General features: G+C 39.3%; 2 protein-coding genes and 2 pseudogenes across 4 annotated transcripts; 2 read left to right on the top strand and 2 right to left on the bottom strand.

Annotated features, from left to right (window-relative positions):
• The first annotated feature begins 21,444 nt into the window (after window positions 1–21,444).
• Window positions 21,445–47,347, top strand: LOC140504322 (basic phospholipase A2 Sms-N6-like). 3 transcript variants are annotated; one of them, XM_072609131.1, is made up of 5 exons: window positions 21,445–21,531; window positions 45,469–45,518; window positions 45,777–45,921; window positions 46,420–46,526; window positions 46,792–47,347. In XM_072609131.1, the coding sequence occupies exons 2-5, from the start codon at window positions 45,479–45,481 to the stop codon at window positions 46,932–46,934; spliced, it is 435 nt and encodes a 144-aa protein (XP_072465232.1). In that variant the 5' UTR covers window positions 21,445–21,531; window positions 45,469–45,478; the 3' UTR covers window positions 46,935–47,347. The 3 variants fall into 3 exon arrangements, with proteins under 3 accessions (XP_072465232.1, XP_072465231.1, XP_072465230.1); XM_072609130.1 differs by lacking the exon at window positions 21,445–21,531 and adding an exon at window positions 44,470–44,807; XM_072609129.1 differs by lacking the exon at window positions 21,445–21,531 and adding an exon at window positions 44,825–44,843.
• On the top strand, window positions 26,203–27,604 carry LOC140508583 (carbonyl reductase [NADPH] 1 pseudogene; annotated as a pseudogene).
• LOC140507479 (26S proteasome regulatory subunit 4 pseudogene) lies at window positions 41,768–43,778 on the bottom strand (annotated as a pseudogene).
• A 9,824-nt stretch (window positions 47,348–57,171) lies between the features above and the next one.
• LOC140508581 (dynein light chain 1, cytoplasmic-like) lies at window positions 57,172–57,655 on the bottom strand. The gene has a single exon (XM_072616505.1). It carries the CDS (start codon window positions 57,653–57,655, stop codon window positions 57,386–57,388), a length of 270 nt encoding a protein of 89 aa, XP_072472606.1. The 3' UTR covers window positions 57,172–57,385.
• Between the last annotated feature and the right edge of the window lie 14,434 nt (window positions 57,656–72,089).

Raw genomic sequence — 72,089 nt, 5'->3', positions numbered from 1 at the left:
ACCATAAGTCTTTGGCCCATAAACAGCCATCAGGGCATCGTAAAAGTGCTTTGGGTTGTTACTATCAGCATGAAACAATTTCATTTGCTTCCTTACAGAGCCAAGAATTCTGCGTCTCTCTAAGGTTTGCTTATACTTTGCTTTTGATGCAATTAAATGCTGCCTTCTTAGGGATGGATGAAATGCCCTATTGATAAACCTTATAGAGTTCTCATTTTCCATTTAGCAGCTTCGGAATTTCCCCCAACCCTGTGTGCAGGGCTGTGACTACAGCTCTCAGTGTATCCACACCAGTTGCTTCATCACTTGCTCATTCCAAAAGGACTTTTTTTTTTAAATTTATTTATTTATTTAGCTTTTAACATTCATTTTCACAAAATTTTGGGTTCCAAATTTTCTCCCCTTTTGTCCCCTCCCCCCACCCCAAAACACCGAGCGTTCTAATTGCCCCTGTCTGCCAATCTGCCCTCCCTCCCTCCCCACCCCTTCCCTTTGGAAGGCAAGCAATTCAATATAGGCCAAATCTGTGTCGTTTTGCAAATGACTTCCATAATAGTTGTGTTGTGTAAGAATTAATTATATTTCCCTCCATCCTATCCTGTCCCCTATTACTTCTGTTCTCTCTTTTGATCCTGTCCCTCCCCATGAGTGTTGACCTCAAATTGCTCCCTCCTCCCCATGCCCTCCCTTCCATCCTCCCCCCCCCCACCCTGCTTATCCCCTTATCTCCCACTTTCCTGTATTGTAAGATAGGTTTTCATACCAAAATGAGTGTGCATTTTATTCCTTCCTTTAGTGGAAGGTGATGAGAGTAAACTTCATGTTTTTCTCTCACCTCCTCTCTTTATCCCTCCACTAATAAGTCTTTTGCTTGCCTCTTTTATGAGAGATAATTTGCCCCATTCCATTTCTCCCTTTCTCCTCCCAATATATTTCTCTCTCACTGCTTGATTTCATTTTTTTAAGATATGATCCCATCCTCTTCAATTCACTCTGTGCACTCTGTCTCTATGTGTGTGTGCATGTGCGTGTGCATGTGTGTGTGTGTGTAATCCCACCCAGTACCCAGATACTGAATAGTTTCAAGAGTTACAAATATTGTCTTTCCATGTAGAAATGTAAACAGTTCAACTTTAGTAAAGTCCCTTATGACTTCTCTTTGCTATTTACTTTTTCATGCTTCTCTTCATTCTTGTGTTTGAAAGCCAAATTTTCTTTTCAGCTCTGGTCTTTTGATCAAGAATGCTTGAAAGTCCTCTATTTCATTGAAAGACCAATTTTTCCCCTGAAGTATTATATTCAGTTTTGCTGGGTAGGTGATTCTTGGTTTTAGTCCTAGTTCCTTTGACTTCTGGAATATCCTATTCCACACCCTTCTATCCCTTAATGTAGAAGCTGCTAGATCTTGTGTTATCCTGATTGTATTTCCACAATACTTGAATTGTTTCTTTCTAGCTGCTTGCAATATTTTCTCCTTGACTTGGGAACTCTGGAATTTGGCCACAATGTTCCTAGGAGTTTCTCTTTTTGGATCTCTTTCAAGCGGTGATCTGTGGATTCCTTGAATACTTATTTTGCCCTCTGGTTCTAGAATCTCAGGACAGTTTTCCTTGATAATTTCATGAAAGATGATGTCTAGCCTCTTTTTTTGATCATGGCTTTCAGGTAGGACCATAATTTTTAAATTGTCTCTCCTGGACCTATTTTCCAGGTCAGTTGTTTTTCCAAAGAGATATTTCACATTATCTTCCATTTTTTCATTCTTTTGGTTTTATTTTGTGATTTCTTGGTTTCTCATATAGTCATTAGCCTCCATCTGTTCCATTCTAATTTTGAAAGAACTATTTTCTTCAGTGAGCTTTTGAATCTCCTTTTCCATTTGGCTAATTCTGCTTTTGAAAGCATTCTTCTCCTCATTGGCTTTTTGAACCTCTTTTGCCAGTTGAGTTAGCCTATTTTTCAAGGTGTTATTTTCTTCAGCATTTTTTTGGGTCTCCTTTAGCAGGGTGTTTACTTGTTTTTCATACTTTGCTTGCATGTCACTCAATTCTCTTCCCAGTTTTTCCTGCACCTCTCTAACTTGATTTTCAAAATCCTTTTTGAGCTCTTCCATGGCCTGAGCCCATTGGGTGGGCTGGGATACAGAAGCCTTGACTTCTGCGTTTTTTCCTGATGGTAAGCATTGTTCTTCCTCATCAGAAAGGAAGGGAGGAAATGCCTGTTCACCAAGAAAGTAACCTTCTATAGTCTTATTTTTTTTCCCTTTTCTGGGCATTTTCCCAGCCAGTGACTTGACTTCTGAGTGTCCTCTCCACCCCCACCTCGCCTCCAGATGCACCCAGCCAGCACTTGGGGTCTGAGATTCAAATGCTGCTTCCCAGCCTCAGGGCTTTGGGTGGGGGCAGGGCTGCTATTCAGTGTGAGATTAAGTTCAGGTGCTCAGGTGGGGGCAGGGCCGCCTCACAGGCTCAGTTCCCTCAGGGGGTTTATGCAGAGACCTTCAACAATGGATCCGGGTTCCTGCCTGCTTGGGGAGCTCTGGTCTCCTCCTGCCTCCGCTGCTGCCTCCTGAGGGGGCCTGAGCTATGGGGGCACCCCACTCCCTTCTCGACCCGCCAAAGACACCCTCTCACCAACCCTTGTAACCTGTGGGTGGAGGGACCCCCACGGCTGCTGGAGATTCCATCCCTGAAGCCTGCTCGGATCTGCTCCTTTTGGTGCTGCGCCCCCGAGGCAGGGTTGGGCTCTGCTCTGGGTCCAGGGTGCGAGGGACCTTTTGCGAGAGGTTTTCAGGCTCTCTGGAGCAGAAATCTCGTCCACTCTGTTCTGTGGCTTCTGCTGCTCCAGAATTCACCAGTGGTTCTTTTTTTTTTAACAGGTATTTTATGGGCAGTGGGTCCGGAGGTAGCGTATGTGCGTCTTTCTACTCCACCATCTTGACTCCGCCCTCAACAGGACTTTGAGATAGGTAAAAATGGAAGAATGGTAGGGGTGATATCTTTTAATTTGTGCTTAAATTCGATTTAAGTGAGGCAAAGTTCCACGAAGTTATCAGCCTCACTGTCTCTTCCAGAGTCATCACAGTCCAGGTACAGGATAGAGTCAAGATGACTGATGATGGCTCAAAATGCAGTGGATGATTCAGCTGCCTTTGTGGCTTTTGGAACAAATGGTTCTCTGCTGCCCATTCCACCAGGGGAAGTCTTCACATGCTTGAGCTAGACACACCCCCACCCCCACCCCCCCCCACTCATCAAGGCGTTTGAGATCCCTATGTTACTCTCAACTTGGTTTAGCCCAAAACAATTACTGGGTTTAGCCACTGTGTATGCTATAGATTCCTGGAGACATAGGTGAGTGTTAAGAGAAACAGGTGGACAGCAAAGGTGGAAAGCACCCTGAAGAGGACTCAGCAGCTCTCACACCAGAGGTACCAGTTTTCCCTGAAGACACCCTACACTTCCACAGCAGAAGTTTTAGAACACACAAGGAAAGACAACAAAGGTGGAAAAGAAAGGAGCTCAGTGTGCCCAGGCTCCACCTGCACAGGAAGCACATTCATGCCCTGGGGTTGTTCAGGACATTAATGAACAGAGGCGGCCACATCATCTGCAAACTTTCTTCTAGTAGCTAGTGGGAAACAAACTCTTCTCTTTCCTCCTTCTGTCTTTGTCAGAAAGTAGAGTTTGTCTGAATATTCTATGTCTGCCTTTCCAGCTGGGTGTTTGCTATCTTCAATAGCACTATAAACCAATTATTTCTACATTAAAAATGAGATTGATCTTCATTTTGTGAGTCACAAATGTCTTTAATTGCATGCAGAGAGAACAAATGGAGTGGGACATGGGGGTGCTAGTTGGAATGTGCACAATTTAAGTGGTCAAAGATCTACTTCTCTGGACAAATGTTAGGAAGTTCCCTGGGGGCTGGAGAGGCTACTATGGTGAGGATTATTTAAAATCTGAATTCTTAAAATGAAAAGTCCAAAGAAAGGGATCCCCATGGAATTAAGGGCCATAATCCCCAGGTTAAAAACTGTTTGTATCCAGGGTGAGTGTCCATAGATTCATTGCACCACAGGCAATCTGGATCCAGCCTGAGGAGAAGGTGATCGACAGGCATCTATTCTAGGTACCTGCCCTAAGAAGCTAGGTGAAGGCATAATGCATAGAGTATGAGGCCTGGAGTTGGGAAGACTCATCTTCCTGGGTTCAAATATGGTCTCATATCCTTCATAGCTGCGTGACCTGAGCAAGTCATTTAACTCTCCTTGCCTCAGTTTCCCCATCTGTAAAATGATCTAGAGAAGGAAATGGCAAACCACTCAAGTACCTTTTCCAAGAAAACCTCAAATGGGGTCACAAAGGGTCAGTCATGACTGAAAGGATCCAACAACAAAAGCCCTAGGCAAAAACCTTTACCTCCTAGCTTTAAGTACAAGGGTGGGAGGCTCATGCAAAAAGTCCAGCATCAAACAGGAAGGAAGCAGTGCAGAAGGCAGTGTGATCTTCCACTGGGAAAAAAAAAGGCATGTTCTGAGGAACCACTTCAGTCAAACAGCACTCCACAGTGACTCCTGCTGGTTTCAAATGAGAACCTCATCCTGGGATTTGTGTGGATTTTTATATTTGAGGGGGTTTTTTTCTGTTTGAAAGCTTAAGTACTACTATAATTCTTCATTTTACTTCTTTTAAAGCAGTTTCTTGCATTATCTGTGCACACATTTAATATATCTATAGGCTAAGGATATTAATTCTTTGTAAATTTTAATTTTGTTTCCATTTTATGTAAATTCTTTTTTTCTACATCTTGAGTTTAATGTTAAATTTAACCCAACACTAGCTACATTTGGGAAAAATTGTTAGATACTGAATTTTCTTCTTAATTTCAATATTTATTTTACTGGAGTTTTTCTTTCAATTTCTTTAACTGTTGATATACAATATCATTTTTCCCCTACGGAATTGTAGAATCCATTTCTATTGATGGATGAACTCAAAGACCATCTCATTAACCTCATGGTTAATAACATAACCACAGAGAGCAAATCCTGGGTTGTCTTTTAGGCACCAGTGCTTCTTAGGATTGAACTTGCATGGTGTCCTTTACTAGATTCTCACAGTGGGGGTGGCGGGGAGGAGAAAGAAGAAACTCTTGTCAATTGACTTCTGGGTCAATTATTTGCCCAGATGAATTTTTACCAGTTGGAGTAAATATTCTAAGGCATGTCTGGGGCACTCACCACTTTCCAAAGAGTGATGGAGAAAAGAGTTAGAAGAATCGTTCGATCAGACTGTAATCTCCTTGAGGGCGGGGGCTTTCTCTGTGTTTATTAATTGTATCTCCAGTGGTTAATTACAGTGCCCATTAAGTAGGCACTTAATAAATATTTTTTGGATTGAACTGAAATGGACAGTGACCTAAAGCTTTCAATTGACAAGTTTCTGTTTTTTAGAGCCTCTGTCAAGTATGTGGGTCACACAACAAGGTGTGAGCACTGACCCACAGAACATAAGACTATTGGATTGACTTAAATGCCTCATCTATGTGGAGTCACTAAAGAAGGAGGACCAACACTGTCCCCACCTTGGAGAAGTCCTCATTTTGTTGGGGAAGATCTATTCCACAAATGAAATGTATGTACAAAGAAACAGAATTTTAAATTCAACATTCAAAGCACGTGACAAGTCACAAGTAGAGAGGACCTTTATGTATGTGGGCTCTTCTTTAAGAAAAAGTACTATTTTCAAAAGCTAGAAATTACAACATAGACAAAAATCCTTTTGACAAATGATTACAAATAGATTTGTGCATAAAGAACTCTGCTTTGCAAGGAAACTATTGTTTAACAAAAATTTTAAATGCATACTTTTTAGCAACACATATACTGTTTGACACAAGACACTTTGGGGTACATGGATGCTAGAAGGAGAGATAGAGAAGTATTAGAAGAGTTGGGTTGGCTTAGTCTGGTAAGACTTCTGGAAGAGGTCAGTCTAGAGTAGCATGGACCTAAGATTGACCAGATGTCCTTCAATGCTAAAGACAATAAAAAGAGCATTAAAAAAAAACTTGGAGGCAATAGGAAGACCAAAAAATGTGTAGAAATATTGGTTGGGATGTATAGGATGATAATAAACAATGCAGAAATGTCTACTCAACTTTCATTTCTGTTCTCTTGGCCTGAAGCAAAATTTCTGAACTGGGAAGTCCATAACAAAAATTGTTAAAAGAGAGTTGAGAACCAAACTAAGATAGTGAGGAACATCCAAGTACCCTCAAATGAGTTTGCCACCAAACTGGATGAACTACATCCCAGGGAACTAAGAGAACTTGTAGTTGTGGTTGCTGAACTAATGTTAGTGATCTTTGAAAGACTGTGCAAAATAGGTAAAGAGAAAACAAGAAATAAAAACAAGAAAGAAATCTGGAAGAAATTAGGTTCAGCCCAGCATCTCACACTGTATACCACAGTAAACTCCCCATGGATATGTGACCTACATGAGAAAGGTCATATCATAAATTAGAATAGAATGAAAGGAGATGACTCTCACAATTATGGAGAGAAAGATAGTTCTGGATCAAACAAGGGACAAAGAGGACCACAGGAGATAAGATGGATAATGTTGATTCCATAAAATTGAATACTTTTATACAAAATCAATATAGCTAAAACAGAAGAAAACCAGCTAACCAGAAAAAAATTTTCTAAGTTTCTCTGAAAGGGGTCTGATATTTAAGATATATAAGGAACTGATTCAAATAGATAAGAACAAGGATCATTCTCCAGTAGATAAATGGTCAACAGACATGAACAGGCAGTTCTCAACAGAAGTAAAGCAAGATATGAGTAACCATGTGAAAAAAAAATTATATCTCTAACCATTTGTTAAGCTCTAACTCTACAGTTGTCCTTTTCCTTTCATTCACTCCATACTCTTTCATTCTCTATTATCCTAATAAGGATCACATCTTTCTTCCTCAACATTTGATCCCTTTCTTTCCCATTGCAATCATCCAGGTGTACAACCCTAGCTTTATCCTTGACTCCTCATTCTCCCTTATCTCACATCTCCATTCAGTTACCATCATGTGGAATCCAACTCCACAACATCTCTCACATGTGCCTCATCTCCACTTACATATCCATCACTCTAGTTCAGGTCCACATCACTTTAACTTGGTCCGTGGCAATAAACTACTAATTGGACTCCTTGACTCAAATTGCTTTCCTCTCTAATCTGTATGCCATGCAGCTATCAGAGTGATATCAACCTACGTCACTACCCTCCTCAGTAAATTCCACAGACTCCCTATTTATTCTATGGTAAATTCCAAATCATCTGTTGTCATGTCACACTTTATACAATCTAGCACCAGTATACTTTTCCGGACTTACTATACATCACTCTTTTTTATGCTGTCATCCAGACAAACTAACCTTCTTGCTGTTCGTCATACATGACATTCTTTCTCCTACCTGTGTGCCTCTACACTGCCGTCTCCCATGTCTAAAATGTTCTCCCACCTGTTCTTTACCTCTTAGAACATTTAGTTTCCTTCAAAGCTTAATTCAAGTAATATTTTCTGTATAAGACCCTTTCTGATCTTCCTTGTTCCTTGTGTCTTTTTTCCTCCTGACCTCTCCAAATTATCTTGCGTTTATTTTGTTGTAACTATATATATATAATATATATATATATATCCATTTCATTCAGATTGGCACTTTTTTCAGTATATGAATGTGTAAAATACTTTCTAATAATTTCTTTATTCCTTCTTCAATAGTTGTGAATTCAGCTTTTTCATTTTTGATCCCCCAAAATTTTCTTTTTAAATCAAGTTAAGTAACAGTTAATCTGTTATATTGTTGTTATATTTTTAAGTAGCTTTGCATTTTATTTCTTCATATTTTATTTCAATTTTGTTCATCACTCTTTGACTTTTCAGGATCTCTATTTTGGTATTTGAGGGTTTTTTAGTTTGTTCTTTTTCTATTCTTTTTGGTTGCATGTACAATTTAATGATAGTTTTTCTTCTTTTATTAAAAGAAGTGTTTAAAAAATATATATTTTCTCCGAAGTAATACTTTGGCTGCATCTCAAAATTTTGATATGTTGTCCATTGTTCTCATCTTTAATAAAAAAAAATTAATAGATTCTATGTTTTTTTTTTACCCATCCATTCATAGGATTAAATTGTGTAGTCTCCAATTAATTTTTAATCTTTGTTTCAAAGAACTTTTGTTGAAACTTTTTTTGTATTATGGTCCATAAAATACATTTAATATTTTTGTTTTTCTACATTTGTTTGTGGAAGTTTTATACCCCAACAATTGATTAATATCTACGAAGATGCCATTTATGATGAAAAATAGGTATGCTCCTTTATATTTGCAAGATTAAACAAACAACAAAAGAAAAGAAAAGAAGGATCTGAACAGAATTTCAGATAAGTTAGATTTGAAAAGCCTCTGGTGACTACTTCTTTTCTTTTTTGTTGTTGCTACCTGTTTAATCTTTAAATTTATCTAAATATGAGAAGAACAAATTAAGATCATCTTTTATTATAGCTTTAGTGTTTATTCCTCCCTGTAATTCATTTAAATTTTCCTTTAAGAATTTGAATCTTATACCACTTGTTGCATATATTTTGGTACTGATATTAATTCATTTTCTATGGTAGTTTTCAGCAAAACATAGTTTCTCTGTTTGTCTCTTTTAATTAAATCTATTTTTATTATTTTGTCAGAGAATGATTTCTACCTCCTGCCTTTTTAAAATTCAGATGAAGCACAATAGATTTTATTCCAGCCTTTCATTTGAACCCTGTGCTTATGTTTTTATTTCAAGTGGTTCTATTTATTTATTTCAGCATTCATTATTATAAGATCATGAACTCTAAACTTCTGCCCCCTTCTCTCCCTACCCTCTCCTCAAGATGGCATGCAATATGATATAGGCTACACATGTACAATCATATTAAACATATTTCCACATTAGTCGTGTTATGAAAGAAGAATCAGAACACAAGGGGGAGACCATGAGAAAGAAAATACAAGAAAAAAGAGAGAGAGAAACTAGTATGCTTTGATCTGCATTCAGACTCTATAGTTTTCTCTCTGGATGTGGATAGCATTTTCTATTATGAGTCTTTTGGAAATATCTTAGATCATTACTCAGAAGAGCTAAATCTATCAAAATTTGTCATCCATCAACACAATGTTGCTGTTACTCTATACAGTGTTCTTCTTGTTCTGCTCAATTCACTCAACATAAGTTGACATAAGTTTTTCAAGGTTTTTTTCTGAAATTCGCCTTCTCACTATTTCTTATGGAACAATAGTATTCCATTACATTCATGTACTACAACTTGTTCAGCCATTCCTCAATTAATGGGCATCCCCTCAATTGCCAATTCTTTGTCACCACAAAAAGAGCTACAATAGATATTTTTGTACATGTGGGCCCTTTTCCCTTTTTTTATGATTTCTTTGGGATACAGACCTAGTAGTAGTATTGCTAGATCAAAGAGTTTGCAGTATATAGCCCTTTGGTATAGTTCCAAATTGCTTTCTGGAATAGTCAGATTAGTTCACAACTCCACCAATAATGCAATAATGTTCCAATTTTCCCACATCTTCTCCAACATTTGTCATGTTAGCCAATCTGATAGGTTGGAGGTGGTACCTCAGAGTTGTTTTAATTTGCATTTGTCTAATCAATAGTGATTTAAAGCATTTTTTCATATGACCTAGTTAGCTTTAATTTCTTAATCTGAAAACTCCTTATTCATATCCTTTCACCATTTATCAATTGGAGAATGACTTGTATTCTTATAAATTTCACTCACTTCTCTATATATTTTAGAAATGAGGCCTTTATCAGAGATACCAACCATAAAAATTGCTTCCCAGTTTTCTGTTTCCCTTCTAATCTTGGATGCATTGACTTTGTGCAAAAACTTTCTTAACTTGATGTAATCAAAATTACCCATTTTGTATTTCATAATGTTCTCTATCTCTTCTTTGGTCATAAATTCATCTCTTCTCCATAGATCTGACAAGTAAACTATTCCTTGCTCTCCTGATTTGCTTATAATTTCACGTTTTATGTCTAAATCATTTTGACCTTATCTTGGTATATGGTGTAAGATATTAGTTTATGCCTAGCTTCTGCCATACTTTTTTCCGGTTTTCCCAGCAGTTTTTCTCAAATCGTGAGTTCTTATCCTAGAAGTTGGAGTCTTTGGGTTTATCAAGTAGTAGATTACTATAAGCATTGACTACTGTGTCTTGTGTACCTAACCTATTCCACTGATCCACCACTCTATTTCTCTAACTTTACCAAGTAGTTTTGATGATTGCTGCTTTATAATACAGTTTTAGATCTGGTAAAACTAGGCCACTACCCTTTGCATTTCTTGTCATTAATTTCCTTAATATTCTAGACCCTTTGTTCTTCCAGATGAATTGTTACTTTTTTCTAGCTCTATAAAATAATTTTTTGTAGTTTGTTATGACACTGAATAAGTAAATTAATTTAGGTAGACTTGTCATTTTTATTATGTTAGCTGGGTCTACCCATGAGTAATTGATATTTTTCCAATTATTTAGATCTGACTTTATTTGTGTGAAAAGTGTTTTGTAATTGTGTTCATATAGTTACTGTGTTTGTTTTGGTAAGTAGACTTCCAAATATTTTATAATGTCTACACTTATCAGGTGTGTTTCTCGTAAACAACATATTGCTGGATTCTCCCTTCTAATCCATCTGATATCTTCTTCCATTTTGTGGTGAGTTCTTCCCAATCATGTTGACAATAATAATTTTTAACTCCATATTTTCCTCCTTGCTCTTTTTATACATTTTCTCATCTTTGTTTCCAGTTCTCTCTTTAGAAGTTTATTTTACTTAAAATGAATCCCTCCTTTAATCTACCCTTTTCATTCATCTGCTTTCCATGCTCCCCTTTCCCTTCTATTTCCCTGTTGAGTCATATATTTTCCTGTGCAATCCAAGACTAAAGTGGAGGGAGAGTTGGTGCATGATATTTTCTTGCAGTCATTGGTGCACTCACTGAAGCTTTTGAAGCTGAAATACATCAAAGTATGGATTGATTTTCTGACATTTATGCTAATTTTGGCCTAACAATTAATACCAGGAAAAGAGAGGTTCTCCATCAGCCAGCACAACACCATGCATATGTAGATCCATCAGTTACAACAAATGGAAAAATTTGGAGTGGTGTGGATAAGTTCAATTACCTTGGCAGTTATACTTTCCCGGGATATACAAATAGACAATGAGGCTAATGCATGCATTGCCAGAGCTAGCTCAGTGTTTAGAAGCCTGCAAAAGAATATGTGAGAGAAAAGAGATAGTAGGCTGCCAGTCAAACCAAGGGTCTACAGAGCCATTGTGCTGACATCATTGTTGTATGCCTATGAAACTTGGGCAGTCTACCAGCATTGTGCCAGAAAATTGAACCACATTCATTTGAATTTTCTTGGGAAGATTCTGAAGATCTCCTGGCAAGTCCTTTCTTGAGCTAAACTGCCAAACATTCAAACTCTACTGCAGAGAACACAACTCTAATAGGAGGGCCACTTTGTTTGAATGCCAAACATTCATATGCCTAAAAGACTATTTTACAGAAAACTCACACAAGGCAGCTGCTCACAGGATGGTCAAAAGAAGCAATTCAAGGACACTCTCAAGGTCTCTCTAAAGAACATTGGTATTGACTGTGAGACATGGGAGAATTAGGCACAGGACTGTCCAGCATGGCATGCCCACATCAAAGGAGGCATTTTACTCTTTGAGCAAAGCAGAATTGCAGTAGTTTAAAATAAATTGAGATGTCAAATTTAGAGACATGTCTCTCCCAAATGTTCATATGGACTATTTCTGCCTGACCTGTGATAGAGCAAACTGAGCTCTACCACACCCAGCATCAGCTGTATCTTAACCCAACATCATGATGCCATTTTGGTCTTCTTCAAACACAAAGGACAAACAGCCACAAAAGCAATGGAGTTATAAACTGATTCAACCATTGTGGAAAGCAATATGGAATTATGCTGAAAATGTCAGGAAAGTGTGCAATTCCTTTGTCTCAATAATACCACAACAAAGCATATATCCCAAAGAGATCAGAGAAAGAGGAAAAGGATCCCTATGTCCAAAAACATTTGTACTGGTTCTTTTCATATTATCAAAAAATTGGAAACAGTTATTGGAGAAAGAGAACCCAAGTTGTGATGTATTAATAGAATAGAATAGTATTGTGCCATAAGAAATGGTGAAATGGACAGTTTCAGAGTAAACACAGAAGACCTAAATGAACTAAAACAGATGGAAGAGAATAGAACACAGGAAAACAACTTATACAATGACAAAATTATTTAAAATAAAAACTTTGAAAGAATTTAGAATTCTGATCAATGGAATGATAAAACATAAATCCAAATTATGGAATCAAAATCAACTAAAGATAAGCATACTTCACACATCCTGACAGAAAGATGATAGACTCAAAATGTAGAATAAGGTATTGGTGTTTGGACAAAATCCATGAGAAAATTTATTTTAATTGACTGTGCATATTTGTGCTGGGTCTGGAATAAGGAAGACTCATTTTTGTAAGTTCCAATCCAGACTCACACTCTTACTAGCTGTGTGACCCTGGCTAGCTCACTTAACCCTGTTTGCCTCAGTTTCTTCACCTGTAAATTGAATGGAGAAAGAAATGGCAAAACATGATAGGATGTCTGCAAGAAAACCCCAAATTGGGGGTGGGGTGGGGTCAAAGAGTCAGACATGACTAAAAATGACTAAAGAACAAAATTTTGTTATAAGGTTTTCATTTTTTTTGGTTGTTATTCAAAGAGGAAGGAAATGGGAGACAGAAAAATCAAATCTATCATGGAAAAAAAAAAGAATAGAGAAGCCATGGGCATGTCTGTCATCATCAGGGAAGCAGCCAATAGATAGGGGAGATTTAAGATTACACAGAGGGAGAAGATGATCAAGCTATTAGAGGAGATGGGAGAGGAGAGAATCAAAGACACAGGTCGAGAGATTTGCCTGAGTGGTGTAATAGGGCTTTGATGGATGCCCAGATCACCTGACAGGGAGGCAGCTATGTAGGAGGTTGCCAGAGTCATGTTTCTGGGAAAAGATATTCTAGGTTTCCATACTATGAGAGCAAGAGCAGCCTTTTCTATTGACTACATAATCAGAATAGAGAATGACTTTAAAACTATTAGACTGGGAAGGTTGTGCTCTTTTTCAAATTTTGTCCAGAGGTCTGAAGGTCCTCATCACCCACAGCTACGGTGCCTGTGAACTGAGCTACCTTCCCCCTCTCCCTTTTAGGTCCTGTGGCCCAAAGAATCAGGATTTGGGTTTTGGTCCATTTCATTTGTCCTTTTCAGTTCGAGGCACAATTCGGTTCCTGGACCTGGGAACCTGAGCCATAGCAACCCTGCAGGAAAGATTTCAGACCACATGCTGCTGCCAGTCCAGCACAGAAGCCCTGAGAAGCCAAGGTACTGGGACTCAAGCCCAAGGAACTGCATACTCAGAACATGATGGCACTCTGCTATGTAGGAATAGAGCTAAGCTGTGTCTGTACGTTGGCTCTTGCTTTACCTCTGAAGTCAATATTCCTTCGTAAAAGCTAATCTGACTTAAGAAGCTAAATGGAACTGGAGTCAAACGGACCCCTAAAATTGAAGGAACAAATGGGGTAGGGGTTTGAGCCACTGGCAAAGATAATCAATCCCACTAACCCTAGAGTATCAGGGAACTCTGGAGGAGAAGTGAAACACCTGGTCTTCAGGCAGTACCAGCCTGTGTAATCAGTTATCTTGACAAAGACCTCTTCCTTCTGAAGCAAAGGAAATGACAGGTAATGGATCAGTGCATATAAAAGGAGGGGGAAAAAGCACTTCTATTTTACCACAAAAGTAAGAGTCCAAATCCTCAGCTGAGAAGAGGGGCAGAAGTGGTTGACAAGAGAAGGTTTCTTACAGTCACTGTGGTGGGGATGAAACAATGACCGCTCAGTTAAAATAGGATTACACATATAACCAGCAGGTAGCACTTGGGTCCAGCACAAACTTGAAAGCTCAACTATTCCCTTCTCATATTTTTATCATATTAAGGATTTGAATTATCTTATCAAGATTTTGGAAAGATAAGAAAGTAGGCTTATGTGAATTGACAGGTACTAAAGATCACTTGATCAACTTCTGATTGCAACCATGTACTAATACTTGTTTCATCCTTAAAGGCTTTGGGGATTATTTAGGGTTTAAATGACCTTGACAGCAAACTTTGTGTAAATGTATCCAACACGAAACTCATTTATACTCCAGTCTATGATTTCCCCTTGACAAGGCTAGCCTTTCTATTCAGGTTTTTGATTGTTTCCCCTCTCATCTCTCCTGGGAGCTAACTTCTCCAATCATCTCCTCTTTCTCTCGTTATCATTTTGATCTCCTGGCTTCTTCCCCATCACCTAAAAAAAGTGTCATTCAAACTCTGAGAAACCTTCACTTGACCATTCTATCCTCTCAAGCTACCATCTTTTATTTCTTCTCCCTTTCACAGCAAAACTCCAGGAAAGGGCCATCTATAGCACCTGCTTCCATCTTCTTGCTTCTCAACCTGTTTTAACCTGACTTCTTACCTCCTTACTTTGAGTTTCTTGCTTTTTTACAAATGTGTATTTACTCAAAAAATATAGCAAGAATTGAAATACAACAACACCTTTCTGAATGTGCAAGCTCTCTTCTTTCTAACTGGTCCCTAGCGAAAGAGAGCTCAAATTTAAAGTGGTTGTTACTGTTGATCTGAAAACTTGGTTAGAAAAAAGGCAACAGGCTAAATGTATACATTTTACGATTTAATTAATTAATCAATTCCCCATAAAGATAACAGTTACATAGCGCTATGGAGCCAGGATCAGAACTGGCTGACTTTAGTACAGAAATTGACTGTCTTAAGTACATTTTGCCATAAGAAAGGAGTTCTCACCTCGTAAATACATTGTAAACAAAGTGGCATCAATTGGGTTTTATGATCCCAGGCTATGGGCATCTTCTTTCCTTAGAATGCCTTTGTGATTTAAGATAAGGAAAAAGTGGGGGGCAGAGCCAAGATGGTGGAGTAGAAAGACACACATATGCTACCTCCAAACCACTGCCCATAAAATATCTGTAAAAAAAGAACCACTGGCAAATTCTGGAGCAGCAGAAGCCACAGAACAACGGAGTGGAGGAGATTTCTGCTCCAGAGAGCCTGAAAACCTCTCGCAAAAGGTCCCTCGCGCCCCGGACCCAGAGCAGAGCCCAACCCTGACTTAGCGGCGCAGCATGGAAAGGAGCAGATCCGAGCAGGCTTCAGGGACAGAATCTCCAGTGGCCGCGTGGGTCCCCCACCCACAGGTTACAAGGGTCGGTGAGAGGGTCTCTTCGGCGGGTCAAGAGGGGTGTGGGGTGCCCCCATAACTCAGGCCCCCTCGGGAGGCAGCAGCAGAGGCGGGAGCAGACAGGGGCTTCCCAAGCAGGCAGGAGCCCAGATCCATTGTTGAAGGTCTCTGCATAAACCCCCTGAGGGAACTGAGCCTGTGAGGCGGCCCTGCCCCCACCTGAGCACCTGAACTTAATCTCACACTGAATAACAGCCCTGCCCCCACCCAAAGCCCTGAGGCTGGGAAGCAGCATTTGAATCTCAAACCCCAAGTGCTGGCTGGGCGCATCTGGAGGCAAGGTGGGGGTGGAGAGGACACTCAGAAGTCAAGTCACTGGCTGGGAAAATGCCCAGAAAAGGGAAAAAAAATAAGACTATAGAAGGTTACTTTCTTGGTGAACAGGCATTTCCTCCCTTCCTTTCTGATGAGGAAGAACAATGCTTACCATCAGGAAAAAACGCAGAAGTCAAGGCTTCTGTATCCCAGCCCACCCAATGGGCTCAGGCCATGGAAGAGCTCAAAAAGGATTTTGAAAATCAAGTTAGAGAGGTGCAGGAAAAACTGGGAAGAGAAATGAGTGACATGCAAGCAAAGCATGAAAAACAAGTAAACACCCTGCTAAAGGAGACCCAAAAAAATGTTGAAGAAAATAACACCTTGAAAAATAGGCTAACTGAACTGGCAAAAGAGGTTCAAAAAGCCAATGAGGAGAAGAATGCTTTCCAAAGCAGAATTAGCCAAATGGAAAAGGAGATTCAAAAGCTCACTGAAGAAAATAGTTCTTTCAAAATTAGAATGGACTAGATGGAGGCTAATGACTTTATGAGAAACCAAGAAATCACAAAACAAAACCAAAAGAATGAAAAAATGGAAGATAATGTGAAATATCTCTTTGGAAAAACAACTGACCTGGAAAATAGGTCCAGGAGAGACAATTTAAAAATTATGGGCCTACCTGAAAGCCATGATCAAAAAAAGAGCCTAGACATCATCTTTCATGAAATTATCAAGGAAAACTGTCCTGAGATTTTAGAACCAGAGGGCAAAATAAGTATTCAAGGAATCCACAGATCACCCCCTGAAAGAGATCCAAAAAGAGAAACTCCTAGGAACATTGTGGCCAAATTCCAGAGTTCCCAGGTCAAGGAGAAAATGTTGCAAGCAGCTAGAAACAATTCAAGTATTGTGGAAATACAATCAGGATAACACAAGATCTAGCAGCTTCTACATTAAGGGATCGAAGGGTGTGGAATAGGATATTCCAAAAGTCAAAGGAACTAGGACTAAAATCAAGAATCACCTACCCAGCAAAACTGAGTATAATACTTCAGGGGAAAAATTGGTCTTTCAATGAAATAGAGGACTTTCAAGCATTCTTGATGAAAAGACCAGAGCTGAAAAGAAAATTTGACTTTCAAACACAAGAATGAAGAGAAGCATGAAAAAGTAAATAGCAAAAAGAAGTCATAAGGGACTTTACTAAAGTTGAACTGTTTACATTCCTACATGGAAAGACAATATTTGTAACTCTTGAAACTATTCAGTATCTGGGTACTGGGTGGGATTACACACACACACACATGCACATGCACATGCACACACACATAGAGACAGAGTGCACAGAGTGAATTGAAGAGGATGGGATCATATCTTAAAAAATGAAATCAAGCAGTGAGAGAGAAATATATTGGGAGGAGAAAGGGAGAAATGGAATGGGGCAAATTATCTCTCATAAAAGAGGCAAGCAAAAGACTTATTAGTGGAGGGATAAAGAGGGGAGGTGAGAGAAAAACATGAAGTTTACTCTCATCACCTTCCACTAAAGGAAGGAATAAAATGCACACTCATTTTGGTATGAAAACCTATCTTACAATACAGGAAAGTGGGGGATAAGGGGATAAGCAGGGTGGGGGGGATGATGGAAGGGAGGGCATGGGGAGGAGGGAGCAATTTGAGGTCAATACTCATGGGGAGGGACAGGATCAAAAGAGAGAACAGAAGTAATAGGGGACAGGATAGGATGGAGGGAAATATAATTAGTTCTTACACAACACTACTATTATGGAAGTCATTTGCAAAACGACACATATTTGGCCTATATTGAATTGCTTGCCTTCCAAAGGGAATGGGTGGGGAGGGAGGGATGTAGAGAAGTTGGAACTCAAAGTTTTAGGAACAACTGTCGAGCACTGTTCTTGCCACTGGGAAATAAGAAATACAGGTAAAGGGGTATAGGATAGAGACAAGGGCAGAGAGGGATGATAGAAGGGAGGGCAGATTGGCAGACAGGGGCAATTAGAATGCTCGGTGTTTTGGGGCGGGGGAGGGGACATAAGAGGAGAAAATTTGGAACCCAAAATATTGTGAAAATGAATGTTAAAAGTTAAGTAAATAAATAAATAAATAAGGGGGAAAAAAAATATAAGGAAAAAGTCCCATCACCCAGATTACAGACATCCTGTCCTAAACAGGCCTTTGAAGTTGTTTATCTTAACAGAGTTGACAAAGCTGAAGTTACAGCTCAAGGTATCTGTGTTTTTCGCTATCACTAAGATGCCAGAAGAAGGGTCTGGCAAGGAGGTCCCATTTGTTTGCCTGACATCAAAAGGTGTTTTCTAAGTTAAACAAAGGGGACTATTAGGTCCAGGCTCTTCTTAATTCAAACTTTGGCCCTTATTAAAGTCTAAAATTTATATTAAATATTATCATTACAAAACATTCATCCCAAGTTCACATCCAGGATATAGATTGCTCACCTATTTGTAGAGCACAATGGCTTGCCATCCAGATCAATTTACTGTTGCACAACCCCACAGATTGCTACACAGTATTCACCTCACCAAATTCAATCAAAAATCAATCAATAAATCCTTATCAAGTGCCTGCAGTGTGCCAGGCACTGTGCTAAGCACTAGGGATGCAAAAGAGGTAAAAAAAAACCAAACAAAAAAAAAACTGTCCCTGCCCTAGAGGAGCTTACGCTCTAAAGAGGGAGAAAACAAGCAAACAAATCCAAAGCTAGCTGTACGCAGGATAAATAGCAAATAATTAACAGAGGGAATGAACTGCAAATAACAGGCGTTAGGGAAAGCTTCCTTTAGAAGACTGGATTTTATCTGGCACTTAAAGAAAATCATGGAAGTCAGTAGTTGGATTGGAGGAAGGAGAGCATTTTAGGAATGAAGGAAAGCCAGAATAAATGCCAGGAGCCAAGAGACAGAGTGTCTTGTTCATGGAACAGCCAGAAGGCCAGGGTCTGCAATACTAATGAGATTAAAGAACTTCCCCACACATTAGTGGAACTGCCCATTAAGGGGACTTCGATGAGGGGAGATTTGTAGGATGACCCACACCTTTTGTTAATTTTCTAATGAGGCACTGGTTCTCAAGGGTTGTGATGCCCTCTGGCACATTTATTAAGTACCTACAAAGTGGCAGGCGCTGGGATAAGGCCTGAGCATACAATTAATAAAAAAAAAAAATATAGTACCTGTCCTCAAATAGCTTACAATTTAAAAGGAGAGACAACACACCAAAAGAGGCAGGAAAGGGGAGGAAGAGAAGGGGAGGAGAATGAGACATGAGGGCAGTATATTTTATGGAGTTGAAATCAGGCAGAGCAGCAAATAGTGAAATGAGCCAAAAAGTCCAGTTTTTGCCTTCTTAGAGGAATATATTGGGAGAAGTTTGGTATTCCAGACTTCAGTCCTCTAATCAGAGCAGAAATGAGACTGAGAGAAGTATCAATCAGGACTTGACTTAACAGCATGGCAGTGAGTTTAGAAGTGCTAAGTGTGTCCTGAAAGGGGCATCATGTTCCATAGAGTTGAAACTGTGCAGGGCATCAGATGCAAAATGAAGTGAGCTTTCTTTGATCTCTTTGGGGTATAGATGTAGTAGTACTATCACTCAGTAAAAGGGCGCAGTTTACTAGCTTTGGGGGTATTGTTCTAAACTGCTTTTCAGAGTGGTTGGATTAGTTAATAACTCCACCAACACTGCATTAGTGTATATTTTTTTCTATAGTTCCTCCACTATTTGTCATTTTCCTTTTTTGTCATCTTAGCAAATCTGATGGGTGTGACATGGTACCTCAAACTTTTTTTAATTTGGCTTTTCACATTTTTTCATGTAGTTATTGAGGGGCTGGATTTCTTCTTTAAAATTGCTTATTAATATTCTTTTGTCATTTGTCAATTGAGGAATGACTCTTACTCTTGTAAATTTGACTCAGCTTCCCATATATTTTAGAAATGAGCCCTTTATCAGAGAAATATGCTGCAAGAGTTTTTCTATTTCCCAATTTTTGTCTAATTGTAGTTGCATTTCTTTCGTCTATGCAAAAACCTTTTAATTTTATGTAAAATTCTCCATTTTATCTCCTGTGAACTTCTCTTTCTCTTGTTTAGTCATGGAACTCTTCCTCTACCCATAGATCTGACATGTAATTTCTTCCATGCTCCACTAATTTGCTTATGAGTCCCTCTTTATATCTAAATCATTTTGAGGTTATCTTCTCATCCAGTGTGAGATGTTGGCCTATACTTAGTTTCTGCCAGACTACTTTCCAATTTTCCCAACAACTTTTATTGAATTATGAGCTCCTGCCACAATAGTTGGAATATTTGAATTTTTGTGCTCATTTGCTTCAGTATCTTGTGTGCCTAATCTATTCCACTGATTAATCTATTTCTTCAATGGTAGCAAACTGTTTAGATATTACAACTTTATAGTTTATTTTTGATCTGGAACTCCTAGTTTCCCTTCTTTCCTAGTTTTTTAAAATCCCTTTCATATCCTTGATCTTTTGTTCCATTAGATGAATTTTATTATTTTTGCAATATCAATATACTAAATAATGCTGTGGTTTGGTAGTTTGGCTGGTATGGCACTGAATAAGGAAATTTATTTAGGCAGAATTATCATTTTTATTATATTGGTTCAACTTACCCATGAGTAATTAATATTCTAAGTATGTACATCTATATTTATTTGTGTGGTGTGCTTTGTAATTGTGTTATCATAGTTCTTCTGTATATCTGTTCCGTCCATGGTTGTGTTAAATAGAATTTATCTCTTCCTGTTGGGTTTTGCTGGTGAGTGAGATGAGGAGATTGTGAAGACTTTTCATAATAAAAGTATGGGGAATATTGGATTTTCTAAATACAATTTCTCTTCCATAAGGCCTCTCTCCCTGGATATCTGAGTTTCAGGTATCCAGGGCTTGTGGACAGTCAGTTGGTTTCCCTCCCCAGTTACCAGCTTTCTTTGTGAAAGTGCTGTGGGCTGTAGCTGAAACTTGGAAGTTACTCAGATCTCCCCTTTGTTTGTTGTAGTGTTGCCACATCAATGCTACCAGCTCCCACTTCTCCCCTTCCCCTGCTTTCTAAAGCCACATTAGCAGTTGTTAGATATTAGATGAGGTAATTGTGTTAGGATAGGTGAAGATTTCCAGCCACAATAACTGGAATATTTGGATTTTTTGTGCTCATTTGCTTCAGTATTTTGTGTGCCTAATGTATTTCACTGATTAATCTATTTCTTACGTGGTGCCAAACTGTTTAGATATTACAACTTCATAGTATATTTTTAGATCTGCAACTGCTAGTTTCCCTTCCTTCCTATTTTTTTAAAAATTCCTTCCATATCCTTGATCTTTTATTCCATAAGATAAATTTTATTTTTTTTGCAACATCTATATACTAAATAATGTTGTGGTTTGGTAGTTTGGCTGGTTTGGCACTGAACAAGGAAATTAATTTAGGCAGCATTATCTTTTTTATTATGTTGGTTCAGCTTACCCATGAGTAATTAATATTCTAAGTATGTACATCTATATTTATTTGTGTGGTGTGCTTTGTAATTGTGTTATTATAGTTCTTCTCTATATCTATTCTGTCCATGGTTATTTTAAATAGAATTTATCTCTTCCTGTTGGGTTTTGTTGGTAACATATAGAGCTGCTGATAATTTGGATGGGTGATCTTCTATCCTGTAACTTTGCTGAAGTTATTCACTGTTCATTGTCTTCTGGCATATTATCTGCAAAAAGTGAGTTTTGTTTTCTCTTTGCCAGTACTTATTCCTTACATTCTTTTCTTAACTTAATGCTATTTCTAGTATAATATTGATTAATAATGGTAATAATGGACAGCTTTGCTTTATCTCTGATCTTACTTGCTCTTGATTTTAGAAACATATACTTTCATTTTAAGGAAAGCATCATTTATTCCTGTTTTTGAGTATTTTTTTTAATGGATGGGTTTTGTATTTTTCAGAAAGTTTTTCTCTATCTATTGAAATAATCATATGACTTTTGTTGAGTTTGTTATTGAAGTGGTCCATTATGCTTATGGTTTTTCAAAATATTTAAATAGCCCTTTATTCCTGGTATAAATCTAGCCTGGTCTTACTGCATGATCTTTGTGACATATTTTTGTCTCCTTGCTAATTTATTTCAAAAGTTTACATCACTATTCATTTTAGAAATTGATATGTTTTCCTTTTTAGGTTTTGACACCCCTTGTTTTAGGTATAAAGACCATATGTGTGTCATCAAAGGATTTTGGTAGGATATATTCTTTCTGGTAGGATCATTTTTTCAAACATGTTGTATAATATTGGAATTAGTTATTCTTTAAATGTTTGGTAGAATTCACTTGTGAATATATTTGGTCCTGGGTTTTTTCCTTCCTTTGCTAGTTATTTTATGGTTTGTTCAATTTAAAAGATGGGATTAAGTTAAGTATCCTATTTCTTGTTCTGTCAATCTGGCAATTTATATTTTTGTAAATATTTATCTGTTTCATTTAGATGATCACTTTTTTAGACTATAATTTGGTGAAATAGCTCCTAAGAATTGTTTTTACTTCTTCTTCATTGGTTGTGAATTCATCTTTTTATTGTTGATATTGGTAATCTAATTTTGCTCATTTTCTTAATTGAGTTAGCTAATTGCTCGTCTATTTTTAAGCATTTATTTGTTTTTAACATTCACTTTTATAAGATTTTAAGTTCCAAAATTTTTTCTCCCTTCCTCCCCACCCCCTCTGCAAGACAGCATGAAATCTGATATAGACCATACATGTACAATCATATTAAACATATTTCCACATTAGTCATGTTGTGAAAGAAGAATCAGAACAGAAGGGGGAAACCACAAGAAAGAAAAAAGAGCAAAGAGTCTACTTCAATCTGCATTCAGACTCTATAGTTCTTTCTCTGGAAGTGTATAGTATTTTCCATCATGAGTCTTCTGGAATTGTCTTAGATCATCACCTTACTCAGAAGAGCCAAGTCTGTCAAAGTTGGTCAGTGCATAATGCTGCAGTTGCTGTGTACAATGTTCTGTTTCTACTCACTTCAGTGCTCAGATCAGTGCATGTAAGTTATTCCAGGATTTTCTAAAATCCACCTGCTCATCATTTCTTATAGAACAATAGTATTACAATACATTAATAGAACACAATATGTACAATCATGTCCCACTTGTTGGGCATCACCTCAATTTCCATTATTTGCCACCACAAAAAGAACTGCTTTAAATATTTTTGTGCATGTGGTTCCTTTTTCTCTTTTTATGATCTTTTGGGGATACAGACCTAGTACAGGTATTACTGGATCAAGGGGTATGCACAGTTTTATAGTCATTTTGGCATAATTCCAAATTGTTCTCCAAAGTTGTTGGATTAGTTCACAACTTCTCCAACAATGCATTAGTGTTCCAATTTTTCCACATCCCTTCTTCAACATTTATCATTTTCCTTTGTACTGCTCAGAGTTGTTTTAATTTGCATTTATCTAATCAATAGTGACAGAGCATTTTTTCATATGACTATAGTTAGCTTTAATTTCTTCATCTGAAAACTCCCTGTTCATATCCTTTGATCATTTAGCAACTGGAGAATGACTTGTATTCTCTTTTTTTGACAGTTCGTTAAATTTTAGTTTTTATCCATTTCATTTTTGTAAATAATTTAATTTAAAATTTATTTAACCAGATATGTGAAGACAAATAGGACAGCTTTGAAAGTAACACATTAAATTTGTTATACTTTTTTTTAAAAAAGTAAACTATGCATCCTGGGGATTAATAGTTTCATGTGTAACCCTCTGTAGAACTTGTACATGGAAATGATCATTTTGCTGGTGTTCACTGAGTTCATAATTTTTTTTAAATAACATAACTCAGTTCCCTATATATTTTAGAACTGAAGTCTTTATCAGAGACACCAGTTGTGTCTCCTTTCTGCCCTCCCCCTATCTACCCCCCACTTTTCTTTCCCCTTTCTCCTCCTGCTTCCCTATAGAGAAAGATAGATTTCTATAGCCAACTGAATGTGTCTGTTATTCCCTCTTTGAGACAAGTCCAATGGGAGAAAGGTTCAAACAATGCTCACCCCCTCTCTTCCTTCTCTTTACTCTAATAGGTTTTTGTTTCCCAGCTTCCTATTTCTCTTCTAATCTTGGTTGCACTGGCTTTGTGCAAAAACTTTTTAATTTGATGGAATCAGAATTATCCATTTTGCATTTCATAATATTCTCTATTTCTTGTTTTGTCACAAATTCTTCCCTTCCCCATGGATCTGACAGGTAAATTATTCCTTGTTCTCTTTATTTCCCTATGGTATCATCCTTTATGTCTAAATTATGTACCATTTTGACCTTATCTTGGTATACAGTATAAGATGTTGGTCTAAGCCTAGTTTCTGCCATATTATTTTCCAGTCTTCCTAGCAGTTCTTGTCAAATAAATTCTTATCCCAGAAGTTGAAGTCCTTGGGGTTATTAAACAGTAGATTACTACAGTCATTGACTACTCTTGTGTACATAATCTATTCCATTAGTCTACCACTGTATTTCTTACCCAGTACCAAATAGTTTTGATGATTGCTGCTTTATAACTTAATGCTATTTAGATTTGGTATGGCTAGAGTACCTTCCCTTGCATTTCTTTTAATTAATTCCCTCTATATCCATGACCTTTTGTTCTTTCAGATGAATTGTCATTATTTTTCTAGCTCTATAAAATATTTTTTGGTATTTTGATTGGTATGGCATTGAATAAGTAAATTGATTTGGAAGGAACTATCATTTTTATTATATTAGTTCAGTCTACTCATAAGCCACCAATATTTTACCAATTATTTAGAATTGACTTAACTTGTGGAAAAGTGTTTTGTAATTGTGTTCACATAGTTTCTGGGTTTGTCTTGGCAGATAGACTGTTAAATAATTTATATTGCCTACAATTACTTTAAATGGAATTTCTCTATCTCTTGCTGTTGGGCTTTGTTAGTAATATATACAAATGCCAATGATTTATGTGGGTTTATTTTATATCATGCTATTTTGCTAAAGTTATTTATTTCAAATAGTTTTTTAGTTGGTTCTCTAGGATTCTCTAAGTATACCATAATATCATCTGCAAAGAGCGATAACTTTGTTTCTTCATTGCCTTCTCTAGTTCTTCAATTTCTTTTTCTTCTCTTATTACTAAAACCAACATTTCTGGTACAATACTGAATAACAGTGGTGATAATGGACATCCTTTGTTTCACCCCAATCTTATTGGGAACGCTTTTAGCTTATGCCCACTACATCTCCCTGCTTATACTTTTCTCTCTCCTTTCACCCTTTCCCACCTCGCCAGTGTTTTGCTTCTGACCACTGCTTCCCTCAATCTGTCCTGCCCTCTCTCAGCTGCCACTTTTCTTTCCCCTTTCCCCTACTACCTCTCACCTCCTTTCTGCCCTCCCTCCTATCTATCCCCATTTCTTTTCCCTTTCTCCTCCTACTTCCCTATAGAGAAAGATAGCTTTCTATAGTCAACTGAATGTGTATGTTGTTTCCTCTTTGAGACAAATCCAATGAGAGTAAGGTTCAAACAATGCTCAACCCCTCCCTTCTTTCCCTCTACTGTAATAGGTCTTTGTGCTTAAAGAGGAAAGAAAAAGGTTTCACAATGGAAGGGAAGAGGAAGGAGGTGAGAGGGAATGAGTGAACCTTATTCTCATTGAATTTGGCTTAAGAAGAGGATAACATACACACTCAATTGGGCATCTTACCCTACAGGAAAGTGAGGGGGAAGGGAATAAGGGGGGAGGATGATATAAAGGAAGGGAGATTGGGGGGAGGGGTCACCAGAAGCAAACACTCTGAAAAGGGCCAGGGTCAAAGGAGAAAATAGATTAAGTGGGATTGGAACTGTTGTGTGGTTGGTTGTGTTCATTAGTGAAGCAGACCATGCCATCAGAGAAATGATGACATGACCGGCACTTCAGGGAGGGCTGTGCAAGTCGCCAGCCTCACTTTTCCTCCTGAGCCATCTGAATCCAGTGACCAGATATTCACCCAGATAACTCAGGGGGGTGGGATAGTTAGTCTTTCCCAACATGACTGTTATGGAAGTGTTCTACATAACTACACATGTATAACCTATCTTGAATTGCTTGCTTTCTCATGAGGGTGGGTGGGGAGGGAATAAGGGAGAGAATTTGGAACTCAAAGTTTTAAAAACAAATGTTAAAAATCGTTTTTACATGCAACTGGGAAATAAGGTATACAAGCAATGAGATATAGAAATCTATCTTGGCCTACAAGAAAGGGGGAAAGGGAGTGGGGGGGGCAGTGATGGAAGGGAGGGCAGACTGGGGGAAGGGGTTATCAGAATGTATGTTATCTTGGGGTGGGGGAGGGGAAAGATGGGGAGAAATTTTGGAACTCAAAATCTTGTGGAAATGAAAGTTGGAAACTAAAAGTAAATAAAACTTTAAAAATAGGTCTTTGTGCTTCTTCATGTGATGTAATTTACCCTATTCTGCCCCTCCTTTCCTCTTCTCACAGTACAATCCTTTTTTTACCCCTTAATCATTTTTATTATCACATTAAAGTCAATTTGTACCCACACACTCTGTCTATGTATACACCCTTCAAATGCCATAATAAAAATATGGTCCTTAAGCATTATAAGTATCGACCCTCAGCTGCTCCAAACCATGGCTCCTGCATCTCTGAACGCTCCTCCCTGCAGCAGAGGCTGTTTCTCGGGCTGGCATCCCCAGACCAGCCCCTGCTCAGTGTCTCTGACTTGTTGTCCTTTCCCAAAGCCTAGTCATGTTTTCCCGCAGCTGAGTGGCTGTGGTGACCAGGAGTAACAAGGGGATTGCCTTCGTCATCATGAGAGATTTGTGCAAGAAATTCCCCAGGGATGTGATTCTCACCACCAGGAACCTGACCCTGGGCCAAGAAGCTGAAGGAGGAGGGACTGAGCCCCCTTTTCCACCAGCTGGACATCACTGACCTGCAGAGCATTCGAGCCCTGCGGGAATTTCTCAAGGAGCAGTAGGAGGGTGTGGATGTGCTGGTCAACAATGCTGGAATAACCTTCAAAGTTGCTGGTACCACACCTTTTCCTATTCAAGCTGAAGAGACACTGCAAACCAACATTTTTGGCACCAGAGCTGTATCTACTGAGTTACTGCCTCTGATAAAACCCCAAGGTACAGTGGTGAATGTGTCTAGCTTTGTGAGTGTATGTTCTCTTAAAAACTGTAGCCCAGTACTACAACAAAAATTTAGAAGTGACACAATCACAGAGGAAAAGGTGGGGCTCATGAACAAAGAAGGGACTGCATGAGAAGGAAGGTTGGCCTAACATTGCTTATGGAGTGTCCAAGATTGGAGTCACTGTCTTGGCAAGCATCCATGCCAGCTAACTGAATGAACAGAGGAAAGGTGATAATATTCTTCTGAATGCCTGCTGCCCAGGATGGATGAGAACTGACATGGCAGGACCCAAGGCCCCCAAAAGTGTAGAGGAAGGAGCTGAAATCCCAGTTTATTTGGCTCTTTTACCTCCAGATGTTACAGAATCTTATGGTCAGTTTGTATCAGAGAAAAAGGTTGAAAAATGGTAAACTTAATTTGTGAATCCATTCTAGTAATACTTGAGTGGTACACATCTGGGATTTGATTTACAAGTGCATTTAGAAAGAAATAAAAGTTAAAGCACATTGTGTGCCTTTTACTAATTGTCACAGCTAATTCTTACAATAATATAAGATGTTCTCTTTGAGTTGCCAACCAGTTATGGGAGAGATTTTGTAATGACTCAGTATTTATAGTGGAGGAAAAATATGCAAAATTCATATTCTCTAAATGTAATAAAAGAGAATTATACGTATTATCTTCCCATGTAGGGAAGTAAACAGTTTAACCTTATTGAGTAACATGGGTTTGTTTTTCTTTCCTGTTTATCTTTTTATGCTTCTCTTGAGTCTTGTATCTGAAGGTCAAATTTTCTGTTCAGCTATGGATTTTTTTATCAAGAATGATTGAAAGTCCCCTATTTAATTGAATATCCATTTTTTTCCCCTGAAAAATTATGCTCAATTTTTCTGGGTAGTTGATTCTTGGTTATAATCCAAGCTCCTTTGCCTTCCCAAAATATCATACTCAAAGTCATCCGATCCTTTGATGTATAAGCTGCTAAGTCCTTCATAATCCTGACTGTGGTTCCATGATATTTAAATAGTTTCTTTCTGGCTGCTTGCAGTATTTTCTCCTTGATCTGATAATTCTGAAATTTGGCTACAATATTCCTAGGAATTTTCACTTGGGGATCTCTTTCAGGAGGTGATTGGTGGATTCTTTCAACAACCTTTCAATGACTATCCTGGTTCAAGGATATCAGGGCAGTTTTCCTTGATAATCTTTTTTAGACTTAAATACTAAAATTTAAGTACATAAGAAAAAGAAACATATAAACTTAAATATAAAATAAGAAAAGAAAAACATGTCATGTGCACAGCAGAGTGTAAGAGAGGATTCAAAATATATAGCAATAAATTTCCATTTCAAGACAGCCTATATATTAAATATTATACATTGCATTGAAAGCTGTCCATCTTTTCTTTGCTTTCTTATAGTTTTTCTTTTGTTCTATATTGTACACTTTTTACTTTATTCAATTTCCCTCTTCTTCTCACTCCCAGGCTATAATTAACCATGAATATATTTATATATAAACATTGATATATACATACATGTATATATATACACATACATATGTAAACATAAACTTTTTCTAAGAAATTCTACTCCTGATCTTTGTTTTTATGTTTGTGCATATCTCCCATCCCTCTTATTACTTCTACTCACTACATTGCCCTCCTATTATTTAACCTACACCCCCCCCCCCAATGATCGCTTCCTTATTGTCCCATTCCCATTCATCTAAACACCTTTCTATATCCCCATTTAACCTATTCCTGTGGGTTTTTCTCATAAGATCTCTTTCAAGTAGTGATCAGTGGATTTTTCTATTTCTACTTCCCTTCTTGTTCTAATGCTTCAGGACAACTTTCTTTAATTATTTCTTGTATTATTGTATCAAGATTCTTTTTTTGATCATAGTTTTCAGGTAGTCTGATTATTCTTATGTTTTCTCTTCTTGATCTGTTCTTCAAATCAGTCGTTTGTCTTATGAGATGTTTCACATTCTCCTCCATTTTTTTCATTCTTTATATTTTGTTTTATTATTTCTTGATATCATAAGTTCACTGGCTTGATTTTCAAGAAGTCATTTTCTTCCTTAAGATTCTGGATCTCCTTTTCTAATTGGTTGATTTTATTTTCATTATCTTGTTTTTCTCGTATTGTTCTTATCTTTTCCTTGTAGTTTTTCTTCAATCTCTCTCATTTGATTTTTAAAGTCTTTTTTAAGTTCTCCTATGAATTCTTTTTGGACAGGTGACCATTTGACATTATTCTTTGGGGTAGAAGAGGGTTGATTTGCTTCACTCTCCTTCTCTGAAGACAAACCTCAGTCTTCTCTGTTCCCATAGTAACTCTCCATAGTTGGATTCCTTCTCCTTTGTCTGTGTAATTTTTTTGATAATAGCTTAATTTTTATAATAATTTTTAGTCTTGGGGCATGGGGAATGGTGCTTCCAGCCTCAGATCCTCCTTCAGTTCTCTTCTGTGACCTTGAACCTAAACCAAGACCTCCAGGCTCCTGTAAGTGCCCACAGTCAGTGGCATCCCACTCCACTGCTTCTGCCCTCTCCTGGTTCCTTCTTGCCCTGACAGAGTCTCTGCAGCACAACTGAGTCTGATGTTCCTTGTCAGCAGAAGTTCCCTCAATCTTCTCCAGCTCAAATGCCCAACTCCCCTCAGTGTCCCAGGAATAAAAGTTCCTATGGCTGGGGCCAAGGCAGCCTCCCAGCCCAGCTAATCCCAGGGCTTGCTGGTTTATTGTTTAATCAGTCCTTAGCTTGGAGGTGCTTATGCTTCACAGGGACCAAACCTTTCCCTGGGATTTTTCTTCAGATCTTCTCCAATTGTCCTAGGAAGATCCCTGTTCTGCTTCTTCTCTTATTTAATTTTACCACTCTGTGTTTGCCCTGAGGTGATGTTTTATTTCTTTTGTGCAGAAAAATCTTGAGAACTTGGTATTCTCTGACCCACTCCATCATCTTCCCAGAATCCTCTCCCAATAATTTCTTGAAAGATGCTGTCCAGGCTCCTTTTTTTTTTTTATCTTGAGGTAGTCCAATAGTTCTTAAATTATCTCTCCTGGATCTACTTTCCAGGTCAATTATTTTTCCAATAGGTTTTTTGATTTTTTTTTCATTCTTTTGATTTTGTTTGATTGATTCTTGATGTCTCAAAGAATCATTAGCTTCCACTTGCCCCCATTCTAATTTTTAAGGAATTATTTTCTTCAGTTAGCTTTTGTACTTCCTTTTCTATTTGACCAATTCTGCTTTTTAAGGAGTTGTTTTCTTCAGTAGATTTTTTTTTCATTTGGCCAATTGTATTTTTTAGGGAATTGTTTTCTTCAGTCAATTTTTATCCTTCCTTTTCCAAGGTGATGAATCTCTCTTGCATATCTCTCATTTTTTCCCCAATGTTTCTTTTACCTCTCTTATTTGACTTTTAAAATCCTTTTTGATTTTTTACTTGAAATCAAATCATATTCCCCTTTGAGATTTCAGAAGCATTGACATTGTTGTCCTCTTCTGAGTCTGTATTTTGATCTTCCTTGCCCGCATAGTAACTGTCAATGGTCAATGTTCATTTTTGCTTCTTGGTCATATTTTTTGCCCATTTCCTGGCTTTTAAAGTTAAGTTCTGGAGCACCTGCTGGGGCACAGGGCCCACTCTCCCAAGCTTCTCATATTGGGGGCCAGGGGCCTGGTCACTGGCCTTGTGTTCTGGGCTCAGATACTGGCTACTGGAAACTGTAGGCAGTTTTACTGGTGCTGAGCTGGCATCCTAGAAATGGTGTCTAGTGAGTGTTGAGGCAGGTGGGGTTTTTCTGCTTTTCTTCAGGGCTGCATTGAAACTCTAACATAGAGTCTGTCAGTTCCACTGGCTATGCTAAGGCATATGGGGGGTACTGTTGTACTGTTGGCATTTGCCTGCTCCAACACTTTGGGGCTCAGGATGTCCTCTGGTTTGCTAAAGTGGGACTTGCTACTGGCTTGCTGGGATGTTCCCTGTCTTGGAATATGCTCCCCTTTTACCAAAGTGAGATAGGCCTTTCTTACCAATCCTCCAGATTTCCTGGACTAAAAGACTTTTCCACCCAGTCTTTCCACTGGCTCTGCCATTCCGGAATTTGTTAAAGGCTGCTATTTTATGGTTTTTGAGTCATGAAAATGGGAGAGTAACAGTGATTTATTGCTTACTCTACCATCCTGGCTCCCAGAAATGATGATCTTATCTATTTTTTTAAAAAAGTTCCCATTCTAATTCAGTGGGGCTTTCTTTTTTTACTTTCAACTTTGTTAATCTTGCCTTTGATTTTCATGATTTCTCTTCTAATGTTAAGCTGGGGAGTAGGAGGTTTAAATCTATGATTTTCAAGGGTTTTTTAAAATTCTATACCCAACACTCTTTGCAGATGATATGATGATATACTAAGAGAATCCCAGAGATTCAAGTAAAAAACTACTTGAAACAATAAACAACTTTGGCAAAGTTGCAGGTTACAAAATAAACCCGTACAAATCTTCTGCATTCCTATATATTAGCAACAAAGTCCAACAGCAAGAGATAGAAAGAAAAATCCCATTTACAACTAGGGTAGACACTATAAAATACTTGGGAGTTTACTTGCCAAAACAAACCCAGGGACTATACGAACACAATTACAAGACAATTTTTGCACAAATAAAGTCAGATCTAAGTAAGTGGAAAAACATCAGTTGCTCATGGGTAGGCCGAGCTAACATAATAAAAATTACAATTCTACCTAAATTAATTTACTTATTTAGTGCCATACCAATTAAACTATCAGATAATTATTTTGTAGAGCTGGATAAAATAATATCAAAATTCATCTGGAAGAACAAAAGATCCAGAATATCAAAGGGACTAATGAAAAGAAAGGCTAGGGAAGGTGGCCTAACTCTACCAGATCTCAAATTGTATTATAAAGCAGCAATTATCAAAACTACTTGGTACGGCTAAGAAAAGGAAGAGTAGACAAGTGGAATAGACTGGGCACTCAAGATACAGTAGGCAAGGAATATAGCAACCTCCTGTTTGATAAACCCAAGGACCCCAGCTTCTGGGAAAAGAACTCAGTGCTCAACAAAAATTGCTGGGAAAATTGGATAACAGTGTGGTGGAAGCTAGGCATAGACCCATGCCTGACACTGTACACAAGAATAAAGTCCAAATGGGTACACGATCTAGGTATAAAGATTGATACCGTGGACAAACTGAAGGAGCAAGGAATAGTGTATTTATCAGATTTATGGAGAAGGGAAGAATTTTTGACTAAAGAAGAGATAGAAAGCATTATGAAATGCAAGGTAGATAATTTTGATTACATTAAACTGAGAAGTTTTTACACAACCCAGCCCAATGCAACCAAAATTTGGAGGGATGTAGTAAACTGAGAAAGAATTTTTACAGCTAATCTCGGGGATAAAGGCCTCATTTCTAGAATATATAGAGAACCGAGTCAAATGTACAACAATACAAGTCATTCTCCAATTGATAAATGGTCAAAGGATATGAACAGGCAATTTTCAGAGGAAGAAATTAAAGATACCTATGATCATATGAAAAAATGCTCTAAATCACTTTTGATTAGAGAGATACAAATCAAAGCAACTCTGAGCTACCACATCACACCTATTAGATTGGCAAACATGACAGAACAGGAAAATGATAAATGTTGGAGAGGATGTGAGAGAGTTGGAACACTAATTCTTTGTTGGTGGAGCTGTAAGCTCATCTAACCATTCTGGAGAGCTGTTTGGGATTATGCCCAAACAGCTACAAAAATGTGCATACCCTTTGACCCAGTAACATCGCTTCTAGGACTGTATCCCCAAGAGATCATAAAAATGGGAAAGGGTCCCACATGTACAAAAATATCTATAGCAGCACTCTTTGTAGTTGCCAAAAACTGGAAATCAAGGGGATGCCCATCAATTAGGGAATGGCTGAATAAATTATGGTATACGAATGTAATGGAGTAGTATTGCACCATAAGAAATGATGAACAAGAAGACTTCAGAGAGGACTGGAAGGACTTATATGATCTGATGCTGAGCAAAAGGAGCAGAAGCAGGAGAACTTTGTGCACAGCAATGATCACAGTGTGTGAGCTTTTTCTGGTAGACTTGGAACAACACAAGAACTTAAAAAAAAATTTCCCAATGGTCTTCTAAGGCAAAATGCTTTCCACACTCAGAGAAAGAACTATGGAATTCAGTTGCAGAATGTAGCAGATCATTTGTGTGTGTGTGTGTGTGTGTGTGTGTGTGTGTGTGTGTGTGTATGTGCATATTATGTTTTGATGAGTTATATAATGTCTTCCATTTATTTTAGTTTGACTACACAACATGACTATAGTGGAAACATATTCAATAGGAAAGTATGTGTAGATCCTATATAGAATTGTGTGCCGTCTTGTGGAGGGAGGGGGATGGAGGGGGATGGAGGGGGATAGGTAGGGGGAAAAAATCTAAGTTTTATGGTAGTGATTGTAGAACATTAAAAATTAAAAAAATAAAAGAAAAAAGAAAAAAAATCTATACCCAATTTATTGATCTGCTCTTTCTCTTTTTTATTGATGAAAGAGTTTAAAGACAAAAATGTTCCTCCAAGTACTGCTTTGGCTGCATTCCACACAATTTGGTCAATTGTCTTGTTGTCATTATCTTTAATGAAATCATCATTTCTATAATTTGTTCTTTGACTCTGTCATTACTCTAAGAATTTCCAGGCTATGCCTTTTGATATGTATATGTTCAGTATTGATATTGTCTATGTGCATTTTAGAAAAATGCAGTTCTACTCCCTCACTCAGCACCATACAATATACATGTGGAACCATCAGTTACAGCAAATGGAGAAGTTTTGAATACTGTGGATAAGTTCACTGACATTGGCGTGTACACATTAATAATGAGGTTGATGTACATGTTGCCAGAGCTAGTTCAATGTTTGGGAGGCTCCAAAGGAAAGTGTGGGAGAGAAGAGGTATTAGACTGACTATCACATTGAATGTCTACAGAGCTGTTTTGCTGAATTGTGCCAACTATGTTTTCCTTCCATACTATACTTTCTTATTTATCCTTTTTTGTAGTTGTATTCTGCCCCATCTTTAACAGTATGCTTTATTTCTGACTAAATGCTTCTACCCTCTCATTCCTGCTTTTTCCCTTAACCCAATTTATTCCTGTTTTCCTGTCAGGTACAATGTATTGTTGTGCCCGACTATATATATATTTATTCCTTCCTCCTTTAACCATCTCAGATGAGAGCAAAGTTCAAGTGTGTTCCCTCTACCACCCCACCACAGAAATCTCTTTGCTGTATAAACTTCTTTTTGCTTCCCCCATTCATATAATTTTCCCCATTTTTGTCTCTCTTTCCTTTTCTCCCAATCCATTCTTCTTCCCTAACCATTCTGTTCTTCTTTTAAGATCATCCAAACACAATAGAATCAAACCCAAGCCTTCTGTCTAATTAGACTCCATGATCCCTGGTGAAAATAAAGTTCTGAGAGATACATAGATCATTTCCTCACATAAGAATATGAAGAGTTTCACTGTATTTTAATCCCAAAATTACTCACTGTGACTTCTTCATGGCTTTCCTGATCAGAATTCAGTCTACTGTCTTCTCTACATCATAGTTGAGAAGGGGAAGGGGAGGGAGCTAGACTGTAATCCTACCTTTAACTCTACCATCTTGGAGTCACTTGAACCTATAACATTCTGTGACTTGAAGAAGTTGGCAAACTGCCAAGTCAGGGGACATGCTATGCTGCAGTCTGGTGCTGCTGGCTTCTTTGCTGGACATTGCTCAAGACATTGCATCTTTGAGTATTTTCTCTTGCTTTCTCCCATGGTTGGAATGCTCTGCTTCTTCCCCTCCACCTCCCGGCTTCTTTTGAGTCCCAGCTAAAATTCCACCTTCCCCAGGAAGTCTTTCTCTATCCTTCCTAATTCTCATGCCTTTCCCCTATTGATTATTTCCAATTTATCCCATATATGGCTCATTTATACATACTTGTTTGCATGTTGTCACCTCCATTATACTAAGGTCCTTGAGACTACAGATTGTTTGGGGTCTTTTTTTGCATCCCTAGCATTTAACACCACATAGTAAATGTGAAGTCACATATTTAAATACTATTCCCTTCTTCCTCCTCCTCCTTCTCCACTCCTCTATTACATGGGAAAAAAGTTGGGGAGGCAGGCACCTCTGATTCCTGGAAAAGATATAGCATCTTGTTACAATAGCAAAGACTTATGTCCTCACACATTTTTATTCCTAGGAGTTAGCAAAATAATGCCTTGCCACAGTGAGTGCCTAATAAATGTTAAATGGTTTATTCTTTGATATCATAAAATATTTTTGGTAGTAGAAAGGAGGTAATGATAAGTTTAAAAACATATTAAAAATAAAAATTCCATACAAGTGTAAGGAACTGTTCAATGTTTTACCAATAATGAGCCAAAAACACCAGGTTGGATTAAGAGGACCTACACCAACATCAGATGCATGGAACGACATAAACTGCTAGAATGTGCTAACTCTCTTCCCCTTGTTACAATCTCTGGTAACTCCTTGGAAAAAGAGAAATCCAAGACAGCAGCATCAGCAAGAATCTCTTGCAAACCTCTACCTTTGGATCTTACTAGCTTTGTGACCTGACTAGTATTGTGACTTCTCTAGGCTTCAATTTATTCATCCATAAAATGAGATGGAAAAATCTTGGTGCTGCCTATTTCACAAGGCTGTTGGCATCAAATGAGACAATGTATATAAAACATGTTCTGAATTAGAAAAGGCTACATAAAGATACCTTAAGGATGTTCTTAAGCCAAGAATGGACCCCCAAGGCTCTAGATAGGGTCTGAGTTGGCATGGATAAGATGAGAGGTCCCCTAGTACAGGAGCACCGTATATAAAGCAACATAACGAGTTAGGCAAAATATGGGCTCAAATCTAACCTCCAACATTTAGTCATTGTGTCACTATGAGCAAGCTACCTACCATCTTTGGTTTGCTCATCTATAAAATGAGGATAATAATACCTGTAATACTTAGGTTCCAGGGTTGTGGTGAGAATCCAGCGAGGTCATGTATGAAAAATACTTTTCAATGGTTCAAGTATTATACAAAAGTCATCAGCTATTACCGTGAGATGTGAGAGTAACCTTGTAATCCTTACACTTTCTTATCCTCAGAATCTCCCAGTTGCTGCACTCACCTGTGCAAAGGAATATGATCCCAATCTCCAATCCTGGATTCTAGCCATTTCCTGAATGAACTCTTCTACATCTTCCAACTGTAACTAATTATTAACCCTACCTATTTAGGGAGGTGATAGGAGGTGGAGAGTGGAGAATGGCACTGATATTTCCAGCTAATATGAGGAACATACCTGGCCAGAGACCAAACATCTAAAGCTGACCTCAGATTTCCTTTCATGATTGCTCAGAGAATAGTTTCCCAGACTTACCACAGCCTTACCTCCAGAAAAGGGGATAATATGGGGATTTTATTGAACCTAGTAAATTCTAAGTTAATGTTAGTGTTAAATGTTAATACCCTTACTCCCCTTGCTCCTGCCCATGGAAGAGTGAGCAGGAACTCTATATGAGAAATAGGAATAAGTTATGTAATCAGTTCCAAAGTGAAGGCATGGTGGCCCAGCTGATCAGCTGGAAATGACAACTTGAGATAAAATTAAAGTTAAAAGGTTAGAGATACTTCCTGAAAGACACTCAGGATCAGGAGAAATCAGCAGTCCCTGGTCTAGTTCTACTAGTCCTGAAGCACCATTCAACACAGTCCTCCACCAGGTCTCAATTTCTTGTACAATGAGGGAGTGAGGGGAACTCCACCAACATTAGATGCATGGAATGGCATGCGCTGCTAGAATGTGCTGACCTGGGAAAAAAGAAATCCAAGATAGCAGCATTAGCAAGAATCTTTGCAGGAATGGATGGTCAGTTTTCTGTGATAATGCCTTCCCCTTTACCCACACAAACACACAATGACTCTATTTTAAACCAACATCTGGCATGTGTGCCTATCGCCCAAAACAATGAGAAGTTGAGGGCTTTTACATCTTGGTTCTGGGTAAGCAGGTGGAAAATAAATCAACAAAATCTGCTATTTCTAATTAACAAGATATGAGCTTTTAACTCAGAAAGGAATCAATAGTGTCTATTACACATCCATCATCCAAAATAGAAACTCATTAACCATCTCACTACCAGCTAGGCAAGGTGCCAAGAGATCTCTCCCCAGCCTGACTACATGGTTTGCTATTCCTGAAAGGAACTTGTAACATCTCTAAAGAGAGTGATAAGACAGGAATTGGGGGATGTTAAATATCTCTAAGTTAACTCAGAAGGGGTTGGAGCAGGAGCCAAAGTAGATTGGCACCTAAAGAATAAAACCTTTTTAGAAAAGCAAAGCATAAGGCATGCATTGACATGTCCACTAAACAGAGGGTAAATAGAGTCATTACAAGATATGTGTTTTTCACAGGCTAATAATAAAACTAGCGCTCTTTATAAGGACAGCTTTAGAAGCTGAACTGATCAACTAAAATAAAGTAAAGTAAAAGTAAAATCTATGAAGAGAGGAAAATGTGGCCAGCATAACAATAATGGATTGGGAGAATGTTGAGTTCAAGAAGAAGACAAAGAAGACATTTAGGAGAAATGAAGTGAGAGAAAAGAGAAGGGAAGGCAGGAGATTATTAAGAAAGAGGAATTACAGAGTTTGACTTCGTTTTCCCTGCCTTGAGGCAGGGCATAAAGCTAAAGGGGAGAAAGAAATCACTCCATCTTCTGGTCCCTCCTTTGGAACGTGGGTATTTCCAGTAATATTCAGCCACACCTTTTCTTTTCCCACTGGAAATTTCCCGCTCCCAGTTTATGGTCTTACTAAATTTTTTCCAGTGTCTAGGTCACCACCCTAGATCTCCCTCCACAGAGAGATGACACTGGGTATACATGTGGATGAGGCAATGAATACCAATAACCCTGTCTCATCTAAGATGGTAAATTGTTTTTTTAGTCTGGACAAAGAAGGAAAACCCCAACTTAAATTGAGATCTGCCTTTCGGGAAGTTTATCAAAACATTACTAAGAAATCAAAACCAGCTCCCTGGCAGAAGAAAGCCTGGTACTGTGAGGGACTGGGGCTCCAACTCTGGTTCTTTCTATAGACCAGTTCCTGAACACTATTCCTAGGACAGCTCCCCTTCTTCACAAAGAAGTGAATATACAGATAAACAGAAATTAGAGCAATTTGTTTTATCTAGGCAGCAAAAAACTACTTTTAAAGAAATTAGAAAAGTAATTTTATAGGACAAAATAAACTTTGGAATTCGCTTCTAGCCCCACTCAGGGTTTTGGTTGGTTGTTGTCCTTTGTTCTCAAAGAGGACCAAAATGACCTACTCAGGTAGACTGGAGGGAGAAGGAAGGTGTGACCCTATTTCACAGTCTAGAACCTATACCCCCAAATGGAAAGTCATCCATTACCACCCCATTCTGGCCCTTACAAACAGAGGAAATTTCAATCTTGGGGCTTCCAATGGTGGTTCCATAGGCTACTATGACTCAATGCTTAGACCTCAACCCCACAAGCTCCAGTCTCCAGCTCCAGCTCCCATATTGGGTCCTTGCTCCCTTGAAACACAGTGACTCTGCCACCACCATCACTACCACAACTACAATGCTGAGGCCAAAACCTCCCAGCTTAGTGAAAGCCTTCCCAGCCCTAGGGCTCCTGCAACCATGCCCAGCTCAGAGCTCATGAGAGTGCTTGTCCTTCCCAGAGTACTATCATCAGGGGATGTGTATAGCCACTTCTTCTCTTTTCCCTGAGAAATTGTAAGTTGAACTGGGCACTGAGTAAACATACCTAGCTGTCCTGAAAGATGCTGGCCTGTCTGTCTCTATACATAAACTAGTTGATAGCAATTGTAATCTGCATCAAAATGACAGTTCTACCCACCTAAACTTGAGCTTGTAGAGGGCCCAGGCTAGCCCACAGTGTCATTTCAAGCTACAGCTTACAGCCTAAGTCCTCATAGCTAACACATATATAGAATATGTATAAAGTACATATATACTTTTTTATATAGTGCTAGTTTGCAAAGATATCTCACCTAATCCTTACAACAAGCCTAAGAGGTAGAAGCCTAAGGAAACGGAAACAGAAAAAGGGTCACTTGCCCAAAGTCACATAATTATTAATTGTCCTAGTCTTGTTAAACCAAAGTGACTCAATTTCCTAACTAGCCCTCCATTTTGTGACTATAGATTTCACTTCTAAACACTGTTGTCCTTCAAATGTTTTCTATGAAACACACACACACACACACACACACACACACACACACACACACACACTCAACGTATGCCCGAATCTAATCACAGCTTGGCTTATATGTTCCTGTTCCCCTGTTGTACTATGTAAAAATCATATAAAAGTCAAAGAACCATGAACCTCTGGATACTTCTGCTGACCAAAAGTCTTGGACTCAATTTGTTTGTCTGGATAGAATTCAGTGTCTTTATTTTCTACAACAGTTTGGATTTGAACTCAGATCTTCCTGACTCCAGGTTCAGTGATCTATCCACTGCATCACTTCCCTGTCTCTGGGTTTGATCCTCTTGCATTGTTTAAAATGATATTGGGGTGTAGTGCACAGCATCTTTGTCACTTGAAATGCCAGATATCTGAACCACTGTACGGTTTAGTCTTAGCTTGACTGGCATGGCACTTTGCTTGACAGCCTGTGCTGCTTAGCATCCACTGAGTTAAATCATCAGGGACTCTGACCAATGCACCTATAAGGAGATAAGTTGTTACAGTACATTGTCCCCCTCTAATATTTGGGGTACTCTTATCTGTAGGCTCTCTACAACGAAGCATCAAGTACGTTTTCATCAATGTGCAAACTTGAGTTTCCTATGAACACCAAGTGAACCCATCCTTTTGTTGAAGGTCTTCACAATGAATTCAGACATTATCCTAATAGTTTCTATCAGCATTCTAACTGGTATTCTAAGTCATAAGCTTCTTTTAGTTTTTATTTCATCAAAGAGTTATACTGATTGTACCTGCAGGCTCTCCTTTCTCAAGGACTCCAAAATACAAAATACTCCAATAGATGGGTGTGACTTAAGGCAGCTAGATGCAGTAGTAGATGAAACAATGGACATGGGAATAAGAGAGACCTGAGTTCAAATCCTATATCAGATACTAGCTATGTACAAGTCACTTAATCTCTCTGTGCCTCTGTTTTCTCTTCTATAAAACAGGAATGATAACAGCACCAAACTTCCAAAGTTGTGAGGATCAACTGAGCTAACATATGTAAATCACTTTACAAACCTTGAAGTGCTGTATGAGTCCTAGTTTAGACAACTCTAACAGAAAGTCTTTTTTAAGGGAAACTATAGAACCGAATTGAAATTTCTAGAGAAACCAGAGCTAAAAAGACTTATGGTATCTTCTAAATAGAACAGCAAAAAGAAATATTACTCTGTACTACATGAAACTTTTCCAAAAATTGACCATGTACTAGGGCACAGAAATATTGCAAGTATATGTAAAAAGTCAGAAATTGTCAATACATCCTTTAAACACTATAATACAATAAAAATAGAAATTGGTTCAGAGGCCATAAACAAAAGATGCAAACGTGAATGGAGACTTCACGATGAAATCTTAAATAATGAGTGGGTCAAAAACCAAATTGTTTTCATTCATTCATTTTTCAGCCATGTCCAACTCTCCATGGTCCCATTTGGATATTCTTGGTATAGATACTGGAGTTATTTGCCATTTGATATAGTCCTAAAAATTATTGTTGCTGTTGAGTTGTTTCAGGTGTGTCCAACTCTTCATGACCCCATGTGTAGTTTCCTTGGCAAAGACATGGAGTGGTTTGCTATTTTCTTCGCCAGGTCATTTTACAGATGAGGAAATTAAACCAAACAGGATTAAGTGACTTACCCAAGGTCACACAGTCAGTAAATATCTTTGGTCAGATTTAAACTCAGGAAGAGGATTCCTGACTCCAGGGCCAGCATTCTATCCAATGCACCACCTAGCTTCCCTGTCAATATAGTAAAAATGACAATACTACCAAAGTTAATTTATATTTTAATGAAATGCCAATCAAATTACTCAGGGAATATTTTATAAAACTTAGTGAAAATATAACAAAATTCATTTGGAAAAAAATCTTGACTATCAAGGAATATATTGAAAATACATAGGAAAGGTAAATAGCATTTCTGGAGCTCAAATTATGTTATAAAACCGCATTATTAAAAAACCATCTTGTATTGATTAAGAAATAAAAAGTGTGACAGTGTGACAGATTAGACAAAGGGAGAATCAGAAAAAAAAAAAAGATGAACTCCATAACCCAGGACTTGATAAAGTAAAAAACATAGATTGCCATATAGATTGCCAAACCTTATTTGCTAAAAACTGCTTGGAAAATTAGAAAGTGATATGACAGAAACTAGGCTTAGATCATCACTTTACACCATTTTCCACAACACATTCCAAATGGATAAATGACGTTAATGTTAAAGATAAGATTATTAAAAATTTAGAAGAGAAGCAGACCTCCCACAGATATGGGTAGATGTATCCTTTCTCTTTTTTTGCCTTCTGAAAGAGAATGCTTTATCGTGGAATACATTGAAGCACTGTGAAGAAAAGATTAGCACAGTTCAATAGATACTCCACAATCAAATCTGAGAAATACATATTTTAGAAACCATGCTCCTAAAGGCCTACTGGAGCATATTTGCCCCTTCAATCTTCCCAAGTTTCATTAGTTCAGGGGGTCAAGTCCCAACAACTCTCATGAAAGCAATACAATCCATTTAGAGACAGTCCTTCTAAGAAGGCACAAGAGTGCCTTCTTGTTTCTTATGAAGTAAATTTTTTTTCGATTTTGTGAAGTTTTCATTTGTTACTTTAATTCTACATTCTCAGGGCCAAGAAACCAGTTTCTGTGCAAATTGCCCTGATATATGGTCCAGACAAGTCATCGTTAGCCATGATCAGATCATCTAAAGTTACATCATCTGCCAAAGTCATTCTGCTTATAGGAATCTGAAAGAAGTGCTTTTCATCTGGCAGAAGGAACTCAGTCTTCCAGTTAATACATCGTAGTCTGATTAGTGCTTGATCCAAAATTTCTATTCAGTTTGCGTCCATAGTCACTTTCACATGTCTTCTAGAGTCAAATCCATCCAACTGATTCAACAGTCCCAACATTATTCACTGAATTTCTCTTTCTCTCCCTGAATTTGAATCATATCTTTTGTTCCCAATGATATCAATTTCACCAATAAAGACAATTGATGGAGCATATTCCCCAGCTACTCAGAATAATTTTTGAACAAGTTTGAGCCCATCTCTTAAATCCTTCTGTATAAGCTCAGAACCAACTCTGAGGAAAGTCCCTGAGGTCTATTTCGCCACAGCTTTGGCTAACAAGATAGATACATTTTTGACCAAACAAGAGATAGAGGCAATTACAAGAGATAAAATATATAACTTTGATTATATGAAAATGAAAAGCTTCTACACACGCAAAATCAAAACATCTAGGATAAGAAAGGAAATAGTAATTGTAATCTGCATCATAAATGGTGAAAAAAATTATCAAATAAGAGTTTGGTATCCAAGATATAATACATACATACAAGTATATAATAGTAATTCCCCAACAGGTAAGTTAGTCAATGAAATTTGAACAAATATTTCTCAAAGAAGAAAGACAGAGTGTTCACAACCACATTAAAGAATTCTCCAAATCATTAATAATAAGAAAAAACAAATCAGAACATCCCTGAGGTTTCACACTCTGGAAATTGGCAAAACTGACAAAAAAATGGTAATAGGCAGTGTCGGAGAGGCAGGAAAACTACAGCTAAACTAACACATTATTGGTGGAGCTGTGAAATGATATTAACATTTTGTAAACCAATCAAGAATAATGCAAACAAAGTGACTGCAATGTCCATACCCTTTGAACCCAAAACTCCACTACTGGGCTTATGCCCCAAGGAAACCATGAATAAGAAGAAAGTCCCCATTTACACCAAAATATTCACAGCAGCACTTTTTATGACAGCAAAGAAATGGAAATAGATAACCTTCAGTTGGGTGATGTCTTAACAAATTGTGGTACATGAATGTAAGGGAATATTGTTATGCTCTAAGAAATGGTACATATCCACCAGTTAGGGAATGGCTGAAGAAGTGGTATTTGATTGCAATGGAATTCTATTGTGCTATAAGAAATGATGAGCAAGATGCTCTCTGAAAAACCTGGATGCAGAGGGAAGTGAGGAGAACTAGGAGAACATACTACACAGTAACAGTAATATTGCACAATGATAAACTCTGAATGATTTAGTGATTCTCAGCAATACAATGTTCCAAGACATTTCCAAAGTATTCAAGATGAAAAAGCTATCCACACTGATGGAGTATGAACAAAGCATGGATCAAAGATGGATCCAAGCATATTACTGTTCACTTTATTTGTGTGTGTGTGCACATGGGCATGTATATTTTGATCTATGTCTTTTTCACAATATGACTAACATGGAGATGTTTTGCCTGATTGCACATGTATAACCAGAAGGCTGTTCTACATATACAGTTCTCACACATCTCTCCTCCCCTCCCCTCCCCTCCCTGGATGTTCCAAAACTATATCAACATGTTGAAAACAAAACTCATTACCTCTACCATCTGAACTTCCCAATTTCCCCTGAGCATGTGAATATCTCTCTAGCCCCCAGGCTCTCGGCCCTAGCATTATCTTGGGTTCCTCACTCTCCCTAATGCTACACATCCAAAGACACCAAATCATTCTATTTCTGCAACATTTTTTCCTGTATCCTCTCCATTCTCATAGCTACCACCCTAATGGAGACCTTCATCATCTCTCTCCTAGACAAATTACAGTAGCCTCTTAATTGGTCACCCTGTCTCTTCTCTCCCATCTAATCTGTCCTCCATGAATGACCAAAGTGATGTTCCTAAAGCACAAATCTAACCATTTTATTTCCCAACTCAATAAACTCTAGTGATTCCCAGTTAATTCAAATGTATAGGATCTTTATCTTATCCTTTTTCTAACCTCTCTTTTTTGTCTTATCCTTCTGCCTTTTTCTTTGTTACTCCCTCTGCCCCCACCAAACCGTAAACAGAACATCTCATAGAGAGCTCTGTACAGGGTGGACACTTGGCTGGGGTGCTGAATGAGTGATTGGGTCTTTGCTATGAGTAAGTAGTCTAGCAAATATTTACAAAGCTATCGATGGCCACAGTTCAAACTCTGAGGCAACATGAAGCATCCTGAATTGAAGGCGTGTCCCCCAATAATCCTCAGGACACAAAGTCCTTGGATCTAACTCAACTGAGTGCCAGCATTCAGCTTGTCATCTATAATGCCATCAAAAGAGGCTGCCTTCCCCCACTGGTGAAATGGCTCCTGGAAGACCTGAAGGAGTGCCTTGTGGACTCCCAGAGCAGATTCTGGCCCCACTCCTTTCTCCGGCAATGTGGACTCTTGGTGTCAGGCAGACTTCTGGGAATTTCTACCCCTGGGGGTGGGAACTCTCAGCCACTTCAGAATCTTCCTGGATCTATATATGGAAGTTTTCTGCCTTGAGGACCAATTAGGCTGAAGAGCCCTGCAGTGGACTGATTGAACCAAGAAACAGCTGAAGGCATTTGGAGCCCCAAAAACTAGAAGACATTTGTCAAAATCAGAGAGTATGTGTCTGTGTTTGTGTGATTCTATGTTATTAGGTATGTTTAGAGCATGGAGGGGTTCTTGACTTAGTGTCTGTGAACTTGTAGTTTTGGAATAGTTTGATAACTATCTTTCAATATGTTTCAATGGTTTCCTTTATAATACTATGTATTTTATTTTGTGTTTCCAAAAATATGATTCTGAAAGTGGGTCCAGACTACCAAAGGGGTCCAGAACATAAAAAGGTTAAGAATTGCTTGTTTAGAGGATCTCAGTACATTTCTCTGTACCAGTAATATTCTGTATGTATTGATTTGTCTCTGTATTTCTGTGGTCCTAAGTATTTTAATGAGTGTGTGAACTGAGGTGGTCTGAGTGTTTGTTTCTGTACCTGAATTACAATGAGTGTATATCTAGAGGATATGAGTTGTGCATTTGGGTAACCAATACAGTGCTGGGGCTGAGGGAGAGGTGAGGTGCCTGGGTAATGTGTTTCTGTGCCAATAGAAATTTCATACAGGGATTTCTTGATCAGGTAGAAGTTTCAGTAGATGGTTCTTGTTGTCCTTCTAATAAGAGTAAGAACCTATTCTCCTCCCACATGGCAGCTCAAGGGGTGAAGTAGGAATGTGGGGACCTCACCTGAGGAGATAAGCATCAGCTTCATACTTTTTCCAACAGAGACTTCAAAATGAAGACTGTCTTTCTGCTAGCTGCACTAATGGCCTATGGTAAGAAATGCCCCTATGACTTCCCTCTTCCCAGGAATCAACCCCAGGACAGACAACTCTCAGGTTGTACAAAAAGTGCATCCCCCAGCAAATCCCAATTAATTCTTCACCATCTCTTCTTAGAGACTGGGAGGAAAATAGAGAGGACAAGATTCTCTGCTCAGATGAAGAGTGGGGAAGTACAGATTGAAGGAGTAGTGGATAGAGAAGCCAGAAGGGTGACCACATCTAAATGAGAACCACTGGTATCTCTTGCAGGCTCATATGAGGTGCAAGGGAACTTGTTGCAATTCCAGAACATGATTGGGAAGCTCACAGGGAAAAATGCATTGGGAAGCTATGGTTTCTATGGTTGTTACTGTGGCTGGAAAGGTAAAGGAACCCCAAAGGATGCTACTGACAGGTAAGTTGCTGTTCCCCAGTCCTGCCAGGGTGGCTGCCTTAGCTTCCTTAGGAATCACTACAAGCAGCACTGACAGGAGGTGCAAATTAATGGGTAGGGTACAAGCCAGGGGGACCAAAGAAATGAATTCCTAGAGCAAAATTATAGAAGACTGTTCTTCTCAAGCCCTCCTTGGAGTTTCTTTTATAGATGTCCTTGAAATCCTCCAGAAGAGGAAATAGGGAAGACTAGAAACAGATAAGTTTTCAGAATCAGAGAGCCTCCATTAAATAGAACAAGATTGGAACTGAAAAGGACCTTAGAGACAGTGTAGTCCAATGCCTTCATTTACAGATGAGAAAACTATGATCCTAATAACCCAGGTGTCCTGACTACCAGACCAGGACTCATTCCACCACAACAGGCTGCCTCCTTAGGTGTCTCCGAATGTTCTGTTTGCTGACCTCCTGCTCCCCAACAGGAGAGGAGGACCACACTCAGTAGGGCTCCTTTCTTTAGGTGCTGTTCAGTCCATGACTGCTGCTACATAAAGCTGATGAAGAAAGGCTGCAAACCCAAATCACAGATCTACAATTACAAATACAGAGGTGGATCCATCACCTGCGGTGAGATAGCAAATTACAGTAAGGTGCCACTGAGAATTCCAGATGTGCAAAACCCTAAAATGGTATCTGGAAGGACATTGCTCCAAACTCCCTGAAAACAAAGGCTGCCCTCTCCCCTCAGATGAGAGGCTTTCCCTGGGGAAAGGACTATGTCTCCATCAAAGCAACCAATAAAGGAACACAGCTTGGTGGGGCAGGGTGAGGGGTGTCAATAGAAGGGAAAATTACTCACCCTTGAGGCTCATTCATTTCTCTGAACTCATAGGGTCTGGTAACTACTGTCAGAAGCAAATCTGTGCCTGTGATAGAACGGCTGCCTACTGTATGAAGAGAAATCTGAGAAGTTATAATGGGAAGTATCGCAACTACCCCAATTTCCTGTGTAAGGGACGTGAACCTAAATGCTGAGAGCATCTTTTCCTCTTCCTCAGAAAGACATGACAAGAAGGAGCCTCAAATCTCCCATTCCAAAGCCGTCACCCCCAACCACAGCTTTCCACATTTCCTTTTCTGAACTGTACTGCTTTGACATCAGAATTCAGATTAATTCATGCAATCTATCAATAAGTGTTTATTACCTGCTTACTCTGGGCCAGGCTTTCCAATGTAATTACCAACCTCAGTTCCAGAGGGTTGAGCATGAAACCAATCTCCCTTCTCTCTGGGGAGAGGTGGAAAAGGAGAACGTGGATGCCACACCTGCAGTCTGATGCTGTTGGGACCTTTGGTTTCCTTTACTGTTCCTCTTTGTTATGAGGAGGGCTTGGTTATTAGGAAGTTACAGTGATATGAAAAAAAGTATAATAAAATGCTGGATTTGGGTTTTGTTTTTTTTTTAATCAGTCCCATGTTGTTGGCATGAAGGAAATTTGCTCTGTATGGGTCAAATAGGATGGAGAAGAGAGGGAGGAAAGGAATGCCAGGGAAAGAAACATGGTTCTGCCCTAGGCTACCTGCAGACCCAGCTGCTCCAACTGGTCACTATTGCTCTGAAAGGCTCAGAGTATGACAGCATTTAGGAGTTGAACATAGCTTCTGATAGTATAAGCCTGCCTAGAGAAGAAGCTTCTCTCTCAGAACTACTTCTGCCTTTCTCACAGGAGGTACTCAATGACCTTGACAAATCACTGAATCTAATAACCCAACAGCTGACTAAGGGGTTGAGGGGAAGCAGGCCAGAGACCCTTCCCCAAACCCCTGCCCCTGCTTCCAGATGGGCTGACTCACCTTCCCTGTGAGCTGTCTCCTAGATCCCTACTGTCATGAGCACCAAGGGCCCCACATGTCTCTAATCTACCCACCATAAGGATGAACACCACAGTAGGATCAGCTAGAATCACACACATTTTAGAAGGCCAAGCCTTTTCAGCCAAATATTTGTGCAGTACATTCCAAATACAGTGATATCACTGCTGAGGGAAATGACAACATCAATCCTATCTAGAACTTAGAGTTGGGAAAACTGCCAGAGGCTTGGGGAGATCAAATGAATAGCAGGTGTCCCAGACAAGATTCAAATCCAGGTCTTCCTGGACTCCAGTTCCAGGTCTCTATCCACTAGAGCAGGGTGTTACAAAATCCAAAATAAGCAGTTGGGGACTGTCCATACTCAAGTCTATTTCAATTCCTTCCTTTCCTTTGCATGCTTGGTTCAGTTCAGTAAACATTTATTAAATGCCTGCTCTGTGCCAATCTCTGTGCTGAGCCCTGTGGATACAAAAGAAAAAGAATCCGTGCCCTGGCAGAGCTTACAGTCCAACGGTGGGAGACAACACACAAAGCATAGATTAGGCCACCATCCACACACAGTTGGAAAAGGCCTCACACACAGGCCATCTAGTCTGATCTCCCAAGGAGGCAGTGTAGTACTATGCAGTGAAAAGAGCCCTGGCCCTGGAGGCTGAGAACCTGGGGTCCAGGTTCATCTCTGACACTGAACTCACTCTCTGTGTGGGTGAAGATGAATCACTGATCCTCCCTGGACTACAGGATTCTCATCTGAAATATGAGAGTATTAGGAATGATAACCTGGAAATTCCCTCCAGCTCTAATTCTGTGATCTTTCATTTCACATGTGAAGAAACTGAGGGCTAAGAAGGGACAATGGCTTGAGTAAGGTTAGACAGGTAGCAGCTATATGGGCAATGGAGAGAGCACTGGACTTGGAGTCAGGAAGACCTGAGTTCAAATCTGGCCTCACACTTACTAAGCATGTGACCCTAAGCAATTCACTTAATCTCTGTTAATCTCAGTTTCTGAAAGTAAGGCATAAAATAGCATTATCCCTCCCAGAATTCTTGTAAGGATCAAATGAGTAGAAGGAGGAGGGGGAGGACAATGAGGAGGAGTAACAGTGCTGTTGGAGGTAATGGCAGTGAGGGGATGGTGATAGATTGTGAACGACTGGGATAAACATCTGAACTAAGAAAACCTGGAGGTTTTCAAGAGAAGAACAACATGATCCAAACAAGGAAAGAGGAAGATAACTCTAGCAACAGGTAAAGGAGGAATTAGAAGGGGTAGGAGTGGTGGGGGGGGGACAGTGGACATTCAGTGTAATGGACCTCTGGTACAAAAGAGTGACAAGCCATGAAATGGAATGTGCTGCTCTTATAGTCCAGAAAACCTGGGTTCAAATCCTACCCTTGACATTAACAAGCTTTGTGATCATAAACAAGTTACCGATCATAAACAAGTCACCAAATCTTGCTGAGCCTTCCAGCTCCCACTAGTATGAAGCTAGCGGGGGAAGCTAGGGAGTGACTGCCTATTCCTCCTTTCAGAGTTGTAGATGTAATTCTGAGATGTTATGGAAGTTGTTTCTTCCACAAGCCTTTACCAGTGGGATTTCCAAGTATCAGCTGATATCAATTATCCAGCCAGGTTTTATTAGTTTTTAGAAATAGGTATTTACTAAAATGGTGTATGGGGAATTCAAGAGCACCAGCACCTGTGGTGTGAGGGCTGCTCATCCACCTTTGGTGTCCACCTTTCACCCAACTCTCACCTGTAGCTCCAAGAAGCTATATCACATGCAGTGGCCATAGCCCAATAAAACCATCTAGACAGATGGGCTAAACCAGGTTGAGGGTAACTGACAGGTCTCAAGCCCCTCATGAGTAAGGAGGATGTCTACACCAAGCATGTGAAGACATCTCATGGCAAAATGGGAGGATGAAAACGATTTGTTCCAACAGCCATAAAGGAAGCTGAAGCAGGTATTGTGGAGTGTTTACAGCTTGATATAACATCAGAGGAATAGGGCTATCACTAGTCATCTTGGTTTTTTTCCTGCCACCAAACTTTAATGACTGGAAGAATGATATTGACTATTTTGTGCAGTTCTGCCTTACTTAAATTCAACTCCCAAGCAAGTCAAGACATCACCCCATGATATCAATGGTCCTCTTCAAAAATTAAGGATGAACAACAATCACCTTTTGTGACATGAAATATTTTTGGTTTAAAAATTCCATTTCTCTTGTTAATTAAGCCTCACAGACATGATGTGATGGACAACAAGGGTAGACATTGGACATAGATTGGAGGAACTAAGGCCAATGAAGGCTATTCCTCGTGAAAAACTTTTCTTTAAGTATGCTCTCTCTGTTCATGACATTGAGACTATCCAAGAAAATCCAGGACATCATCTACTCTAATCTTCTGATTCCTCAATGGGGTGTGAGATGATTCTGGGTGTTTGATGTCCATGCCAATGGTAGACAAAGTTTGGCAGGCCCTACCAGTTGGCAATGGCTTCAAGCACAGACAAGTGATGGCAGGTATGTGTGTTTTATATAAAAACTAGGCTAATTAAGGAGAGAAGTCCATGTCTCCTCCATCTTCAAAAAACTCTCACTTCACCCATCTATCCCCAGTAACTATTATCTCATATCTCTCCTTCCTCTTGTGGTTAAAGTCTTTGAAAAGGCCACAATAAGTGCCTCCACTTCCTTTTCTCTCACTCTCTTCTGGACTCTCTACAATCCAGCTTCTGATCTTATGATTTAGTCAAAACCATTCTCTTCAAAATTACCAATGATATTTTAGTTGTCAGATCCAATGGCCTTGTCTCAGTCCTCATCCTTCTTGACTGCTCTGCTGTCTTTGAAACTGTTAATGGTGCTCTTCTCCCTAATGGTTATTGTCCTTCATTCTCAAAGAGGACCAAAATGATATCATTATGTTAGTCAAATAACAGTGTATCTAACTGCTCAGACCAATACAAGCTCAGAATGCTCTACCACAGATCAAGTACAAATAGTCTATGTAAATATTTGGGGTGGATTCTCTAAATTTATTCATCTCAAATTTCTTTTGAGCTACTTTAATTCTGCTTTGCTCATGGAGCACCACACCTTCTCTGATGAGGGCATGCCATGCTGAGAGATCCTGTGCTAGTGTCTACCATGCCATACAATCAATTTCAAAAGTCTTAAGAGAGACCTTGCGAATGTCTTTGTATTGTTTCTTCTGACCACCATGTGAGCAACTGCCCTGTGTGAATTCTCCACACAATAGTCTTTTTGGCTAGCATACATTTGGCATTCAAACAACATGGTCAGTCCATCATAGTGGAACTCTCTGCAGTAGAATTTGAGTGCTTGGCAGTTGAGTTCAGGACAGGGCCTTGGTGTCTGACATCCTATCCTACCAGGTGATCTTCAGATTCTTTCTAAAACAATTCAAATGGAATCAGCTCAGTTCTTGATATGGCTCTGGTATACTATTCAGGTTTCACAGGCAGTACAACAATGAAATCAGCACAACAGCTCTATAGACCTTTAGCTTGATACTCAAGTCCAAAACCTCTTCTCCCCCACACTTTCCTTCAGAGCCTCCCAAACACTGAACTACTCTGGCAATGCATGTCTACCACATTATCAATGTGTACATCCCTAGAAAGTATACTACCAAGTTAAGTGATCTTATGCAAAGCATTCTAAACTTCTCCATTTCAGTAACTAATGGTTCTGCATATGGATGGTGTGGTGGTGGCTAATAGAGCATCTGTGTTTTCTTAGCGTTAATAGCTCAAAATTAGAGGAGGCAGAGTCAAGATGCTGGAGTAGAAAGATGCATATACACTAGCTCTTCCCCCACAGCCCATAAAATACCTGCAAAGAAAGACTCTCAACAAATTCTAGAGCAGCAGAAGCAACAAAACAATGGAGTGGAGGAGATTTCTAGCCCAGGGTGACCTGAAAGACCAACAGGAAAGGTCTGTCACACCGGGCGAAGCATTGGCCATGTGGCACTGGGAGAAACAGGACCAATCAGGCTTCAGGGAAAGAATCTCCAGTGGCAGAGCAGATCCCTCAACCCACAGGTGCCAAAGGTCAGTGAGAGGGTTTTTTCAGCTGGCCAAGAAGGGAGGAGGTTGTCCCCATAGCTCAGGCCTCTTCAGGAGGCAGCAGCAGAGGCGGCAGCAGGCGGGACTCCCAAGGCAGACTGCAGCCCACAAACACTGTTGAAGGACTCATCGTAAAGCCCCTGGGGGAAGTGAGCCCTGTGTGGTGGCCCTGCCCCGACTTGAGCAGCTGATCTTAATCTCACATTGAATGGCTACCCTGGCCCTGCCTGAAGCCCCTGGGGGAATGGAGCAGCTCATCTGAATCTCAGCCCCCTATGCTGGCTTGGTGGAATTGGAGGCCAGGTGGTAGTGGAGATGAAACGCTACTACTCAGATTCAGGATACAAAAGTTTCTAGTTGCTCCCAGACCAATGTACAGGCTTGAGTGTGCCACTTTGGAGGAACTGAGATCTTAAAGATCCCCAGAGGATACCCTACTCTCGACAAATGACCCAAAAGTCGAGTAACTGGTTGGGAAAATGCCCGAAAAAGGGGAAAAAAATAAGACTATAGAAGGTTACTTTCTTGGTGAACAGATATCTTCTCCTATCTTATCAGATGAGGAAGAACAATGCTTACCATCAGGGAAAGACATAAAAGTCAAGCCTTCTGTATCCCAGACATCTGAAATAAATATTCAGTGGTCTCAGGGCATGGAAGAGCTCAAAAAGGATTCTGAAAATCAATTTAGAGAGGTTCAGGAAAAACTGGGAAGAGAAATGAGAGAGATGAAAGAAAAGCATGAAAAGCAGGTCCACACCCTGCTAAAGGAGACCCCAAAAAATGCTGAAGAAAATAACACCTTGAAAAATAGGCTAGCTCAACTGGCAAAAGAGGTTTAAAAAGCCAATGAGGAGAAGAATGCTTTCAAAAGCAGAGTTAGCCAAATGGAAAAGGAGGTTCAAAAGCTCACTGAAGAAAATAGTTCTTTCAGAATTAGAATGGAACAGATATGGAGGCCAATGACTTTATGAGAAACCAAGAAATCACAAAACAAAACCAAAAGAATGAAAAAATGGAAGATAATGTGAAATATCTCATTGGAAAAACAACTGACCTGGAAAATAGATCCAGGAGAGACAATTTAAAAATTATGGGCCTATCTGAAAGCCATGATCAAAAAAAGAGCCTAGACATCATCTTTCATGAAATTATCAAGGAAAACTGCCCTGAGATTTTAGAACCAGAGGGCCGCCTGAAAGAGATCCAAAAAGAGAAACTCCTAGGAACATTGTGGCCAAATTCCAGAGTTCCCAGGTCATGCAGAAAATATTGCAAGTAGCTAGAAAGAAACAATTCAAGTATTGTGGAAATACAATCAGGATAACACAAGATCTAGCAGCTTCCACATTAAGGGATCGAAGGGTGTGGAATAGGATATTCCAGAAGTCAAAGGAACTAGGACTAAACCCAAGAATCAACTACCCAGCAAAACTGAGTATAATACTTCAGGGGAAAAATTGGTCTTTCAATGAAATAGAGGACTTTCAAGCATTCTTGATGAAAAGACCAGAGCTGAAAAGAAAATTTGACTTTCAAACACAAGAATCAAGAGAAGCATGAAAAGGTAAACAGTAAAGAGAAGTCATAAGGGACTTACTAAAGTTGAACTGTTTACATTCCTACATGGAAAGACAATATTTGTAACTCTTGAAACATTTCAGCATCTGGGTACTGGGTGGGATAACACACACATACATGCACATGCACATGCACACACACATAGAGACAGAGTGCACAGAGTGAATTGAAGAGGATGGGATCATATCTTAAAAAAATGAAATCAAGCAGTGAGAGAAATATATTGGGAGGAGAAAGGGAGAAATGGAATGGGGCAAATTATCTCTCATAAAAGAGGCAAGCAAAAGACTTATTAGTGGAGGGATTAAGAGGGGAGGTGAGAGAAAAACATGAAGTTTACTCTCATCATATTCCACTGAAGGAAGGAATAAAATGCACACTCATTTTGGTATGGAAACCTATCTTACAATACAGGAAAATGGGGGAGAAGGGGATAAGCAGGGTGGGGGGGGATGATGGAAGGGAGGGCAATGGGAGGAGGGAGCAATTGGAAGTCAACACTCTTGGGGAGGAACAAGGTCAAAAGAGGGAATAGAATAAATGGGGGGCAGGATATGATAGAGGGAAATATAGTCGGTCTTACACAGCATGACTATTATGGAAGTCATTTACAAAACTACACATATACAGCCTATATTGAATTGCTTGCCTTCTCAATGGGGTAGGTGGGGAAGGAGGAAGGAAGAGAAGTTGGAACTCAAAGTTTTAGGGACAATTGTTGAGTATTGTTCTTGCATACAACTGGGAAATAAGAAATACAGGTAATGGGGTATAGAAATTTATCTTGCCCTACAGGACAAAAGAGAAGATGTGGATAAGAGAAGGGAGGGATGTTAGAAGGGAGGACAGATTTGTGGTAGGGGTAATTAGAATGTTTGGAGTTTTGGTGTGGGGGGAGGGGAGAGATGGGGAGAAAATTTGGAACTCAAAATTTTGTGGAGATGAACGTTGAAAACAAAGTAAATAAATAAATAAAATGTTTAAAAAATAAAATAAAATTTTAAAAAATAGTTAAAAATTAGCACATGCAGCAGAGAATTGATCCATACTTTGTTGCAACTCAATTTCAGAGGCTACATTGAGTGCACAATAATCTGAAAATAGAAAATCATGCACCAAGACTCACTCCACTTTGGCCTTGGGTTTACTCTTCTCAAGTTTAAGAATTTACCATCAGTGTGGTAGCTGACCTTAATGGCATGTTCATCCTCATTAAAGGCATTTGACAATATGGGTAAAAACAATGCTAAAGAGCATGGGAGCAAGCACACAGCCCTTATTCACTCCATTGGTGGCTGAGAAAGTGCAAGAGCATCATCTATTATACAGAACACAGGCAAGCTTGTATAATGTTAAGGGAATTTGAAGATACTTCCTGCCCCTTAATAGGCCCATGTGACCTGCTTTCAGCTTTGGCCCAGCCCACAGCTTGAGTCACGTAGAACCCATACCAAAACGGTGGAGTAGGAAGAGAGAATGAGGCAGAGCTGAAACAGGGCAGTCAGTGTGGGTTACAGAGGGAGAAATTTTGCCTAGGGAAGTTTGTTTGTGGGGAGGCCTAATGGAGGGATGTCAGTGTTCCCTGGATTGGTTATGTGTATGAACTTCTTTATCACCATGGTGGAATTGGTTTTCTGATATCTGAATAAATATTTTGGTTTTGCCTTTGAGGAAGAGTTTTTTATATTTTGCAAATTTACCCTGGAAATACAACTGCATATTCATAGTTGCCAAAAACTGGAAGTCAAGGGGATGCCCATCAATTGGGGAATGGCTGAATAAATTATGGTATATGAATGTAATGGAGTACTATTGTGCCATAAGAAATGATGAACAAGAAGACTTCAGAGAGGCCTGAAAGGATTTATATGATCTGATGCTGAGTGAAAGGAGCAGAACCAGGAGAACTTTGTGCACAGCAACGACCACAGTGTGCGAGAGTTTTTTCTGGTAGACTTGGAATTTCGTAATAATGCAAGAACTTATTAAAAAAAAAAAATCCCAGTGGTGGTTTTTTAAGGCAAAATGCCTTCCACACTCAGAGAAAGAAATATGGAAGTCATTCACAGAATGTAGCAGATCATGTTTGTGTGTGTGTGTGTGTTTTTGTTTATTATTTTTGATTTGTTATATGATTTCTTCCATTTATTTTAGTTTGACTACATAGCATGACTATAGTGAAAATGTACTCAATAGGAAAGTATATGTAGAACAGAATTGTATGCTGTTGTGGGGAGGGAGGGGGGTAGTGGGTGTAGGTGTGGGGGGGATAAAATCTTAATTTTATGGCAGTGATTGTAAAACATTAAAAAATAATAATAAAATTAAATTTAAAAAAATGCTAATTGCTTTTACCTCACTTTGTAACATGTCCAATTTTTCTCCCCATCACTCCCCTCCCCCCACTTCCTAATACCTTGCATTCTGATTACTCCTTCCCTCAATGTACCCTCCCTTCTATAAAACCCATCCTTCCCTTATCCCCATCTTCTCTCTTTTCTTGTTGGGCAAAATAAATTTCTATACCCCATTCCCTATAGCTCTTATTTCCTGATTATATGCAATAAAAATTCTCAACATTTGTTTCTAATACTTTGAATTCCAATTTCTCTCCCTCCCCCCACCCCAGCCCCACTGAGAAGGGAAGCAATTCAATACAGATTAAATATGTGCTCTTTTGCAAAAGACTTCCATAATAATCATGTTGTGTAATACTAATTATATTGCCCTCTGTCCTACTCTATCCCCCCTTATTTTTTCCCCTACATTTGACCTTGTCCCTTCTCAAAAGTGTTTATTTCTAATGACTCCCTTCTCCCATTTGCCCTCCCTTCTAACATTCCCCTCACCCCACTTGCCGCCTCCTCTCCTACTTTCCTGTGGTGTGATATAAATTTTCATATCAGATTTAGTGAGCATGCTATTCCCTCCTTCAGCCACATGTGGAGAGAGTAGCTTCATTTTCCCCCATCTCCCCTTCTCCCTTTTCTCCTCCATTGAATAAGATTTTTCTTATCTCTTTTATGAGTTATTGCCTGCCCCATTCCATTTCTCCCTTTTCTCTTTCCAGAATTTTCCTCCTTCACCCCTTAATTTTTATTTTATTTTATTTTTTTGTGTGGATATCATCTCTTCGATATAACACACCTTGTACTCTCTATCTATCTATATGTATGTGTGTATGTGTGTGTGTGTGTACAATCTCTCCATCTACCCAAATACTGAGAAAAGATTCAAGAGTTAAAAATATTTTCTTTCCATGTAGTAATGTAAACAATTTGGCTTTAGAGAGTCTTTTATGATTTTTCCTTCCTATTTACTTTTTCATATTTCTCTTGATTCTTGCCTTCAGAAGTCAAATTTTTCTATTCAGATCTTTCAATCTGAATGATTGAAAGTCGTCTATATCATTGAATGGCCATTTCCTCCCTTGAAGTATTATACTCAGATTTGCTGGGTAGGTGATTCTTGGTTTCAATCCCAGTTCCTTTGACTTCTGAAATATCCCACTCCAAGCCCTTTGATCCCTTAATGTTGAAGCTGCCAGATCCTGTGTTATCCTGATTGTATTTCCACAGTACTCAAATTGCTTCTTTCTAGCTGCTTGTAGAATTTTCTCCTTGATCTGGGAACTCTGAAATTTGGCCACAATATTCCTAGGAGTTTCCCTGTTTGGGTCTCTTTCAGGAGGTGATCCAGTAAATTCTTTCTTTTCTTTTCTTTTTTTTTTTTTTTTTGCTAATTGTTTTATAACCACAACAAACTAGTACACAGGATACCCTGTACAACAACAACACAACAAAGGCTTAAAGCTCAAGGTGTTCCCATGGCAATGCTGAAGATAGTTCAGTCTCTGGTATTTGGAATTTAGGCTGCAGTCCTTGTGATCTGGATGGCTCTCGGGGCAGGAGGCACAGGCCATGCTCTAACTAGACTTGAACAGGAGAATGGCGACCTGGCCCAGGTACAAGTAGATGAAGTGCTTTGTCTCCTGCGTCACATAGCTGCCAAAGTTCCTCCCCATGATGCAGTGCCAGGTGGGGTTGTACTTCTTGTCAAACTCCTTCTTGATGTGGGCTTCAATGTCCTTCTCTATGTTGCACTTCTCCAGGGCCTGGGTGGCACATTCCACCGAGTCTTGCTGCATCTCCTCTGACATGTCCACATTTTTGATCATGGCCTTGCAGTCACACATGGTTACCAGGTCAGGGGCGCTGGCGGCTGCAACAGTCCCAGCGGGAGAGGGTGGCAGCGGTGCAGCTCAGGCACTCTGTCTGACCAGGCAGGTGCTCTCACTGCCTAAGCCGTTGCGCATCTAAGGCACCCCACACCAGATGCCGCCCCCTAGAGCCCTGCCCCACCCCCTAGAGCCCGGCCCCACCCTCTCCAGTGAATTTTTTTCAATATTTATTTCACCCTCTGATTCTAGAACATCAGGGCAGTTTTCCTTGATAATTTCATGGAAGATAATGTCTAGGCTCTTTTTTTGATCATAGCTTTCAGGTAGTCCCATAATTTTTAAATTATTTCTCCTGGATCTATTTTGCAGGTCAGTTGTTTTTCCAATGAGATGTTTCACATTATTTTCTATTTTTTCAAATTTTTGGTTTTGTTTACTAACTGCTTGGTTTAAATCAAAGTCATTCACTTCCCTGAACTCAATTCTCTCTTTCAATGAATTATTTTGTTCAGTGAGCTTTTGAACCTTTTCCTCCATTTGGCTAATTTTGCTTTTTAAAATCTCCTTCTCTTTATTGGCTCTTGGACCTCTTTTTCCAATTGAGTTAGCCTCTTTTTAAAGCTACTATTTTCCTCAGCATTTTTTTGGTTCTCCTTTAGTAAGCTGCTAACTTGTTTTTTAAGGTCTTCTATTGCCGGAGCCCAGTTTGAGTTCCCTTTAGAGGAAGAGGCCTTGACTTCCTCTGACAGTATGCCTTGTTCTTCCCAATCTGAAAGGATGGGGGGGGAGGGGGAGATACCTGTTCCCCAAGAAAGTAACCTTCCATGGTCTTATTTTTTTCCCTTTTTTGGGCATTTTCCCAGCCAGTTATTTGACTACTGAGTTTCCTGTCCATACCCACCTTGCCTCCAGTTCCACCAAGTCAGCACTGGGGACTGAGATTCAGATGAGCTGCTCCAAACCCTCAGGGGATTTAGTCAGGGGCAGGGCTGCTATTCAGTATGAGATTAAGATCAGTTGCTCAGGTGGGGGCAGGACCGCCACACAGGGATCAGTTCCCTCAGCAGGTTTACAATGAGATTTTCAACAATGGATGTGGGCTACTGCCTGCTTTGGGAGCCCTGTGCGCTGCTGCCTCTACTGCTGCCACCTGAGGAGGCCTGAGTTATGGGGACACCCTGCTCCCTTCTCAGCCAGCCAAAAAGACCCTCTCACTGACCTTTGGTGCCTGGAGATTCTGTCCCTGAAGCCTGCTTGGCTCTGCTCCTTTTGGTGCCATGTGGCCAAGGCAGGGCTGGGCTCTGCTCCATGTCCAATGTGTGACAGACCTTTCCCATCGGTCTTTCCAGTCTCTCTGTGATAGAATGTTTTATGGCTTCTGCTGCTCTAGAATTTGTTGAGAGTTCTTCTTGTTGAGAGTTCTTCTTTACATATTTTATGGGCTGTGGGATAAGATCTAGCATAGGTACATCTTTCTACTCCACTATCTTGGCTCCTCCCTGACCACTCCTTTTTTGCTCCACTCTTGCCAACTGTGTGTTGGCTCAACTTTCCCTCCAAGTTAGCAACAAATTGTTCTAACTCAGAGAAGAGCTCTAATCTGTTGACATTAACCCTTCTGGTAGTCTTTTTACCTTGAGAACACTGCTTTTGTTGAGTATGAATATTTAGCTTAGCAAGGATATGTCTGTGATGAGTTCATTCTGTGCCACACATTGACTTCATTACTCTCATACCCTAGCTCTCTCGTCTTCTTGCAATCACATAGTCTAGTAAATGCCAATGTTTGCTGCAAGGGTGCATCCACAAAGTTTTGCTGCATTTAGGTAAATGGAAGACAGCACTAGTGATGAGAAGGTCATGAGACACACAAGTCTTCAATAGGAAGTGCCCATTGCTTTTGCTGTTTCTGGCTCCATTTATCCCTAGGACTCCCTGACATGTCTACTGAGCCTACTCTAGCATTAAAGTCACTTAGAATTATAAGCTTGTCCTCTTTTGGCACATTGATGATAAGGGTCTCCAGCTCGTCATAAAATTTTTCTTTGACCTCATCAGGGTTCATCATGGTGAGAGCAGATGCACTGATGATGGTGGCACATGTTTTCCTACAACTATCAATCACGTTGCCATGGGTTTGTCCCCTTTTAGTAGGCATATAACCTTGTTGACTAGATTAATTTTGATTGCAAATCCTACATGAGCCTCGCAGTATTCCTCTTCACTGCAGTCACTCCAGAAAAATGTGCATCCAGCTCCAACTTCAGTAAACTGGCCTTAATTTGTCAGTTTGTTTCACTCAGGGCTGCTATTCAGATGCAATACCTGCTGACTTTTCTCACAACAAGAGCTATTATTCTTTTAGGTCTACTGGATTTTGTGTTGTATATAAGTATGTGCACATTCCATGTACTGATGATAAGTGGAATAATCTTTGGAGAAGTTTTTGTATACTTTTTTTGTGTTTCAGTCACAGGGTGGGATCCCCATCTGCTACACTAATCAGGCCAGGGTTGTGTAAACAGAAAATTTTTAGGGCACTTTTCCTAGCCCCTTATTCACATTAGCAGGTAAGCAGTGCAATTCTTAAAAGGCTGCTCAGTCACCCAGGGAGCTGTCAAATCCCACTGCTGCTTCCAATGAGAAAATTACCCCAAGGCCCAGGCCCTCTGGTTGCAGGGTTGTGACTACAGTTTTCATGATGCTTTATCATTTGCCAGTCCCCAAAAGGCTTTGAGATAGGTACAAATAGAAAAATGATTTTGATTCATGCTTAAATTGGATTTAAGTGAGGCAGAATAGTACAAAGTCATCAGCCTTACTCTCTCCTCCAGAGTCATCACAGTCCATTGGCAGGACAGAATCCAGACAACCATAATGGCTCAAAATACAGTGGTTGGCCTCTTCCATAACTAACCAAGCTCTAAACACTTCACAGTGACTGCTTCAACTGCCTTCATGGCCTTTGGAAAAAATGGTTCTCAGCTGCCCTTTCTACCAGGGGAAGTCATTACATGCTTGGGGTAGACAACCCCCTAACTCATCAAGGGGTTTGAGGCCCTTCAGTTACTCTCAGACTACTGAAACAGTGCAACAGTTTCCTGGAGCCACGGGTGAGTGTTAGGTGAAACAGGTGGACAGCAAAAGTGGAAAGCTGCCCTGAGAGGGCTCAGCAGCCCTTACACCAGAGGTACCAGTCTTCCCTGAAGTCACCCTACACCTCCACAACAGGAGTTTTAGAATTGCTATCACAACACACAAGAGAAGTCAACAAAGGTGGAAAAGAATGGAGCTGTGTGCCCAGGCTCCACCTGCACAGGAAGCACATTCATGCCCTGAGAGTGGTCAGGACAATAATGAACAGAGGGGGTCACATCATCTGCAAACTTTCTTCCAGTAGCTGGTGGTGAAGAAACTCTCTTCTCTTTCCTCCTTTTGCCTTTGTCAGAAAGCAGAGCTTGTCTGAATACTGTGTCTGACATTTCAGCTGGGTGTTTGATGTCTTCAATAGCACTTTAAAACCAGTTATTTCTAGATTAAAAATAAGATTGATCTTCATTTTGAGAGTCACCCAATGTCTTTAACTGCATGCAGAAAGGACAAATGGAGAGAGGCACAAGGGGCTACTTTGAATATGCACAATTTAAATGGTCAAAGATCTACTTCTCTCCATAAATGTTTGCAAGTTCTCTGAGGGTTGGACGAGCTACATGAATGGGAGAGGCTGCTATGGTGAGGATTATTTAAAATCTGAATTCTTAAAATGAAAAGCCCAAAGAAAGGGATCCCCACGGAATTAAGGGCCATAATCCCCAGGTTAAAAACTGTTTGTATCCATGGTGAGTGTCCACAGACTCATTGCACCATAGGCAACCTGTATCCAGCCTGAGGAGAAGGTGATCCACAGGCATCTGTTCTAGGTACCTGCCCTAAGAAGCTAGGTGAAGCCATAATGCATAGAGCACCAGGCTTGAAGTCAGGAAGACTCATCTTCCTGAGATCAAATATGGTCTCACATGCTTAGTAGCTGTGTGACCTGGGCAAGTCATTTAACTCTGCTTGCCTCAGTTTTCTCATCTGTAAAATGATCTAGAGAAGGAAATGGCAAACCACTCAAGTACCTATGCCAAGAAAACCTCAAATGGGGTCACAAAGGGTAACCCCATTTCAGTCATGACTGAAAGGACCCAACAACAAAAGCCCTAGGCAAAAATGTTTAGCTCCTAGCTTTCTGTACAAGGGGGGAGGCTCATGCAAAAAGTCCAGCATCAAACAGGAAGGAAGCAGTGCGGAAGGCAATGATCGTCCACTAGGAAAAAAAAGGCATGTTCTGAGAGGAACTATTTCCCACTTCAGTCAAACTGAAACTCCATGGTGACACCTGCTGGCTCCAAATGAGAACCTCATCCTGGGATTTGGGTGGATTTTTATATTTGAATTTATTTTTTTTCTGCTTGAAAGCTTAAGTACTACTATAATTCTTCATTTCACTTCTTTTAAAGTAGTTTCTTGCATTATTTGTTCACATACTAAATATTTGTCCACATACTAAATATACCTGTATGCTGAGGATTTTGTTTGTGAATTTTAATTTTGTTTCCATTTTCTGTAAACTCATTTTTTTCTGCATCTTGAGTTTAAAGTTAAATTTAACCCAACACTGGCTACATTTGGGGAAAATTATTAGACACTGAATTTTCTTCTCAATTTAATTTTTATTTTACTAGAGTTTTTCTTTCAATCTCTTCAATCTCATTTTTCCCTTACAGAATTGTAGGATTCATTTCTTTTTTAAAAAATTTTTTTTAATTTATTTATTCTTAGTTTTCAACATTCATTTTCACAAGATTTTGAGGTCCAAATTTTCTCCCCATCTCTTCTTTCTCCTCACCCCACAACACAATGCATTCTGATTATCCCCTTCCCCAAATCTGGCCTCCCTTCTATCACACCCCTCCCTTCTCTTTTCCCCATCTTCTCTCTTTTCCTACAGGGCAAGATAGATTTCTATAGCCCATTACCTGTGTTTCTTCTTTCCCAGTTGCATGCAAAAGCAATTGTCAATATTCGTTCCTAAAACTTTTGAGTTCCAATTTCTCTCCCTTCCTCCCTTTCCACCCTCTTCACTGAGAAAGTAAGCAATTCAATATAGAGTATATATGTGTGGTTTTGCAAAAGACTTCCATAATAGTCATATCATGAAAGATTAACTATGAAGGGGCCATTGTGATTCTGGATGCCGGTGCTCAGTATGGCAAATTCATCGACAGGAGAGTTAGGGAGATGTTTGTGCACTCAGAGGTCTTCCCTCTGGAAACACCAGCATTCGCCATCAAAGAGCAAGGATTTCGATTTCAGTAGGCTTGGTTCCAGCCTTCTGCAAGGGCACTTCAAGAACCTGGAGCATTGTTTGATCCTTGTAAATGTCTCCATGCCATGCTCTGGGAGATTTTGTTTTGAATTTGTCTGGGCATCAAAATCTAAGAGAACAAGACATTTACCAGAAATGTCCTAGAGGTTACTCTTTTTTAAAAGGAAAAATTATCTAGGTTTATTCATTTTTTTTTTAAAATGTCCTCAGTTCTTATCATTAGACCTCTTCCTTGGACAAGCTGAGGACAGCTGTAGACAAAGCCCTGGTCCTGGAGTCAGGAAGACCTAAGTTCAAATGTGACCTCAAACTCAGCTGGGTGACCCTGGGCAAGTCACTTCACCTTTATTTGCCTCAGTTCCTCATCCGCAAAAGGGAGATAACAGCCTCCACTTCCCAGGATTGTGAGGACCAAATGAGATAATAATTGTAAAAACGCTTAGCCCAATGAATGGTGCTATATGAATGCACATTCCCTTCTCTTTTCCCTCTTTGTGGGGATACATTATTTCATAGGTTTTCTTGTGTCAAAGTTTAATGGTCAATATTGAAGTGTTAAGCAGTATGCCTGTGAAGGAAACTGGACAGGGGCTTGCTAGAATACTTTTCCTTAAAGAGAGAACTTCTTTTAAAATTAATCTATTCTGTACCACTGTGCTATAAGAAATGGTGACCAGATGGACTTCAGAAAAACTGGGAAAGATTTATATGAACTGATACTGAGCGAAGTGAGCCAAACCAGGAGAACATCAGACACAGTAACAGCCACAATGTGTGAGGACTGGTTTTGATGGAAGAAGCCCTTCTCTGCAATGCAAGGACCTAAACATTCCCAAAGGACTCGATGCAAAATGCCATCCACATCCAGAGAAAGAACAATGGAGTCAGAATGCAGAATGAAGCAGACTTGTTATGTTTGGGTTTTTTTTCATGGTTTCTCTCATTCATTTTAATTCTTCTGTGCAACATGACTAATGTGTAAATGTGTTTTAAAAGAATGCATGTGTAGAACCCATATAAGATTGCATGCTGTCTTGGGGAGGGAGAGGGAGGGGGAGAAAATTGAAAACTTATGGAAGTGACTGTTAAAAACTGAAAACAAATAGATTAATTAAAAATTTAAAAAAAAAAGAATGTTTGAAAGTCCCCAATTTCATTGAATGACCATTTTTCCCCTGAAGTATTATACTCAGTTTTTCTGGGTAGATGATTCTTGGTTTTAATCCTAGTTCTTTTGACTTCTGGAATATCATATTCCAAGCCCTTCAATCCTTTCATGTAGAAGCTGCTAGGTCTTGTATTAACCTGATTGCATTTCCATATACTCAAATTACTTCTTTCTGACTGCTTGCAACATTTTTCTCCTTGACCTGGGAACTCTGGAATTTGGCTACAATATTCCTAGGAGTTTCTCTTTTTGGATCTCTTTCAGGAGGTGATTGGTGGATTCTTGCAATATTTATTTTACCCTCTGATTCTAGAATATCAGGGCAGTTTTCCTTGACAATTTCATGAAAGATGATGTCTAGGTTCTTTTTTTGATCATGGCTTTCAGGTAATCCCATAATTTTTCAATTATCTCTCCTGGATCTATTTTCCAGGTCAGTTGTTTTTCCAAAGAGATATTTCACATTATCTTCCATTTTTTCATTCTTTTGATTTTATTTTGTGATTTCTTCGTTTCTCATAAAGTCATTGGCTTCCATCTGCTCCATTCTAATTTTTAAAGAACTATGTTCTTCAGTGAGCTTTTGAACCTCCTTTTCCATTTGGCTAATTCTGCTTTTTAAAGCATTCTTCTCCTCATTGGTTTTTTGAACCTCTTTTGCCAATTGAGTTAGCCTATTTTTCAAGGTGTTATTTTCTTCAGCATTTTTTGGGTCTCCTTTAGCAAGATGTTGATTCATTTTTCATGCTTTTCTTGCATCACTCTCATTTCTCTTCCCAATTTTTCCTCCACCTCTCTTACTTGATTTTCGAAATTCTTTTTGAGCTCGTCTATGGCCTGAGAGCATTGCATATTTATTTTGGAGGTTTTGGATGCAGAAGTCTTGACTTTTATGTCTTCTTCTGATGGTATGCCTTCTTCTTCCTCGTCTGAAAGGAGGGAAGAAAATATCTGTTCACCAAGAAAGTAACCTTCTATATTCTTATTTTTTCCCCTTTTTGGGGAATTTTTCCAGCCAGTTACTTGACTTTTAAGAGTGGAGGGTATATTCTGGGGACATGTAAGTTCTCATTTCCTCCAAGATGGCACACTCAAGGGAGAGGAGTCTACTCCTCTCCTGGCCTGCACTCTGGTCTGGGAGCAACCACAAGCTTTTCTGCCTGGAATCTGCGAGTAGAACTCCCTCTCCAGAGCCTTCATCAGCTCCACAAGCCAGTTCTCCTCCTCATCTGAAGCCCGCCACTCAGGGCTGAGATCCAAATCAATAGCTCAATGCTGCTGCTGCCTGGAGCCAGAGCTATGGTAGTACCCTGCTCCCTTCTCACTCAAGTGAAAGAGCTTTCTCACTGACCTTTGAAGCTATCTTTGACATTTGTGGAGTGAGTAATCTGGAAACCTCAGCTGCTACCTGGGATTCCTCGTCCTGAAGCCTGATCTGGTCTTGTCCATGCCACACTGCATGGCCAGGGCTGGACTGTGCTCCATGTGCTGCACTCTGATTCTATACTGGTGTGATAGACCTTTCCTGTCAGCCTTCCAGGCTGCCTTGGGCTAGAAATCTCTCACTCTGTCGTTTTGTGGCTTCTGCTGCTCCAGAACTTATTTAAAGTCATTTTTTTTAACAGGTATTTTATGGGCTGTGGGGGGAGAGCTTCTACAGGGCCATCCTTCTACTCCGCAATCTTGGCTTTGCCCCCCTTTCCCATGTAGAATCCATTTCTAGAAAAATTCCTTTTTCTATTGATGGATGAACTCAAAGACCATCTGGCTAACCTGTTGGTTAACAACATCACCACAGAGAGCAAACCCTGGGTTGTCTTTTAGGCACCAGTGCTACTTAGGTTTGAACTTGCATGGTGGCCTTTACTAGATTCTCATAGTGGGGGAGGGGAAAGGAAGAAACTCTTAATTGTCAACTGACTGTTCCAGGTCAGCTGTTTGCCCAGATGAATTTTATCAGTTTGAGTAAATATTCTAAGGCATCTCTGGGGCACCCACCACTTTCCAAAGACTGATGGATAAAGGAGTTGGAAGAACTGTTCCATTAGCCTGTAATCTCCTTGAGAGCAGAAGGTCTCTTTGTGTTTATTAATTGTATCCCCAGTGGTACACAGCAGGCACTTAATAAATGCTTACTGGATTGGATTGGAATGGACAATGGCCTCAAATGAGTTTTCCACCACACTAGGATGAACTATATCCCAGGGAACTAAAAGAGCTTGTAAATGTGATTGCTGAGCCAATGTCAGTGATCTTTGAACTATTGTGAAGAACAGGTAAAGAGAAAAACAAGAAAGCAATCTGGAAAAAATTAGGTTTTGACCAGCCTCTCACATTATATACTACAGTAAGCTCCCTATGGATGTGACCTACATGTGAAAGGTCATATCATAAATTAGAAGAAAATGAAAGGAGATGCCTTTCACAACTATGGATAGAAGGACAGTTCTTGATCAAACAAGGGACAAAGGGGATCACAGGAGATAAAACTGACAACGTTGATTACATAAAATTGAAATGCTTTTAAACAAAATCAATGTAGCTAAAACAGAAAAAAAAACTAGTTAACTGAAAAATTTTTATAAATTTCTCTGAAAAGGGTCTGATATCTTAGACATATAAGGAACTGATTCAAATAGATAAGAACAAGAGTCCTTCTCCAATAGATAAATGGTCAACAGACATGAACAGGCAGTTCTCAACAAAAGCAATAACCACATGAAAAATGCTATGAATCACTAATAGTTAGAGACACATAAATTTAAATAAACCTGACATTTCATCTCATACCCATCAGATATACATCAATAAAAAAGAGAAACTACAGTTGTTGGAGGAAATGTGCTGGGATAGGCTCACTAGTACTGATGGACTTTAAATTGGAATTTATATTGCCATAGTGGAAAGCAATTTGGAATTATACCCCAAAAGTCACTAAACGGCATATCCTTTACTTCAGCAATACATATCATAGTATATGACTGCAATGGAATATTATTGCAACATAAGAAATGATAAAAGGGATGGATTCAGAGAAATCTGAGAAGACTTACATGAACTAATGCAGGTTGAAGTGAACATAAGTGGAGGAACAATTTTTACAATGACTACAATCTTGTAAAGATAAACAACTTTGACAGACTTAAGAGCTCTGATCAATGACCAATCATACTTCCAGAGGACTGAGGGTAAGTATGCTTCCCACTTCTGGTACAGAATAGTTGGTTGGTTGTTGTCCTTCATTCTCAAAGAGGATCAAAATGACATCACTATGCTAGAGTCAAGTTACAATGTGTCCAACTGTAGCTGATCAAATCAATACGAGATGGGAATGTTCTACCACAGACTGGGCACAAATAGGCCATGTGAAGAATGAGACATGCATGTTCAAGCACGGCTAATATGTGGCTCTAATATGTGTAACTATGCCAACTTGATGCAAGGTGGAGGTTTTGGTTTGTTTGCTTTTTTTAATTGTAGGGGAGAGAAAATTGAGGGAAGGAGAGAGAGAGAGAGAGAGAGAGAGAGAGAGAGAGAGAGAGAGAGAGAGAGAGAGAAAGGGAGGGAGAGAGAGCTCATCAATGAAACATTTTTAAACTGAAAAATTAAACTGAAACATTTTAACACAGAAGAGAATAGAAGAGGGTTTATAAGGAAACAAAGTAGGACAATGAAATTAACTGCCAAATTTAGTATAAACTTTTAAAAAATTGTATGCAATGATATTTATAGTTTCGTATACAATATTCTTTCCATTCTTTGTATATTGTATACAATTGTATATTGAAATGTTCCATTTTGTTGATGTTTTTGTTGTTCAGAATGAGAAAAAAATTAAAAATAAAAAGGACAGATGAGAAATCAAAAAAATGGAGATCAAATATCAATTTCAAAAAAGGAAAGAGGGTGGAGTTTATGAACTACAGGTCTCTAAGAATGCCTCCAGTTGTCAGCAAAATTCTACAACCTATTATTAAAGAGATGATTTGTGAACAAAAGAACAGGTCACAAAGAATAACTTCATTTCCTCTTTTTGAGGGGGTTACTAGACTGGTTGATCTGGGGAAAGTTGTAGACAAAGTTTGTCTACATTTCAGCAAAGCATTTGACAAAATTGTTCATGTTATACTTATGAATAAGATGGAAAGATATCAGACAGATGGTGGTACAATTGGTGAATTGGGAACTGGTTGAATGATGTTACCCAAACAGTAGCCAAACAGTAGTATTGACAATGTTAAACAATGCAGAGGTCAAGAAGTCAATTAGGGTTAGGACTGAGAAATGGCCATTGAATTTGGCAATTAAGAAATGATAGGTAACTTTAGGGAGAGTTTCATTCAGCAGCACAGGTATGCAAGGGAAAGAAGAAGATGCTAAAACCCAAGGCTGGGGCTTGGTAGGACAAGATCAGTAACAGGATAAGGGGACAAAGGACTTAAGAGAATAATATAAATAGGAAGAAGAGGACAGGGTAGAGCTGAACTGGTTCACTAAGGGATCAAAATGACAAAGGGTGGAATATGTAACCAGTACAGAGGTGAGGGGCTGGGAAAGAACTGAGGGTGAGGGGTCTGCAGGTCATGTTGAGGACAAACAATAGCGTTGGAGATATAAGGCAAAGGAAAAGAAGGAATAATAAAAGATTATGATATAATAAAGGAATTTCCAAGTTCATGAACATGGAAATGAAAGACTTGTGGGCAACAGTATGATCAACGTTATGACAATCTCTGTATGTAGCTGAGGTGGGGTGGAGGAGTAAGTCATGACAGATGAGTAAAATGAGGAACTGGGGAGTTAGGGTGTTTAAGGAAGTGTCAATGGGTATGTTGATGTCCTCCAAATGGAAATTGAAGGAGAAAGAATTGAGGGAAAAAATGGTGAGCCAGGCACTAAACTCATTAAAGAAGGAATAATATAATTGTTAGTATTTATATAGCATATACTATGTGCCAAGCACTGTATTAATCACTTTTGGCTTAATAAATATTATCTCATTTGATTCTCATAACAACCCTAGGAGGTAAGTTCTATTATTATCCCCATTTTATCACTGAAGAAACCAAGTTAAACAGAAGTTAAGTAACTTGCCTAGGGCCACACAGCTAGGAAGTATCTGAGGCTAGATTTGAACTCATCTTCCTGACTCCAGGTCTGGCAGTATATCTACTGTTGTCTAGGAAGGAAAGTATCCTGAAGGTTGATAGATAATAGATACCAGAATCTTAACTGGGTGATTAATAATATGGATTAAGTGAACTTCAAAGAAGAAAAGGTTACTGAAGAGTGGTGGCAAAGTGGAGCAAGGAATTTTCTGGTATCTTCACCACAATCTGTGAGGTTGAAGGTGGAGGCAGCAAGGTAATGAAGTTAAGAGCAAAAGCAAGAGTGAATGTAAGAAAGATGGAAGGAAAAGATTTAAAGCGAAAGCAAATCTCATCACTACAGAAGAGACTTTCCAAAGAATATGGTGGACATTGAGCCATGGAGAGCCAGGTATTGAGAATTACTGGAATGATGAGACTGATGGGGTAGGAGAATGCTAACCATTGAAGAATGAGTTAGAGTAGATTTATAGTCTCCAGGGAGCCAGTGTGGAAATGAAGCAGCTCAGAGAGGGAGCCAGTGGTAGAGAGGGAGTAGCGTGGCTGGGCCTTCTCATAATACAGAGGTTCCAGGTGGGGACTGAATAACTGAATCAGATTAAATGTGAAGTCTTCCCAAGGAGTTAGGCAGCTAGTACATATGTGGAGCAGGCAAAAGTGTCAGCTAGTGGCAGGAGGTGAGAAGAAAGATCAAAATATCATCACTAGGTTGAAACCTGAAATGGCTGTGACCTTGACAGAAACTGGAAGTTAAAAGTAGTGGTTGGTTTACTGGGAAGGATGAGTCTCAAACATGTTGAATTTAAGGTTATCTATGGGTCACCATGGTAAAGATGTATAGCCAGCCATTGGAGATCCCTGAGGAGAGCTCTGGAGGCAAATAAGCACTGGATATGCAGATTTGGGAGTCGCATGCATGGAGATGACAGTTAATTCAATGGGAGTGGAAAAATGTCTCTGTGTGTGTGTGTGCGTGCGTGCGTATGTGTGTGTGAAAGAGAGACAGAGAGAGAGACAGAGGGAGAGAGAGAGAGGTTTACCCACACATAGCGTATGGGTGATGAACCAAAAGGACTTCAGAAAGTTTGGCTCTTTTCACCTCATTCTCTCTTGCACAAAAAACAAAATCATTTAATTTTATAACTAAAAGTTATTGGAATCAACAGATAATAAAGAGAGCTAGATTCTCATGGGGCAGCTAAATTGTGGAGGGAGTGGAGGTTACCATAAATTCAGTGTTTTCCAAGTTCAGAGGCTCAATTTTGATTGTGGAAAAAGAAGTAGATTTCCCGGAAAAAGACTTTGGTTTAAATTCCTGCTTCATGACTTCCTATGTGACCTTGGGCAAGTCAGCCTTAGATGGCTTCTTCAGCTTCAGTTATTTCATTTGTAAAGTGGATATTTTCACTACCTGCCTCACAAGGAAGGCTCATCACAGAAATGAGAGTTATTGTTACCTTTTTCTCATAGGGGTGAGAATTAGGTTCAAGCTAACCAAACTCACATCAAACTGATTTAATGTGGTTAAGGTGCCCCCTTCATTGCCTTTCAGGAGTGGGAAACCTGCAGCCTCAAGGCCACATGAGAACCTCTAGGTCCTCAAGTCAAGCCCTTTGAATCCAAACTTCACAGAACAAATCCTTTTAATAAAAGGATTTGTTCTGTAAAACTTGGACTCTGTCAAAAGACCCGCAGGTTTCCCCACCCCATCTAGACATTACATTAGTAAGTGGAAGGCCCCAGACCATAGAGATTTATTGAATAAGACAACTCAGAGCATTCAGAAGAGCCTAGGTTTCCAGTTCTGGTGACTTACAGGAGATTGTCTGCTAGAATTTTGTTTTGGAGAAGCAGTGTGGTTAAGTAACTTGCCCATGGTCACACAGTTAGTAAGTATCTGAGGCCAAATTTGAACTCAGATCCTCCTAACTCCAGGGCCAGTACTCTATGTACTATGGTGCCATGGGGCTGCCCTCAGAGTTTTGTAGGCCAAGCAGCAAATGAGATAGAGAAAGAAGTGTGTGGGTACCCAAAGCAGAGGACAAGTACACCATCCCCACCATCCATACAACCCCACCACCCAAAATTGGAAAGCGTTCATAAAGGCAAGGAGAGGAGAGAACAAGAGGGAGCAGCACCAGCCAGAATAGCCACAAGCCGTAAGTCAAGGTAGGTACCATCAAAGCCGAGGAGACTGAACAAGATCTTGTCCACAGGTATTTTCTCTACCTGCCCCTGGGGTCTCCACTATCCCAGAGCATTGCCCTTGGGAAGCTCCCACACTATCCAGCTGCTCAACCATTTTCTTTCTCTTTTCTCCCTCCAACCAGGAAGGAAGATAGGTGGGGGAAAAAAAGAAAAGTATTAGCATAAGTGTTTGCATTTTCTGTTATCTGATACTACTAATAAATTACATGACTACACTATGATCTGTCTAATTCTATGAGTTTGGAGGGGAGTCCCAACTTGTAATGAGAAGAAGGGAATTGAGAAAATTTAGAAAGATTTGAGTTCTGAATTTTTTGGTGATTTTTGAGTATATTCCAGAGCACATCCACAAGGTTGCTTTTCAGTCAACTGACTGGTTGCATTTGAACCAAAAACAAATTCTTATGGAAATAAGCCTGTGGGGGATGTTGAGGTTGTTCCTGAGTATACCTTTTGGTATTACTTCTAAGCTAGCATCAGACAACATATCTACAAACAAAAACACAAGCCACTTCATATGGGGGATTGATAATTGTGATTATTTTTAATTTACGATTTTTATTTTTCTTTCTCAGGATATGTTTTTTCTTTTAG

The sequence above is a fragment of the Notamacropus eugenii genome, chromosome 5 (assembly GCF_028372415.1).
Source record: "Notamacropus eugenii isolate mMacEug1 chromosome 5, mMacEug1.pri_v2, whole genome shotgun sequence".
Classification (NCBI taxonomy): domain Eukaryota; kingdom Metazoa; phylum Chordata; class Mammalia; order Diprotodontia; family Macropodidae; genus Notamacropus; species Notamacropus eugenii.
This window is presented reverse-complemented; position numbering and strand designations above follow the sequence as displayed.

What these genes read in the sequence shown, in the direction of transcription:
- LOC140504322 (XM_072609131.1), top strand. Translation starts at nt 45,479, where the DNA reads ATGAAGACTGTCTTTCTGCTAGCTGCACTAATGGCCTATG. An exon ending in AGCTGCACTAATGGCCTATG is followed by an intron (nt 45,519 to 45,776) that starts GTAAGAAATGCC and finishes TATCTCTTGCAG; the next exon opens with GCTCATATGAGGTGCAAGGG. An exon ending in AGGTGGATCCATCACCTGCG is followed by an intron (nt 46,527 to 46,791) that starts GTGAGATAGCAA and finishes CTGAACTCATAG; the next exon opens with GGTCTGGTAACTACTGTCAG.
- LOC140508581 (XM_072616505.1), bottom strand. Translation starts at nt 57,655, where the DNA reads ATGTGTGACTGCAAGGCCATGATCAAAAATGTGGACATGTCAGAGGAG.